At 59.9% G+C, this 69,058-nt stretch overlaps 1 protein-coding gene across 6 annotated transcripts; it reads left to right on the plus strand.

Moving 5' to 3' along the window:
- THBS2 (thrombospondin 2) lies at positions 12,771-40,765 on the plus strand. Of its 6 annotated transcripts, none has more exons than XM_013992423.2 (22): positions 13,126-13,660; positions 16,184-16,258; positions 18,143-18,699; positions 19,762-19,846; positions 21,768-21,964; positions 24,065-24,205; positions 24,805-24,898; positions 25,780-25,947; positions 26,157-26,333; positions 27,018-27,191; positions 27,619-27,746; positions 27,825-27,977; positions 28,478-28,696; positions 30,071-30,178; positions 30,908-31,067; positions 32,362-32,480; positions 32,925-33,159; positions 34,336-34,563; positions 35,005-35,276; positions 35,732-35,829; positions 36,473-36,612; positions 38,853-40,765. In XM_013992423.2, the coding sequence occupies exons 2-22, from the start codon at positions 16,207-16,209 to the stop codon at positions 38,858-38,860; spliced, it is 3,513 nt and encodes a 1,170-aa protein (XP_013847877.1). In that variant the 5' UTR covers positions 13,126-13,660; positions 16,184-16,206; the 3' UTR covers positions 38,861-40,765. The 6 variants fall into 6 exon arrangements, 2 of the variants coding, with proteins under 2 accessions (XP_013847877.1, XP_013847876.1); XM_013992422.2 differs by lacking the exon at positions 13,126-13,660 and adding an exon at positions 14,263-14,836; XR_002342140.1 differs by having other exon boundaries at positions 12,771-13,660; positions 32,925-34,563.

The following is a 69,058-nucleotide window of genomic DNA, read 5'->3' on the forward strand; positions in this document are numbered from 1 at the left end:
TTACCTCGACGGAGGGGAGGCGGTTGTTTATTTAGTTTCGATTATTTCTCCTAGTTCCTCAGTTTCCCGTAGTATCCGCTAAGTCATAAAAAAACTCTGAAACCAAACAATTGAGACCTTGTTCAGGGGTCTGTCACCGTAACCCTAATCCTTTAGGGAAGGACAGTTTTGAGCGGGATTTGAACACTAAGGTGCTTTACGATTCTCAGTCAGTATACAGTATCAGCTATTATTAATACATCATTAGCACATTGTTAATATACAATATTCAGTCAGTTGTAAGGTGTCTTACAATTTAGTCAAAAACTACTGGCGTGATGAATTGGTCTTGGGGTTCACGCCCAGCAGGGGGATTGGTCTGTGTCACTCGGCTGATGACTCCGATCAGCACGTCCCTGTTTTGCCTGTGCCCACGTGGAGGAAGCAGCAGCTGCGGACGGAGGCCAGGGAGCCCCTTCTGAAGCTCCGCGTGGGGTGGCTGGCTGCCCACCCGCCTTCCTCCTCTGGATTAGAAATGCACTGGCCGGGCCATGCACATGCCTTGGTGGCAGGACATGAGCAGAAGTGACAGCGGCTAGTTTAGGGCCGGCTCGGAGGGAACGGATGCCCCACCTACACTCTCATGTGTAGGGAACCACTGGTGGGTGTGCAACCCGGGAGACCTGGGAAGTGAACGCAACTCCTGCTGGCTGCCACACCCCGCGGGTGCAGGCTGAGCACCTGCCAACTGGAGCAGGACACCTGCTTGCCCAAGGAAGCCGCTGAACTTGGAGGTTGACCAGCAGCCCTTTCTGATATGTCCACCCAGCTGCAAACAGTACTGAGTTAACCAGTCCTTGGCTGCAGGAAGGGCGGGTTCAGGCCTGTCTCGGCCATTCCAGGAATCCTTTAGGCTCCCGTGGCCTCCAAACTGTGCATCACATAAGTCCTTTCAACACGCAGTGTCTAATTTTCTGCCTCCCTTACATCCCTGGAGATAAAGTACCAGCCAGAATCTGGCTGGCTCACTTGTCCTCCTCTCTGGAGAAGGCACGGCCCGTAAATGCCAACCAGACAGCGGTGCCCGGCCTCCCCGGGCCTCGGCACAGGCCCTCCTTCCAGGGAGAGTGCCAGCGACAGGGCCTCGGGAAGGCGTCTGCTGTGTTTGACGCGGACCCTCTGGAAGGAGAGGTTCATAGCATCGGTTTTCTCTGCGGAGTGTCTGTTACTGGCTCCGAAACACAGTTTAAGCAGCCTTGACCAGGCGCATGTTTATCCAGGGTTAGGAGTAACAGATCTACTTTGGGGTGGTTTTTTGAATAAACCTAAGTAGGGATATCGAAGACAGCAGTCAGTGCAGTTTCTTTGAAGGACTTAGAAACCTCAGGTCTCCCCGAGGAATTCACCCCGTTTTCTTAGACGGTCCTCAGACGCAGGAAGTGGGAGCGTGGGGGCCAGGGTGCCTGGCAGCATTGGTTCAGACGCCAAGACTGGCCTTGCACGTACATAACGCAGTTGCATTTAGAGCTCTGTCCATTACGAAGAGACATCAGGGAGTTCCCATCGTGTCTCAGCTGCAGTGAACCCAGCTAGAATCCATGAGCATGCGGGTTCCATCCCTGGCCTTGCTCAGTGGGTTAAGGATCCGGCGTCGCTGTGAGCTATGGTGTAGGTTACAGATGTGGCTCGGATCTCGAGTTTCTGTGGCTGTGGTGTAGGCTGGTGGCTATAGCTCTAATTTAATCCCTAGCCTGGGATCTTCCATATGCCGCTAGCACGGCCCTTAGAAGACAAAAAAAAAAAGAGAGAGAAAGAAAGAAGTAATAGGCATCAGAGTCTACAGCAGTTCTATGACTTGTGCTAGTGTCATCTCTCGATTTCGGCTTCAGCGATGCCTGGTCAGTGTCCCACCCAGGCTGCTGGCAGATACAAAGATGAGGCAGCTGCGGGCTGTTACTCCGAGAAGTACCAGCAAACTACGGGACAGCAGTTAGCCTGAAAGGTGGGGGTCCTGTGGATAAGACTGGAGAAGATCCTGAAAAATCAGAAAATCTCTGATTTTCAGGAAAAAAAGAACCCCAGAAAAATCACTTTCTGTTGCTCCCTGTCGTACTTTACTGTAAATTTCTGGAGAATTGCACGGACGTGGACTGAAAATCTGTGAAATACAACTCAACACCCAGAGAAGTCTGGGACTGGAGGGGAACCGGCGATCCCCTGCCACTGGCCTTATCTTGGTGACGGGGCATCTCCCGGGGCTCGGGAGTGAGTGACTCCGTGGAGACCCAATGAGTGGCTGCCACACGCCGGCCCCCGGGTTTCTCTGTACCTGGCCCTGCGCCCACACACCTGCATGTCTGGTGTGGACGCCTAAGCCAGCTAGAGCCTCGAGAGCCAGGTCTCCGAGTGGGCGCTGGAGGGACAGGTGCCTGGAGGAGCGAGTCTGAGGTTAAAGGAAAGATTAAACCGCCAGAGGCAGGCTTTGCCCGACCAGCAACAGGATTCCTTGGACTGACTGTCCCTGCCACGCCTCCCCAGGGAAACGCTGCGGCCCCGGGGGGAGCTGGGTGGAGAGGAGGGCGGCGAGGCAGACGCCCACAACCCAGCCGCCCCTCGGTTCCCGCGGCAGCATCAGCTTTCCCTCCCCTGCAGGGTTTTGGCAGCGAGGGTGTAAAAGCCCTGGGAACGGAGACGGTTGTAGAAGGGACCTCGTCCATCCACGAGGCAAGCATTTCAGAGAAAGGGCCTCTCGAAGACGCTGGAAACTCCATGCCATCGACAGTGACGCCGACACGCCCGGGTCAGGTGATGCAAACCTGATCACCCTTCGTCCGGCCTCTAGGAGTCCCCGTGCTTCTCCCACCCCCTCGGTGAGCCATTGAGCTCAGGGCCTCAGTGCTGGAACAGTGGCTGTTGTGCAGTGAGGCGCCGAAGCCTTCGAGGGTCGGTTTCCCCTGGGACGGCCGCCTGAGCACGAAAGCAGGTGGCAGCGGGGCGGGACAGCTTGGGCAGCCGCTAGGTCAGCTTATCAGACGCCTGCAGGCTCAAGTGTACACAGCCGGCGTGGCCCTCGTTTGAGGAGACCTGTGCCCAGTTCAAAGCTGAGAGCGTATTTGCGGACACCTCAAATCCCCGTGCGAACAGGCAGCCAGACTTGCTCTTTGCAATGTACTCAGTGCGTTTTCCTGCTGGAAACTAAGTGTCTGGAACAGGTGTCTCGTCACGTGCAAATGCTTAAACGCCTGTTTACAATCATGATGAAACATGTTTAAATGTGCCCTGTACCAACTTAGGGCCATCTGGCTATACGATGACCCCGAGGACATGATGCTGAGTGAAACAAGTCAGAGTGGGGAGCTCCAGCCGACCAGTTTGAGGCTCAGGGGCTCGCAGCATTTTGGAAATTGAACAACTGGCTTTTGCGAGGTGGAACTGGCCATTTCTAGATGTTACTCAGTTCCTACTGCCTCTTAGACAGTGGTGAGTCGTAACTACCCGGAACAGATGGCACGTGTCTAGAGGGTGAGCCCCGATGCTCTGTGACATTCGTAGCCTCCTGATGCTTCACCACGCACAAAACATCCCCGCGTCACCTCCTCCACACTTTCCTCCTGTGTCCCCATGGCCCCACCCTTCTCAGCCCTCCCCCACCTTCCCCTCCTGAGGCAACTGCTGGCCCTCTTTCTGTCACTTTTCATTTCCAGAGTTTATGCAGATAGATCACGAAATTTTTTGTCTGGATTTTTTTACTCAGCATGACTACATTTGGATTCATTCATATGGCTGCATGTATTAATAATCGATGTTTATGGATGAGTAGAATTCCATTGAATGGATATACCACTTCTTTACTTAATACCTGATCTGTTGATAGACACTGAGTTGTTTTCAGTGAGGGGCTATTACCTACCACTGTTACAGACCTTCTTGTACCAGCCGAGTGGAAATGGGCTTTCATTTATCTTGACTAAATGGCCAGACAGGGAGCGGTCCGGTTGTGTGGCAGGTGTATGTTTACCATTTGAAAAAATGGACAAACTCCATTCTAAACTTTTCCAAAATGGGACTGCCTTCCCGCACAGAGGATGAGCGCCCAGCTCAGTTCTTCCACACCCTTGCCAGTACATGGGAGGGTCAAGCTTTTGAACTTTAACCGTTCTGATAGGGACGTAGTAGGATGGTACTGGGATTTTATTTATTTATTTACTTGCTTCGTATTTTTAGGGCCTCATCCACGGCATATGGCAGTTCCCAGGCTAGGGGTCGAATTGGAGCTGCAGCTGCCCACCTACAACCCAGCCACAGCCACAGCCACTGCAAGGTCCAGAGCTGAGCCAGGTCTGCGACCCACTCCAGGGCTCATGGCAACGCCAGATCCTTAACCCACTAGGTGAGGCCAGGGATCAAACCCATGTCCTCATGGATCCCAGATGGGTTCATTACCGCTGAGCCATGACGGGAACTCCCCAGATGTAGAAATTCTGAACAGACCAGTAACAAATCAGACGATTGAGTCAGTAATCTCAGTAAAAAAGCCCAGGACATATGGCTTCACAGGTGAATTCTACCAGATATCTGGAGCGTAATTAACACAGTCCTTCTTAAACTCTTCCAAAATATGGAAGAAGAGGAAACACTTGCAAACGCCATTTTTGAGGTCGGCTTTACCCTGACATCCAAGCCAGGCAAAGACACCATCAGAGAAGAAAACTGTAGTCCAGTATCCCTGATGAATGGGGATATGAAAACGCTCGACAAAATATCGGTAACCTGGATTCCCCAACACATTAAAAGGATCACACGCCATGACCAGGTGTCATTTATCCCTGGGACACGAGGACGGCTCAGTATCCCCAAATCTGTCCATGTGTTACCTTACCAGAATGAAGGACAGAAATTGCATGATTAGCTCACTAGATGCAGAAGAGACACTTGGCAAAATTCACCCTCCTTTCATTATAAAACCACGCAACAAATTACATGTAGAAGAAGTGCACCCCGACACAATGAGACCGTGTGTAAAAGGCCCAGAACCCACATCTTACTCGAGGTGAAAAACAAGGGTTTTCCTCTAAGAGCTGGTACACAGCAAGGATGCCCACTTTCCCCACATCTCTTCAACCCGGTTCTTATCAGTCCTCGCCAGAGCAATCGGGCAAGAAAAAGAAATGCAAGTCGTCCAAGTTAGAAGGGGGGAAATCAAATTATCTCTGCAGATGACGAGATCTGGTGTATAGAAAACCCTGAAGATTCCACACAAACACTGTTGGAGCCAACAAACAAATTCAGCATAGTCGCAAAGTCCAAAGTAACATACAAAAATCAGTTGGGTTTTTATATGCTAAACTGGTTTTTGAAAAGAAAATTAAGAAAATATCCCCATCTATGATAGACTTTAAAAACTAAAAATGAAATTGTGTAGGTAAAAATATGAGCATGTTTTCGAAGCCTTCTAGAGAGAACCGCACGTACGTGCGCTAGGCATTAGGAGAAATACTAAGAAAACGGGACTCTGAGGTAAGTTGCAGTATTTGCACATGGTGCTCTTAGACCGTGGCTTGCTCTGGGTCTGGGACAGCCTGGAACTTACTTCGTTTTCCCAGCTTCGCTTAGGAGTTGATCGGCTTCACTTTTGAACTGACGATTTCAGTTGAAACTGTGGACCTTGTGACTGGACGCTGCACGCTGTCCCAGGTGACTCATCAAATGAATAGGGCTCTGTGGACTTTTCCACTGCTCTTCTGAATGAAGAAAATAAAATGTCTTACACGATTTTACAAGCAGAAGAGTTGATTTTCCCCCTTTTTTTCTTTTGTCTTTTTGCCATTTCTTGGGCTGCTCCCCATTTTTCACTAGCTTCAGAAATGGGAAGAATGAAAGGCACAGGACGAGAAACACTTTCAGTCTCGCAAGTGTGGCCTGAAGACGTGGGTTCCTCGCGACCTCAGCTTCCCTGTGAGCTGTCTTGCTCTCAAGCCTCAGGGTCGCCGTGCGGAAGCACCGGCATTCTGACGGCCCAGCGCTCGCTCCTCACTAACCCGTGTCTCCGAGAGGACCAGCTCATCTCTGCTTTTTCCTTCTGGTTTTTACTTTTCCCACGTACGCTGTGATAGCTGATTTTCTGTGCCACCTGGACCAGGCCATGGGGAGCCCAGACCCTCCCCAACACTGTTCTGTAGCGTTGGGGAGGGTGCTTTTGGACAAGTTGGATCGTGGACCGCGTGGAGCCGATGGCCCCGGCGGGGTGGGTGGGCCTTGTCCAATCAGCTGAAGGCCTGACTGGAGCAAGAAGGCTCACCCTGCCTTGAAGAGGAGGCAGCGTTTCTTGCCTGTCTTTGGATCTGGACGCCTCGACTGAAACATCGGCTGTTCATGGGTCTCGAGCATTCTGGCCCCCAGACTGGACAGGTGGAGGCCTGGGTCAAGGCCTCTGGACAAGGACCGAACCTAAGCTGTCAGCTGTCGTGGGGCTCGGCCTGCCGCAGCTCTCGAGACAGTCAGCTCCGTGGGAGCCGATTACCTGTCACGGATCTCTGCGCGTGTACACCCTCTGGGGTCGTTTCCCTGCAGGGCCCTGATGAGAACATAAAGTTTGCCAAACACTTTTTGAAACTGTCCAAAAGTGAGCAGAGAATGAAGGCCCTGAGCCCCTCTGGGGCTTAGGACATCTGGCACAATTTGGCCTCATCACGAACTTGCAGAGACATCGAGAAGGAAGAAGATACTTCTAAACTCTTCCCCGAGGTTGCACTTGGCCAAAGGTCGAGCTCGCTCAGCCTGGGACTCAGACTTGGAGCTGTCGTGTTGGCCGGAGCGGGGATCATCGCCGGGTTCCTCCTGCCCTCTGCCCGAGGAGCGCGGGCACCCTGCACGCACATGCGTGGCCGCCGAGTGAGCGGGAGCGCGGCGCCCGCGGGCCAGCATCTGCCCGTTTTGTCTCTGTGCTGAGATTCCTGCTGCTGATTCCGGCAACACTGTGCAAGTGTCAGTCACGTGAGCCTGCTGGTGCAAACCGCGGCCAAGCGTGCCCTCTCCTAGGACACGCGCAGTGACTCAGCACAAAGGCGTTTCCCCCGAAAGACAGCGTTGAGCAAAACCCTGCGAAGTGAAGCAAATTCGGGGAAACCCCATAGAAACACCGTGTCGACACAGCGCCCTTCGCTGACCGTGTGCGGACAGTAAACAGCCCGGGGCTCCTGCGGGGTCACATCCACGCTGGGCCCCCGGGGGCTGGGGGCCCTCGCCTTCCTGTGCCCCGTGTGTCCCAGCCTGGCCGCCGGGGGGTTTGAGAAGAAGCGAAGCGCCCGGCACCTGGACTGAGCAGCCGACAGAAATGCAGGCGCCGAGATCCTGATCGGGAGAACCCAAGCGGGTCCTTCGGCCACGTGGCGCTCCCGAGGGCAGGCGTCATTGCTCTTTGGCGCCGAGGACAAGGGACGTGACAAGTGGATCCCGAGCAGCTTCTGTTGGAGGTTCTGGGGGGGACAGAGGAGGGGCGGCTCCGTGTCCACCCGGATGCCACTCCCGGGCCTCGGGTTGGATGAGTCCCTGCCTCCCGAGGAAGGGCAGCCCCCTCGTGGGTGCCGTGTCCTTCCTGGTCCCCACCCTGTCTCTGCTGTTGGACTTCTCCGTCTCTGGCCGGCTGCCTCGACGCAGTCCAGCTGTGTGCATGCACCCGCTGGCGCAGCAGACGGTCCCCGGGTTCTCACTAGAACTCGGTTCCTCGTTAAGCCCAAGGCTCTGCTTTGAACCCGTGGGGGCTGGAGCCCGCTCCCCTGCCCTGCTCTCCTCGCCCCCCTCCCACAGGGCGGGACGCCGATTCCTCGTCTCTGCCGGCACCTTGCTCCAGGGGTGGGGGCGGGAGAGAGCTGCCGTCCAGCACCCGACGAGAATAAGGTACCAAGGAGGCCTGTCCTAGAAGGGGTGAGGGGTGCCCTTTAGATGTGGCCCCCACTGGCTGGATGCCCGGCTCTGCCGTCTCCCACACCCTCTGGCATCGCGGTGCCCTGAGGGCGGCTAGGCTTTGGACTCTCCTTTAACTCCTGTCATCCACCCTGCGTCCTGCCTCATGACTCTGCCGGCTCTGGACCCACCTGGCGGCCCACACCCAGGATCAGCAGATAACCTTCGAGTAAATGCGGTCCTGAGAGCCCAGGTACCTGTGGGAGGTGCTGGGTGCACGGAGGGGTCCTGACTGCCGGGCCTGGGGGAGACCTCGGCACTGAGGCCTGAGTAACTGCAGTAGAGACTCAGCCATCAGAGCACAGGTGTTGGGAAGTGTTTTGGGCAGAAGGACAGCAAGTTCAAGGGCCCGGAGAATAGCATTTGTGGCACATGAGGGTGACAGGGAGCGGGAGGGGAGCCAGAGGAGGCGGGAAGGTGGCGGGGAGGGGTGACCACAGAAGATCGGGGGAGGGCCCTGGGGGCGGCAGCAGGGCTCTCCAGGGTGTCATTCCCACAGTGTTCCTCTGGTCACTCCAGGGAGGGTTGGGGGCCACCTTGCCCTGTAGGCAGCTAATGTTCGGCCAGCGCCTTTCCCAAGCCGCTGGGGCCCCTGCTGAGGGCACCCGCTGCGATTTAGTCATGGGAAGGAGGGCTGGGTGCTGGGCGCTGCATGAGGGCCGGGCCTGGAGCCCGTCCTGGCTCCAGACGCCTCCCCAGTGGGATGGGGCTGGCAGCCGTGAGGCTGGGAGCGGGGGAGATAAGATCGGGTGACTCACCGCCTGGCTGGAGGGGCTGCTCTGTGAGACGGGGTGTGGAGCCAGGCCAGGGCATCAGGCTCGCCGTGGACGCGGGTTTATCTCCCATGGAGCGTCTCAGCAGAAGTCAGACCCATGAGTCTAAAGCCAAGCGGGGCGCGGCCTGGCCGCGGCGAGGGCTGAGCCAGGTGGTGAGTGAGCAGGGAGGCCGGGAGGAGGCCTGGCCCCGGGGTGCAGAGTGACAAGGGTGGGCACACAGGACACGCCGAGGGAGGGCATCCTCCCTCCTGCTGGAGCCAGGTCCGTGTGTCCCCCTTGGTCCCCACTAGATCGAAGGCGCACTCTGTGGGGGTCTTTGTCTGCTTACGGCCTCTCGGAGGGTCTGCCCAGACGTGCAGGGAACCTGCGGAAGGAAGGGCCGATGGGGGGAGAGCGGCCCGCCTCTGCCGGCCGCGACCCAGCACCACGGCCTCTGTGGTCCTGCAGCCCCCTTGCCCTCAGGCCAGAAGCCGTAAAAGCCCCCAAGTCCCGTCCCGCCTCCAAGCACCCGGCCGCATGCTGGGGACCCCGGCGAGGGAGGCGGTCGGAGGCACGGACCACCTGGGCCGACCCCGCCCGGCTCTGACTCCGTGGTTTTCTCGGGGAGGAAGCGGGGCCGGAGGGCTGGGCTGCATCCCGAGCTGGTCTGTGGCCGGGCCTGGCCTTCCCGACACCCACCCCACCCTCGCGTTTCTCCCCCACTGCGGCCCCCACCTCCCCGCGCGTGCCCGCCAGGCTCTGGCCCCGGGTCCAGCCTTGCTGTGCGCGGCTCCCTTTGCACCAAGGATGGAACTAGCCCGTGACCTCATCCAGCCTGGCCCCCATCCACGTGAGCATTTGTTCAGGAATCTTCTCCGGCTACCAGCCCGGCACAGGCGCGGGAACCACACGCTCTTGTTGCTGCTCTGCTGCCGCGGGTTAGAGCCGAGTTCCCAGAAGCCTCCGCCCACGGGAGGGCGAGGGCCCCGCGCTCACTCACCCAGGACGCGAGCCTGAGAGGAAGCAGATGCGCCCGGACGCCCCTGCCCCGCGGCCACCCGCCCTCCACGCTGCCGCCCGCCAGCACCTGAAGGCCCGATGGTCCCCTGCCCGTCCCGCACCTCCTGTCTCCACGGGTCCCACAGGGACCCGAGGCTGCGTGTCCCCAGGGGGCTGCGCCTGGCTGGGCCTCCGATTCCCCCCACACTGCATGCACTCGGTTTTCCTGTAGATGGACACAGAGGCCGCTTTCTCTACTCATCCGTGACCCCGCTGGTTCCCTGGACCTGCCCACAGGCCGCAGGAGCGCGTGGTACCAGCCGGGGTTGTTCTCGGGCCCACGGCCCGCGGGCGCGGAGACCTCTCTGCTGAGCGCCGGCCACGGCTCCGACAGGTTGTGGCCCTTGGTTGACACTCAGATGTTTATTGTGACTGGCAGTTGCTGCCCAGCAGGTGGCTGCCAGGGCTGAGGGGGGATCTTGGGTCGCCTTCGGCTGTGGATCCTGCATCTGCTGCCGAGGCCAAAGACCCCTTTTCTCTGGTGTTTGAAGTCAGGGACCCCGACCCCTCCCCAGGCTCCAGCCCCCTGTCCAGCTGCTGGTCTTCCTCCTCCTCCCTCCGGGGGCCACGTCCCTCTACAGCCCAGGGTCTGGAACCGGGCCCCTGCCCCGTGGGGCTGGATGTGGCTTCACCCCTGGGCTCCTCCACGCGAGCACAGCCCTGTCTAGCCCACGCGCCTGGGGGAGGCCCACCCCACGCCCCGCCTTCTGCCCAGGGCGCCCCAGGTTAGCTCACGTCTGCCCCCCGATCTGCCTGGGTCCCTGTCCCCCACCCCCACGGCCAGAGCCCTCATCTCCAGTCAGACTTAGAGGCGGGCCCTGTCCCCCACCCCGGCCGGGGGCGTTGCTCAGCTGGGCCACCAGCCGTCCCAGACCGAGCCTGCCTCTCTCCCCTCCCGCCACCCAGGTCTCCCGCTCGGTGTGCCTCAAGTTCCCACCAAGTTTGGGGTTGGTGTCCCGGTTCTGGAAACTCGGTCCTGGCCCAGGCTGAGGTCCGCAGGAGCCGCTGGCCTCTGGCCCCAACGGTGATTCCCACGGTCAGATTAGACCCGTTCGGCCTGTCCAGGCCCGTCGCTCCGTCTCAGACCCGTAACTGTCCCAGCTTCGCCACAGCCTGGGGTCTGCCTGCTGCCCCTCTGGGTGGCGCCATCACTGGCGAAACGCCAGGCTCCAGCGTGGGCAGAGCCCGGCTCTTCTCACACATCCCCAGCACCAGACAGAGCCGGCCTCTGTGCCAGGTTGGAAGGTGCTTCCCCTCAGGGTTCTGTCCCAGGAGAGAGGTGGCAGGACCCACACCACCTCAAAAATGATGGAGGAAAAATGGGAGTTTCCAACCCGGAGGTGCGTTGGCGCTGCTTTCCCGCGGCTGCTGGGACCAAGCGCCTCAGGCGGCGGCCTCAAACAGCACGGGTGACGCGCCACCCTCTGGAGGTCAGGCGCCTGAGACCAGGTGTGGGCAGGGCCGGGCTCCTCCAGGCTCTGGGAGGGTCCTTCCTGCAGCTCCTGGGGCTGCGTGGCCCTTGGGGGTGTTTGGCCTGCGGCTGCCCCCCTGCCATCGCTGCCGCCATCCTCACTGTTACGAGGACACCTGTCACCGGCCGCAGGGCCGTCCTGCCCCAGTAGGACCTCACCCTGACCTGGGCCCATCTGCACGGACGCCTCCAGCCCCCACAGGGGGCGGCCGAGCCAGCGCCATCAGGCCCAGCTGTGCCGTCTGTCACCTCTGGCCAGGTGCCAGGCCACCCCCACCTCGGGCTCCCACCCCGGTGGCCACAATCCCTTCTACTCTCGTCCGGCCTCCTCATCTCCTCAGGAGGCTCCCCCCTCCCAAGAAACCTCTTCTCCGCAGCCCCGGCAGGGAGGTCCTGCTTGTGGTCTGTTCTCAGCCACCACCAAGGGGTGACATCCGTCCTCCCCCCGTGCTCCCGAGACGCTCGGCACCGCCGGGCTTTCTGTCTGAGCTTGGCTCCCAAGTGGGTGTGAGACAGACGGGGAGGCCTTGGAGGCCCCTTCGGCGGGCGGGTGGGGCGCCGGCTCCACGCCCCCGCCTTTTGGCCACAGGAGCCGCCAACCTGTGAGCAAAGGAAGGCAAACAGGCACATCGGCAATTCCCTGAAAAGCCTCTAAGGGAAACTGGGTCTTAGTTCTTCTTTGGCGTCTGAGATCACATCAGGCTGGTTACACAGAGTCCAGATTTTCAAAGTCGCTTGGCCCCTGAATCACCAAGTAGCTCCTCAAAAGCAAAGACACCCTGAAGCAGGCACGCGCGATCTCTGTTTTGCTCGTCTGAAGCACAGTTGAGTTACGACGCTGTGTTGGTTTCAGGTGTACTGGGCATGGACTCAGTTATGTGTGTGCACGCGCACACACACACGTCAGTGTTTTTCCACATCCTTTTCCCTCATGCATTATCACATGTACATTCTTTATTTTTCTTTCTTTCATCAGAGAAAAAGAAGAGTTGCCATAAACAAATCTTTCAAAACCTGGGAGCCGTGCTCAAAGACCATGGACCCCCTGGGCTGCGAGCCCCTCCCCGCCCCGCTCCATCCTCCACACCCACCGGACGCCTGGCTGTGGCGTGGCGGGCTCTGTGTCCACCTGCGGCCCCTCTGCGGCCCCCACCTGGCAGGGGCCCAGGGGTAGGATGCAGGTCCCTCTGCGGCGTGGCTGTCGGACTGCAGGCTGGCTTGGAGTGACCTCCCTCTGGCACCCTTTAGGGAAGACTTGACTGCTGTGCAAACCGCCGCCCGGGCCCCTCTGCCTGAGCCAGCCCGTGCGGGTGCCACACCTCCGCCTCCCGCCACCATCCGTCCAGACCTGGGCCTGCCCCTCCCCCTCCTCCCTCCCCCCCTTCTCCCCCCTCCCCCCTTCTCCCCCCTCCTCCCTCCCCCCCCTCCCCTCCCCCCCTTCTCCCCCCTCCACCCTTCCCCGCTCCTCTTCATGCCCAGCCCTCCTCTGTCTGGTCCACCCTCCCTCTGTCCACCGGCCACACTGGCCCCCGGGGGGATGTGAGCTCTGGGGCCGGGGGAGGGGGGCGCAGGGCGTCTGGCTGCTGCCGTCTTCTTCCTCCTGGAGACTTCATCCTGCGGAACCCACCCCTCGCTCCGTCCCGCTAAGTGAGCCTGTAGCGACTGTGGGTTGTTCATGCCACCGGGACAGCCAGTGCCAAATGTTCTCGGCCCCACGCGGGACCTCCCGAGGGAGAGGCCCTCCTGTGGGGTCAGACTGAGCAAATGACGTAGAATTTGGGAGAAAATAAGCTCTCCCAGTCCTGTTTCCCCCTCATCTAACTGGAGTTTTGATTTCCTGTCAGGTTAAACATCGTGGTTTTTGCACGTGGTGAAGGAATTCACCCGTGTAAGTTCACGCATACTTGGATGAACTGGTCCCGCCCGCTTGCCCTTGGGCGTTTTCTGGATTGCTCCTTTCCCGGTTTAGAAGGACCCTTCTCCCTCTGGTTAACGCGAACCCCATCGAAGCCTCAGCTCGCACTTTCTCTTAAGCAGAAAGGGGAGTTCCCAGCCAGCCGTGCTGCTTTTATTTATAGCACTTGATTTCCTGAGAGGAGTCAGGGAACGTCCGTCCTCCCCTGGCCCCTCGGGCTCCTCCTCTGCCCTCGGTCCCCCAGCTGCGGGCGGGCGGGGGCGGCGTGGGGGCTGGACGGGGACCCCCGTGCCAGGTGCTCGCAGCAAACGCGAGATCAGAGGAGGAATTATGTCATTCCCGGGCAGGAATGCCTCCAGCGTGCTCCTGCGTGTGTCTGACTGACAGCACCACACAGGCTCCGGCGCCTATAAAGGAGCCCCGCGCCCGCTCCTCGCAGCGCAGCGTGGGGCCGGGTCTCCCTCCTGGACGGTGCTCCGGGCTGCGAGGAGCCAGCCCCACGGGGTCTCCACGTTGCAGGTGAGAGCCGTCTCGACCTCCACCGTTTCCTTTCCCGGTGCTGTAACTTTCACAGGAGGCTCTTCTGCTTCCGAGAGGGAGCAGAGGAGGGACAAAGCCCGACTGTGAGCCTTGCCTGCGGGCCTGGGGCAGAGGCGCCCTGCACTCTGTGCTCTGCCTCCCGGGGTGCGGGGAGGCTCGGTTTCAGCCTCTCTCCGCAGTGGTCGCGCAGCGCGCTTCCTGGGCTTCGGGACCCTTGCTGCTCTCCTGCGTGTACCGGCCTGGAAACGGGCGGATGCTTCTGCTTTCGGCTACAGAAAACCCTCCAGTTTTCCAGCTCGAGTGAGCTCTGGAGGGGGCAGGCATCGGAAAGAAACTGGCGGAGATCGTTCCCGAGAATGTGAAACAGCCGTCAGCGAGGCTAGGAGTCGGCTTCCCCACGGCTTTGCTCGCTGAGCAGTGTTTCAAACGCTCTCAGTGACCATCCTGTAGGAGTCGGGCCGGGTGCCCTGCGCTCTGGCTGCTGCTCGGCGTCCGGGGAAGAGGCGGTGGCGGGCGGTCGGCGGGCGTCTGAAGGGAGCGGGTTTGTCCGGGAAGGACGCAGACTGGGTGAGGAGACCTGGGAAGGCGCCGCCGCCTTGGGGAGGAGAGGGGACTTCTCAGCGAAGTGACTCCTGCTGGGAGTGTTGATAGGAAAAGAACTCTTAGAGGGCTTTACAAACTCCCGTGATACTCTGTTGCGGAACGCGTGCTTGCTTCTCTAAAAACTAGAACCATAAGCACCCACTCCGTGGGTGAAGCGGGGTGCTGGTGTGGGAGCTGCCACCCCAGGGTGCGTGTTGTGTGATCTCGCAAGTGTGCCTCCTGTCACCCAGGACCCACCGTACCTGCGCCTCTGCCCCAGTGCTTTCTCTTTGTTGCGACCCCATGAGATAAGGTGGGCCCCCCCCAGGCTCCCGTGACAAATGCTGATGCCCTGTGACCCTCGTGCCTTAGAATCAGAGGATTGGATTTTGTTAGCAGCAGAGTTCAGTTTACTCCCTCGAGGCTGAAAGGAAGCTGAGCCTCCAGAAGCTGGAGAGTTACATCTTGGACAGTGTGCATCTGTCTGCCGGAGCCTGCAGCCACCACTGTGGGCCCGGGGGCAGGGGCCCGCATGTGGACGAATGGGGAGAAGGCAGGGCGGAAGCTTCGCAGGTGTGCCTGCCCGCCGTCTCCTATCAAACCACTTAAGGGCACTCACTGGGTGCCAGGTACTCTGCTAAGTACCTGTCGAGGGCTTGCTCGTGTAACTCAGTCCCCGAGGCCCTGCTGACAACGTGCTTACTGTCACCACTGCACTGGGCAGTCGGGGGACAGCGCATTCTGGACACACAGCCGGGCTGAATAAGCCTTTACAGACAGTGACGTGCTTGGCGTGGTCCTCATGAGAACCCTAGGAGTAGATCGTTTAAAAGACTGTCCTTCATTCTGCAGAAGCGGCGGCCGAGCCCTGAGAGGTTACGTGAGTTTCCCCAGCTGCACAGTGGGCCCCTGACAGAGCAGCAGAGCCGGGCAGGGCGGGGGCCGGCCCGCGCGGCCCAACTGCCGCCTCCCTGTGCAGGTGGGAGACAGCAAGTCCGGGACCTGCCTGGACGGACGGCAAGGCCAGGGGAGCCTGAGGGTCCTGCGTGGACCCCGCTTTCCCATGGGTAGCCTCAGGTTCCCCAGTGCTTCTGGGGAGGTGGCCACTTGGACGTCTTCGTTGCCAGGGCGCTCAGGGTCTTGGAAGCCCTGGGCGGGGCGGGGTGGGGGGTCTCTGCTTGGTTTTGCCTCCCCAGGACCAGGGCACAGTGTGTCGCTGGAGCAGCCCTGGGGCCACACGCTCGGAGGCCGAGCAGGGGTTAACAGCGGAGCGGGCTTCCGGCCAGTCTCCGACTCCTGGGCCAGTGTCTGGTGAACCTGCCAACTGAAAAGCCTCAAGAATGGAAAAACAGGCCTGCAGGAAAATAGAAAAGCGAAGTGAAAATGATTACGGGCGGAATGCTGTGCTGTTAGCAGTTGCGCTCCACCAGACTGGTTTACGTCTGACTCACATACAGTTCGCGTTTATTTTATTCAGTTAGGTCGTGTGCAGCTTTTCTCTCGGCTGGGTACACCATGTGTCTTCCTAGGCCGTTTCCCCAGGCTGACGTTTTTCGAAATTCGGAACTCCCTGGGTTTCGTCTTGGCTGCACTTTCCGTAGCAGCGCTGCTCTGGGCAAACAGTGTCTTCGCCTCCACCTACCCGTCCGTGGAGTGGCGACAATGGAGCCTCCTCGTCCCTGTGAGGGTTAAGCGCTGTGACAGGCGCGGTGCTTGTCCCCAGACGCTAGCCCAGCGAGCACCAGCTGCAGTCGCAGGGCCCGTTTCCAGAAGCACAGTTCCTACCCAGCCCTGGCTGCCCGCAAATGCATTCGTTTCTGATTTTGTGTGCAGACGGGTTTTAAACCGTCCTGTGAGTACAACCTCCAACCTGTACTACAAGTTGCGTGTTCGTAAGTAACAGTGTCTGATTGTCTGCAGGGTTTTCACTGGAGGGAAGCAGGATGCTGTGGCCTCTGCTGCTGCTGGCCTCGGGGGCCTGGTCTAGCGCTCGGGGTGAGTGGACGTGCCTGATGGGGGGGGGGGCAGTTTGCTGTGGCCGCTTCTGCCGCTGGCCTCGGGGGCCTGGTCCAGCATACCTGGGGTGGGGGTCCCAGGATGAAGCTCACCCTCAGGACGAGGACAAAGTGCAGTCCTGGTCAGAGCACCTCACCTTCTAGAACCTTCTTAACTGCCTTTAAAATAAATCTTCACTTACTTTTGAGTACATGTGGTAGGAAATGTATTTTTGGAAAATCCAGGCGTTGGAGAAAAATACCCTCTCACCTGGAAATGCAGTCTCTGCTGGATGCATTTTGCCTTTTGTTTCCTGATATTTACACCTCATTGAAGCATTTAGCTTCTTGTAACTTCTTTCCTTCCCATTTCTTTGTACTTAAAAATATATCAAAAATATTTTCCTGTCTGTCTCCTTACATGTTTTTTTAATGACTATGTAATATTCCTTTTCTCTACCTTTATTTTGTTTTATTTTATTTATTTTACATTTTTTTGTTTATTTATTTCTTATTTATTTTTTCTTTTTAGGGTTGCACCCATGGCACATGGAGGTTCCCAGGCTAGGGGTCCAATCGGAGCTGTTGCTGCCGGCCTACACCACAGCCACAGCAACGCAGGATCCTTAACCCACTGAGCAAGGCCAGGGATCCAGCCCGTGTCCTCATGGATGCTTGTCAGGTTCATTAACCACTGAGCCACGACGGGAACTCCTATTTATTTTTAAAAATGATTTTATTTTTCCGTCACAGCTGGTTTATAGCACTCTGTCAGATTTCTGCTCGACTGTATAATGTTCCACTAGAAGGTCAACTGATTTTTTTAGACTAAACCCCGCCTGTAGTATCACTAGTAATACTGTCACTGCCACTACTGTTACTATTTTAGACACATGCCCGTCAAAATTGTATCTATTTTGACTAGTATAAATGAAGTCACACAGGACACTGTTGTGACTACGTATGTCTTAATATTAGTGACTATTTATTTAGGATAACCTCCCCAAATAAAACTACCGAGCCACAGGTTTTAATTATTTTAGGGCTTTTCGATACGCGGCCGAATAGCTCCATCGAAGGTGGGAAAGTGAACATTTCTACCAGCAGTACCGTGTGTTTTCATGTTGTGACTTGCCAAGTATCAGATAAAAAGTTATGCTTTATTTGAGTTTTCTGTTCAGAAAATTATTTTGAATGACTTAACGTGTTAGGATTTGGGTAACATCTGACAGCTTCCTCTCCAGTAGCTTACGTGGTGACTTGAAATCACTTGCGTGTGGACGTGAGGTCCCCGTGTCCCAGACCGTCCCCTGCATGTGACTCAGGCAGGCAGGATGGGTCTCTGCAAACCGGGGGGGGACCCGCGTAGCTGGCTCTGGGCCGGCGCTCTCCCCACAAGGCCACGGGAATCGCTAATAGTGCACGGATGGCGAGGCTCAAGGGCCATCCTTCCGTGGGCACGTTCTGGGCAGTCAGGTGGCAGAGAGAGGTCGCACCGAGCCCCCCGGCCCCAGGCTGGAAGTGCAGGTGGCCCCGTGTCCTGGTCCAGGACAGGGGGACCATGTCTGGGCGTAACCGGGCCCTGCTCCTTCCTCGAGGAGGTCTTGCTGGGCAAAGCGTCGGCTAATCTGAACAGCGCGCTTGGTGTCATGGCTGGTCTGCCTGTGGCCCCAGCTCCCTGGGGTCAAGGGTGGAGCTGTCCTACGGTCGCAGCTGTTCTGGGGAGAGAGGACAGCGGCGTTCCCCATGGGACAAAGCGCGGGCATCCCTGAGGGAGGGCGCGAGTGGGCGCGGGGCTCCTCAGCCGCACACACGTGGACCACGCGTGCGCCTGAGAGCAGGACGCCTGTGCTCCGGTGACCGCCTTGCTCTGCTCCCTGGGCAGCTGGTGACCAGGACGAGGACACCGCCTTTGACCTCTTCAGCGTCAGCAACATCAACAGGAAGACCATCGGGGCCAAGCAGTTCCGGGGCCCGGACCCCAGCGTGCCCGCCTACCGCTTCGTGCGCTTCGACTACATCCCGCCGGTGGGCGCGGAGCCTCTGGGCCGGATCGCCGAGGCCATGCGGCGGAAGGAGGGCTTCTTCCTGACGGCCAGCCTGAAGCAGGACCGCAAGTCGCGGGGCACGCTCCTGGCGCTGGAGGGCCCGGGGGCCACGCGCAGGCAGTTCGAGATCGTCTCCAACGGCCCCGCCGACACGCTGGACCTGACCTACTGGGTGGACGGCGCCCAGCACGTCATCTCCCTGGAGGACGTGGGCCTGGCCGACGCCCAGTGGAAGAACGTCACGGTGCAGGTGACCGGGGAGACCTACAGCCTGTACGTGGGCTGCGACCTGATGGACAGCTTCACGCTGGACGAGCCTTTCTACGAGCAGCTGAAGACCGAGCAGAGCCGGATGTACGTGGCCAAGGGCTCCGCCCGCGAGAGCCACTTCAGGGTAGGTGAGCCGGCCGCCCGGTGCCAGCTGCCCAGCCGGGAGGCGCTGGGGTGGCACACACACACGCGCGCTCCCAGCACGCGCCCATGCACCCACTGCCCGCCACAAGCTCCACACAGGGCCCGCCTGCTGGCCCTACGATCACCTCCACGTGCACACACGCACAGACACACAGCACACACACACGCGCACCGCTTTCTGGACCAGGCGCAAGCAGAGCAAACCGCCACAAATGGTCCCCGATTTCCAGACTGAAGCTGGATTGGCTGATCAGGCCCGCCCAGGTGTCTCTCCTGCACTAGACTCCCGTCTGCAGAGCCCACTCCAGCTCCGGTTCATTACTGACGTGGTGGGAGAGAAAAGTAGCACCTGTGCTTCCTTAGGGCGCCTGCCCGAGGAGGGAGTAATGCCACGGGCGCTGCAAGAGGCTCTTTGTAAAGGCCAAGTGCGTAGACCCTGCCGGACGGCTGGGAGCTGCTCCCGGGCACGGAGGGATCCTTGGAAAGAAGGCTGCCTTTAGATTCGGCTCAGAGAGAGGCCTCGAGACGCCTCGAGGCTGTAGACGTGGTCTCTGGCCGTCGTCAGGGAGCTCGGGCCCCATGCAGTGGACAAGGCTTTCAGTGTCACAGGGTGGAGGCTGGTGTCACAGACGTCCTGTCTGTTCTGAGACTGGACCAGTGCAGGCCCTCAACCCGATGGCCGCGGGCAGGAACGCTGGTTGCCCTCAGAATCCCCTGCCACGAGGGCACGGCCTGAGCTCCCCCGAGTGTGCCCAGAGGACAGAGCCTGGCCTCTCTCAGGGCCCCCTGCCCGCCCTTCTCTGAGAAGCTCTTCCTTCTCAGGCCAGCCCCACTGTCTGCCTCTTCCCCCAGAGGCAGCTTCCTGGTGACTTACACCTGCTAACCCACCAAGGAGACTTCAGACCTGCTGAGCGTAGAAGCCCAGGAGAAAATGCCCTCACTGCTTTGAGATTACATCTCGGTTTTTAAAATGCCATTTAGCGCGGCACCAAACATCTCATGTTCGCCCGTCTTTCTGTCTCTCTCCTTGCACCTGCTTCAGGGTTTGCTGCAGAATGTCTTCTTAGTTTTTGAAAACTCCGTGGAAGATCTTCTAAGCAAGAAGGGCTGTCGGCAAAGCCAGGGAGGTAGGTGTCCGAACTGCCGTTGGATGGGCCTCCCCTGCGGCGTGGGCGGGGGCTGGCGGGCGCGCACACACGTCGGAGCAAGTGCAGCATCCTGGCCGGAAGCTCTCTGGTCAGCTTGGATGTGCTGGCATCTGAAAACAATAAATTGCTTAAGGGTTAATTATGAAGGTATTTTAATCATCCAATATAATCCACTTTACAAGCCAAAAAATAAATGCCTAGCATTTTAACTTGATTTCAAATATTTGCAAACAACGGCATAGGTTGCAGTAACCTGTCGATTGATGTGTAAAGCTCATCTTAACAAGCTCCCAGTGCCTGTTTGTCCAACTTGGTTTATGGCAGTTTTTTTATACTAGTCACAGCAACCAACACGGCTTTATTATGAAAACACACACTGCCTGCATCACTGACAGGTCCTCCCACGCTGTCTGTCGGCTGCATCTTGATTTACCTCCAATCTTATTTGCCAACAATTTCTTGAGCCCTTCTTAGTGGAAGGTCACTATGCTGGGCTTTTTAAGTGAAATGTGTCATTTAATCTTCAAAGCGCCATCCCCCTTCCTCACTTCACAAATGAGGAAGCTGGGGAACCAGGAGGGCCCACTGACCGCAGGTGAGCCGCCCGCGGGTTCCTGGGCCTGCCGCTTGGTCCCGCGATGTGATTTACTTGTGCTAAGAGGTGGCTGCAGCAGCTCAGGACCACGCCATAGCCCCGTACCACCAGCTCCGGCTAAAATGCCAGGATCAGTCCCTTCGGGCTAGGTCAGCATCTCTGGGGGGGTTCGGTCATAAAAGAACAAACTTTCTGAGGAGGCTGAGATAGTAAACTGACATTCAACAGGACGGGTAACAGGATTCAGAGAAAGAAGGGCAGAAGGGCAGTCTCGGGGCCTTGGAGGGTTTGTCTGTCTTTAAGTAAGAGCTGAGCATCCTTGGACACGGTGGCCCCGCAGGTAACAAGCTTGTGTTTATGTGGTTCCGTGTGGTGACGAGGTTCGGGTCTAGTGAGTCTGAGGGGCACCCCAAGGTCAGCGTGAGTTGCAACAAGGATTTTGAACCAAGCAATGAAAGCTCAATGAGACAGACAGACTGACCACATTTGCAAGTCCTAACTCAGCGATGGGCTGTCTCAGAGAGACGTTTGAAACACGTGACAGTCACTGCAGAGAGGAAGCCAGGCCACCGTGCCCCGCCGGAGGGTGCCTCGGTCTTGCACTTGCCCGAGTCAGTTGTGTCATCTGGGGCAGAGCCACGGACCGGGAACCTCAGAGGCTTGTGTGGTCTCTGGGCACTGAGATTCTGAACCTGTAGCAAGGCTTCTGCTTTCAGGGGCTCCTGGGAGGCCAGCAGAGAAATGACATGTCAGGGAAAAGGAGGGGACGTCCTGACGAAATGACATATTTAGCAAGAAAATAACTGAGTTTGCCTTAATGCCGAACACGCAGCTGAAGGAGAAGGTGTTTGGGATGGAAAATGGGATAGACGGAGTGTGAGGCCTGTCGTCAGAACGGATGGATTTCGGGTGGGGGACAAAACCAGGAGCTTTGAAAATACCAAGTCACCTACATGTTTATAGAAAAATTCGGATAAAAATAAGAAAAAGAGGAAATTGTTGCCTCTAATCCGTTCAAAGCTGATGTGTGGGGAAACGCTCGTGCCGATGCTTTGTGCTCGTTTCTGTCCCGGGCTGAACCGCTCTGCTGGTGGGTGGCCTCTGAGGGCTGCATCCCTGTGGTGTCCGAAGGTGGGCAGAGCGCCCGGCGCAAGCAGGGCTGCCATGGGAAACAGCCGCCACCAGATCCCCTTGCTCTCGGGCGCGACGTGGCGCCCGCCGCTCCCGACGAGCCCGGGGCAGCCCCGCGGTGCCGGCCAGGCTGCCCGGGGCCCGGCGGCTCACTGTCCTCTGTCCCTCCTGCAGCCGAAGCCAACGCCATCAGTGAGAACACAGAGACGCTCCACCTGAGCCCCCCGGTCTCCACGGGGCACGTGGGCCTGGGCGCGGAGAAGGGCCGGGAGGTGTGCGAGCACTCCTGCGAGGAGCTGGGCAGCATGATCCAGGAGCTGTCGGGGCTGCACGTCATCGTGAGCCAGCTCCACGAGAACCTGCGCAAAGTGGTAGGTGCCCGGGCTGCGTGGCTCGAAGGCGACCAAGCACGGCTGACCCCTCCTGAGCGTCACGGACCACCGCTGACTGTCACTGACCACCGCTGACCGTGACTGACCGCCACTGCCCCACTCCTGAGCATTGCTGACCGCCACTGACCATAACTAACCACCACTAACCACCCCGACCACCACTAGTCACCAGTAATCCCTGCTGACATCACCGCCTACCACTGATATCACTAACCGTCGCTAACCAGGACTAACTGCCACTAACCATGACTTATCCTGATTAACCGGCACTAACCAGCAGGCTCCCTGGAAAATGAGGCGGGTCCTGCTGTCTGGTGACAATGCCGTGTGGTTAGAGGCGGGAGAGCGATGCTGACAGGAAACAAGCTCACAGGCGCCACGTCCTCCGCCACCAGTTCTTAACTTGGGACACTCATCTCCCAGGAGCAGCGTTGACTGCGGAGGGAGGTGCTTTTACTTAGAGGACGGAGCTCGGTGGGGAACAGCCCGTCCCTGAGGCGTGAGGCCATAATGGACAGACGTGTCCTCGCCTCCACAGCACGTCCGGGAGGAGGAAACGGGGCTCGGGTCCCAGGACGTGTGATTTAAGCTTCAGAGGACGACTGCTGGCGCGAGGAGGCGGGGGGCGGGCAGGGGTCGTGGGGTCCCCGAGGCTCTGCAGATGCTTCGCGGCGAGGTGCTTGGCCCGCCGGTCCAGCCGGGGGCGCTGGCGGGTTCTGACTCAGGCCTGGGACGGGCAGGCAGCTCACTGCCACTCCTTGGGGAGGTAGGGGACCGGGTTAGAGGTCAGCAGCCCCCAAGACAGCGTGTGCCTTCTGGAGTTTCCCCACGTCCTGGGCCTGGGGCAGGAGCGGGCCGTGGGGCTGTGCAGTCAGCACCCCACTGAGTGTCCACAGCTGGGAGTGGGGCGCTGCAGGGCCTTCAACTCTGGCTGCGTCAGGGTCCAGCACCTCGGCCTGGCTGATGCTGGGGGCCTCCGGAGGTCCTTGGGGGCACGAGGGAGGCCAGGACGGGGTGGGGGTGCCCGGGGTGGTCCTGGGGGCAGGAGGGAGGCCAGGATAGGGCGGGGGGCCTGGGGTGGTCCTGGGGGCAGGAGGGAGGCCAGGACAGGAGGGGGGAGCCCGGGGGTGGTCCTGGGGGCAGGAGGGAGGCCAGGACGGGGTGGGGGGCCCGGGGTGGTCCTGGGGGCAGGAGGGAGGCCAGGACGGGGTGGGGGGCCCGGGGTGGTCCTGGGGGCAGGAGGGAGGCCAGGATGGGGTGGGGGCCCGGGGTGGTCCTGGGGGCAGGAGGGAGGCCAGGCCGGGGGGTGGGGGTCCTTTGCCTCCGATTCTGCTCCTTCCAACTGAAAAGAGCTTTGCGACGAGTTTGCTCACATTGGAGTCAGGGATTAAGGAAATTTGTGAACTCCCTGAATTGCACAAAAATGTCAGGATGATGTGTTTCTGTCAATGTGGTGCAAGACGGGGGCGGGGCTGCATGTCTTCCGTGTGGTTCTCAGAGGGCCCCTTACGCCCTGTCAGCAACGCAGCAGGAGGAAGTGCTTAGAAGGAGGGAGGTAACGTCACGTGTTCAGGGGCAAATGAGGTAACTGTCACTTATTTGATTTTTTAAAAACATCTGGTGCCCTTTCCGCTGGTCTGCAGCCCCGCGATAGCAGGGCTGCGTGAGCCCTTGCGCTCGTGCTGTCAGGGCGTGTCCGTCACACTGGGAACCACAGACGAATTCAGGAACCAAGCCTCAGTTTTCAGCTGCAGGTGGCGGGAGGCACCGTCCCCCGTCGGCTCCAGCCGCTGCTTCCCGTGGCCTCCAAACACACAGGCCACAAGCCTTCAGCGCGGCTGTCATTCGGGGCGCAGGGGTTGGGGGGCAGCGGAGGCAAAGCGGAGTCGCCTGGCCTGGCGGGTCTCTGCGCTGGCGCTGCCCTGGGGCCTCTGCGGCCTCTGAGCCTCGGGTCCCGGGCGCCCAGGCTGCGAGCCTGCTGGTTCTGCTCCTGTGCCATCCTAAGGAAGGGGACGTCCCTCCGCGGCCAGCCCGACAGCCCCCCTGTCCTCACACTCAGCCGTCCCCCTCCTCTTCCAGTCAAACGACAACCAGTTTCTCTGGGAGCTCATTGGCGGGCCCCCCAAGACCAGGAACGTGTCCGCCTGCTGGCAGGACGGCCGCTTCTTCGCCGAGAACGAGACCTGGGTGGTGGACAGCTGCACCAAATGCACCTGCAGGGTGAGAGCCGCGCCATCCCCGGGGCCGGGTGGGTGCCCGCGGGCCCTGGCTGTCGGGACTGGGCTGCGTCGGGGCAGCGGAGCCGGAAGTAACCGGAGTGAGGCCGGCATCGGCCGTGGATCTGCACGCGAAGGAGCGGGGAGGGGCTCGGCCACTGTTCCCGGGGGCGGGGGGACGGCGGGCTGGGGGCAGGCGCACAGGCCCCTCTGGTCTGTGCCGGAAGCCGCGCGGTCCCGTGAGGGCCTCTCGGTTCAGCACAAACCTCTGGGGTGCAGGTCACTGCCCAGGACAGCAGTTGGGTTTCCTTATTTCATGCCCCTTGGTCTGCACCATGGTGGCCCAGACCCTGCGGGACCTCATCTGTCCCCCTCCTGCCCACCCCAGAGCTGGGAGGCCCTGTTCTCGGTGCTCAGCGGGCGAGACAAGGAGAACGTGGTCCCAGAGCCCGCTCAGGGCGCTCGGGAGAGAGGTGACCTCGCGCCTCAGGAGCGGCAGCCCGCGTGGCAGACCGTCCGGGCTCCTACCGGCCCTTTCAATCCAGCCCCTGCCCCATGTTCATGCTTTAAACGAGGATCACAGAAGCGCCCTTTTCCTTGTAGAAGTTCAAAACTGTTTGCCACCAAATCACCTGCCCGCCAGCGACATGTGCCGACCCGGCCTTCGTGGACGGCGAGTGCTGCCCATCCTGCTTCTGTAAGTGTCGCCGGGGCGGGCGCTGCTGCGGCGGCGGGAGGGGGCGGGGGGGGGGGGCTTGGCCTCGTCCCCGCGTCTGCGCCGTCTGTTTGCCGAGCACAGGCTCTGCCCCTCCGTGATTCTGAACAAAACGTGGCTTTTCCAGGTTTCAGGTTCTTTCTTTGTAAAACACAGGCTGATTGTGCCCACGACCCAGGGTTAGTTTTTTGAAGGAAATAAACTCTACCATGACTTGTGTGAAAGTGCCTGACACACATGACCTGTTAAATGCTGCCGAATCGGGTGAGCGAACCCCGTGATCAAGCAGCCTCCTCAGACGGGGGCCTCCTGCTGGTCGCCGTGCGGGCAGCGCAGGAAGCCTCCCTCGCGGTTCTTCCGCGTTCTAGAACATTTAAGCACAGCCCCGCCACACAGCCCTTCAACGACCTGATGTGACCATACGGCGACGGCTCACCAGGAAGGCCCTTGCCTGGTCATGTCCTTTCTCTTATTTGGAGATTGTAATTTCCAGCGAAAAATCTCTTGGCAGGGAATTGTCTTTGTTGAACTAAGTTTAGTGTTCTGTCATTTCAACCAAAAATTGAAGTTTCATGGCCGTTTATAGATCAGCAAATGGAGGTTAAAATGGAAATTGCTCCCACCTGGACAACTCCAGTGGAGCCTTGCGCAGGCAGGGTCAGCCCTGTCCTTGGTAAAACCGTTAGAAAAATCACAGACCCTTTCCTGGGCAGGGGGCCCTGAGCCCCGGCCCGGGACCGACCTGGGCAGCTCCCGTGTCTGCTCACCCCAGCGCCCGTGCGGGCGTCCTGCATGGACCCCAGCGCTGGGCTCTCCCGCGTGGGCTGTCCCTGGGGAGGCCTGACAGGAGCTTGTTCCCTCAGCGGACGGCGAGGAGGGCTGGTCCCCGTGGGCGGAGTGGACGGAGTGCTCTGCCACCTGTGGGCCCGGCACCCAGCAGAGGGGGCGGTCCTGCGACGTGACCAGCAACACCTGCCTGGGGCCGTCCATCCAGACGCGGGCGTGCAGCCTGGGCAAGTGCGACCACCGCAGTGAGTGTGGGGCCGCGGGGTGGGGTCTCGGGGGTGGGGGCCGGGGCTCAGCCCTCGGGTTTGGGGTTCGGAGACCGCCTGCCACCGCCCATTCTGGGAGGCCCTCAGCCTGGTCCCCCTCCCTGATGGATTGGCGAACCCCGGGTGGACCAGCCCCCAGCTTCCCCCAGGTGCCCGCGCCACCCGTGTCTTCGTTTCCTCCGTGCTAGTCCGGCAGGACGGCGGCTGGAGCCACTGGTCTCCTTGGTCCTCCTGCTCCGTGACCTGCGGGGTCGGCAACATCACGCGCATCCGTCTCTGCAACTCGCCGGTGCCGCAGATGGGCGGGCGGGGCTGCAAGGGGAGCGGCCGCGAGACCAGGGCCTGCCAGGGCCCACCCTGCCCCGGTGAGTGGATGGGCTGGGGAGGCTGCGGGGAGGGGCTCCAGGGCCCAACCTCAGCACTACACGGGCCTGGCACAGGCCCGTGCGACGCGGGGCACCGGGTTGCCTTGGCTGCCTGGGTTCTGGGTTCTGGAGGCCGGGCCTTGGGGTCAGTGCTGGGGCCTGAGCTCCCTGCTCTCATCTCCATCAAATTGCCACGAGGCCACGGCTGCAGGAGCCGGGCCGGGGCCCTGGGGAATCGACAGGGCACAGACGAGGTCTCAGGAGACGGCCTCCTGCCTCAGGGGCACCTGGGGTCCGGGTTCGAGAAGGCCCGTGCCCCCCCCAGCAGGCCCCCGGGAGGCCGAGTCATGAGGCGTGTTCACTCAGAGGAGGAGGCCGTGGTTGGTTCCTCTCCCTGCTGGGCGACCCGTCGCTGCTGATGGCCAGTGACAGCCACTCAGCTTCGTGCAGCCTTTAGGGTGTGAGCACCTCTAGTCTGTGGCAGGGGTGCACCTGCGGCTGCCCCTCATCAAGGGTTCCAGCTTCTGGGGACAAAATAAAACTACCTGGAGTTTCCCGTCGGCAGCCCCGCCCCCGGTGGTCCCGAAAGGCCTTCTTCCCCAGGGACACGGCCTCGCCCCGGGCTCTGCCCCGACCCCGTCCCCAAGCCCCAGCGCCCTGTGTGACCTTCTGTTCTCCCTCCAGTGGATGGTCGGTGGAGCCCCTGGTCCCCGTGGTCGGCCTGCACGGTCACCTGTGCCGGCGGCATCCGGGAGCGGACGCGTGTCTGCAACAGCCCGGAGCCGCAGCACGGTGGCAAGGACTGCGTGGGGGACGTGAAGGAGCAGCAGATGTGCAACAAGAGGAGCTGCCCAGTAGGTGGGTGCCGAGGCCGCCCAGCGGGTCTGCCCCAGGGCGGTGCACTTCAGCCAGAGGACACCACCGGCTTTTTATTGGGACTAAAGGGTTAGCAAACGGAAAATACAGTTCTGTGCCCACGAAGAAAACGGTTTATCCCTCTGCTTAATGCGGCTCTAGCGTTTTAACGTCGAAACCGAGAGCTCGCCTTGGAGGGGACATGCGCATAATGGGGCCGTAAGGACTCGCGCTCCTAACCTGCGGCAGCTCTGCCTCAGACCTTCCCTCTCGGAGGCGCTAACGGGGGGCTGCGGCTGGCATCTTCCTGTCTCACTCTCTTCCACCGCGACTGAGCCACAGGGAGTTCGAGGGCGGCCTGAGCCGCCTGTGCGGGTCACGTCGGGGCGCTGCGGCTCCGCGCTAGCCCGGCTCCTCCTCCTCCCCGCAGACGGCTGTTTGTCCAACCCCTGCTTCCCCGGGGCCTCGTGCAGCAGTTTCCCCGACGGGTCCTGGTCCTGCGGCTCCTGCCCCGTGGGCTTCCTGGGCAACGGCACCCACTGCGAGGACCTGGACGAGGTGGGCGCCCCCAGGGCAGCGGGGTGTCCGTCGTGGGTGGGGAGCGCGGGCTGACGTGTGGTCTGCCGGTCCCCGCAGTGCGCCGTGGTCACGGACGTGTGCTTCACGACCAGCAAGGCGCACCGCTGCGTCAACACCGACCCCGGCTTCCACTGCCTGCCCTGCCCCCCGCGCTACAAGGGGAGCCAGCCCTTCGGCGTCGGCCTGGAGGCGGCCAGGACCGAGAAGCAGGTGAGCCGCTGGCCCTGTGTTTCCGCGAAGGGTCTTCGGAACATCAGGCGGGCTCCTGACGAGGGCGGGCTGGGCAGGAGAGAGGACGCAGTGCTGGGGAGACGGTGAGAGGGGCTGGCTCTGGTGGCCCGCGTGACCCCAGCATGGGGACACAGGGACGTTTTCACGCCCAGGGGGTGGGAGCGCAGGGCTGGGTCTGAGTTTCACGCACAAGGTCCCTGAGGACCAGGGTGGGGACCTGTGGTCTTTCGTGACCCTGGGGGTTGCTGTGGGCTCGGCTGTGACCTTGGCCGGCCTCAAGGTGAGGGCCTCAGGCCACATCCAGGGAGCAGAGCCCTGGATTTCTGGACACGTGCTCCGCAGCGAGTACACGCCCCCCCCCGGCCCCGGCAGCCCTTCAGCGGGGGCCCTGTGCCCTGCACTTGGCCCAGAGTGCGGCCTCGAACCCTCCCTTCCCGGTCAGGCTCAGGCTCAGCCGTGGTGCACCCCGCCCCCCGCAGGTGTGTGAGCCTGAAAACCCCTGCGAGGACAAGACCCACAACTGCCACAGGCATGCTGAGTGTGTCTACCTGGGCCACTTCAGCGACCCCATGTTCAAGTGCGAGTGCCGGACGGGCTACGCGGGTGACGGGCTCATCTGTGGGGAAGATTCGGACCTGGACGGCTGGCCCAACAAGAACCTGGTCTGCGCCACCAACGCCACCTACCACTGCATCAAGGTGGGGGCACGGCGTGGGGTGGGGACCCCTGGCCTCCAGGGCCCCAGTTCCGGGTGGCTGTGCCCTGGACATGGCCTGCGGGTCCACAGGGCGGGAGGCTCTCCCACCACCAGCCGCTCCGAGTCGCCTGCCTCGTGGGTTTCTCCGAGTCCCGGGGCCCCTCTGGACAGGCAGCTCGTTGTTGGGACGGGAGGGACACTGTTGGCTGCATATGAGACGAGGCTGGAAATCAGTGGGGGAGGGGAGGGAGGGAAACGGCTGGGCCGGGCTTCCGAAACCCACTCGGAATCCAGCAAGTGTTTCCCTTTGCCAGGAGCCTCTGAGCTGCATCCAGAAGTGGTCTGGCCCCCTGGACGCAGGGGGCTTTCTTAGGACCTGGTGTGTGTGGGGGGGTCCTTTTCTGGGGCCACTGAGCAAAGGGCCACAGACCCACAGGCCTTTGCCCTCAGTCTGGAGCTAGAGCCTGAGACGAGGTGATGCAGGGCTGGGCTCCCACCGCAGCCAGAGGGGAAGCTTCTTCCAGGCGTGCCCACTCCGGGGCTCCAGGCCCCCTGGGCTTGCGGACACACTGCCCCAGCCTCTGCTTCCGTGTGTGGGTCCCAGGCTCTTTCTGACGCCCACACGCAGCATCTGAGAGTTCCCCTGTGTATCTGCTGCAAAGGCGTCCACGCTCCAGGCCTGGGTGCCCCCCACGCACGGGAGGGCCCTCTCTCTCCTTCCTGGGCTGGAGTTGAAACCCGGCCCCAGCCCTGCCAACTGAGGACCATCCTTCTTCTCGGACCGGGGACCCACGCGTGGGTTCGAACGTGCTTCTCCCGTGGACCCTCTGCTGCTCTTTCCAGCTCCTGCGGCCACAGTGTGTGAACAGCTTGGCTTCGAGTCATCACGTGGCTGAACTGAAACACAGTGGCTTTTTACAGGAGGCGCCCACTTCCTGGGCAGAGCTGAGCCAGGCAGATGGTCTGAGGGCTGGGCCCCGGTTTCCGAGCCGACCCCCATGCCTTCGAGGATCCCGGATCCCATGCCGGCCCATGAGGGTTAAAGGCTCGTGATCCCGAGCTTGGAGTCGGGGGGCGGGGTGTGTGACGGGAGGCTCTGCCCTCCCCCGGATTTTCGTCGCCTTCCTGTAACTGCTGTCGCCGGGCAGCTTGCAGGCTCCTGGGCTCCAGGCACACGCTCCGCAGTGGTGACGTCACTGGTGGTGGTGACGTCCGTCCTGGCAGCTCTTGAGAGGAGGCGCAGGAGCCACGGCCTTGCTGCCAGGTCCCTGTCCTCAACTCCCCGTCCAGGACCCGTGCCTGCTGCTGCCACGCGAGCTCCGGCCCTCCCGCAGGAGGGGCGGTGTCACACCCAGCCTGCCTCCTCTGCTTGCAGGACAACTGCCCGCTCCTGCCTAACTCTGGGCAAGAGGACTTTGACAAGGACGGCACTGGGGACGCCTGTGACGACGACGACGACAACGACGGCGTCAGTGATGAGAAGGTGGGGGGCTGTGCCGCTGGAGCTCCGGCTCGCGGTTCGGGGCACGGGCAGAGCCGGAGAGCAGCGCTCCGGGTGGGGCCTCCTGCGTCCTGGGGCCGCTGCCCCGCATGAGAAGCGGGCGGGCTGCGGTGGGCGCGTCTGGCCTGGCCTGTCCGCAGGCCAGCTTTCAGGACGCGGGGCTGGCCGGGCGCCCTGCCGGACGCGCTGTTGGGTTTAACGTGCTTTCAGCTGCGTGAAGGGCACGCACCTACCTCCTCCTGGGGGTGCCGGCAGGGGTGCTGTGGCCCCGAGTGACATCCCCGCTCCCTGCGTTTAGGGCGTTAGGTTGACCCTCTCCTGGGAGAACTGCTGCCGACATGCAGGCAGAACTCGTTGGCACCTGATTCAGGGGTAGCGCAGGGGAAGCCCCGCGAGTCTCAGCCGCAGATCTACTGCATCAGACTCGACTGACCCGTCGACTCCCGCCCTCGACGGGTCTGTGTCCAGCCTCGGCCCGAAGTACACGGCACGTCACCCTTTCTGTAAACCCCCAGGATGTTTAGCCGGGGCAGAGATGCTGCCGGATGGTTTGATGGGAAGACGCCATCCGGCGGTTTTCCTTGTTGGCCTCGGTGACCCGGAGCGGCTTCGGACGCTGCCAGTGCTGCCAGTGCTGAGCCGTTTCAGACCGATCGCAGACATCCCTGCCCCGCGAGGCGCATCAGGTTCCTCCCTTGCGTTTTCTTCCAGGACAACTGCCAGCTTCTCTTCAACCCCCGTCAGTTTGACTACGACAAAGACGAGGTTGGGGACCGCTGCGACAACTGCCCCTACGTGCACAACCCCGCACAGATCGACACCGACAGCAACGGGGAGGGCGATGCCTGCTCCGTGGACATCGACGGCGACGGTCAGTCCCCCGGTCGAGGCCTGGTCAGCCACGCTGCGCTCTGGGTATCAGACGAGCTCAGCTCTGTCTGCACCTGCCGTGAGACAAGGCGTCCCTGAGCTGGTCCCACAGGAGCCCGGCCCCGTTCAGCTCCTCTTTGCCCGTGCGTCCCTGGAACGGGTCGCCAGCCGCGGGATAACCTACGGGAAACCGCAGACTCGTCGCCTTCCTTTTCCGGATCCCGGGCTCCAAGCCCTGTGTCCGTGTGTCCGAGCCCCGCGTCACCTCTCATGCCCCCCTCTGCCCACATCGGTTCCCTGTCTGACCCACCTTGCCTCTGAGCACGGCCCGAGGGCAGCCTGGGCCTGGCCTGTGCTCCCGCCCTACCCCACACCATCTTCATTGCAAAGCTCCCGGGGTTCCAGGTGGCCCAGATGCTGCGAACCCCTGACACCACCAGGCTGCCGGACCCGAGAGCCGTGCCCTGGGGCAGAGCCGCCTCTCCCGGCTCCGCCTGGCCCTGGGCGTCCACAGCGCGGCCGTGGCTCGACACACTCACCCCCACGCCCTCCGCCTGCCCGCCTGCGTTCGTCTCTGGCTGTTTCCTTGGGGTGACTTGGCATCATGTGGACCCACTGCCACCGGCGCCAGGGCGGGGTCTGGCCTCCATGTTCTCCAGGGCTGCGAACGCTGGGCCTCTCCTCCCATCCCGTCCGTGAGGTCGGATGGCGGGCATCCCTCGGGGTCCTCGCTGCCCGGCCCCGTGGCCCCCCACCTGCCCGGGACGACAGCCGCCTGCCCGGCGCCTGATGCCCTGCTGACTCCGGAGGGCTGGCTTTCCCCTTTGAGTCTGATTACCATTGGTAATGGTTTTCACGAGCCCAGAGGCGATGAGATTCGCCGTCTGATTTCCGACGTCTGGAACCAGATGTGGCAGTTACCGCCCTGCAGCCTCTCCCTCGTGGTTTTCCTGCTGAGGTGCGGAGTGGCTGGGGGAGTGGACCCGGAGCTGACGGGCTCCTAGGAGCTCCACACCCCTCTCCGAGTGGGCGTTAGGGAGACACGGTTGGCGTGTGGGCCCAGTTGTCGTCCCTGGTGTGTGTCGACTCCTCCGGGAGTTGGTTCTGCTCCCACCTAAGGGGACTTTGATTTTAATGGGAAGCCCTCCATGAATTCAATAATCCTTCCATCTTATGATTTCTTAGACCCGTTTTTTACTCGACACAAGTTTGGCTGTCAGGTATTTAACGTGGTGGGGGGGAGCCACGTGCTTCTCCCCTCCCAGTTTATGCCTCCATCCCGCTCAATCCTGCAGATGTCTTCAACGAGCGAGACAACTGTCCCTACGTCTACAACACCGACCAGAGAGACACGGACGGCGACGGCGTGGGCGACCACTGCGACAACTGCCCCCTGGTGCACAATCCCGACCAGGTAGTAGCCTGGGGTGGATCAGGCGTGAGAGGAGGGGGTCACGGATGTGGGCCGCTTTACGGTGTTCCATTTGCTCTGCCAGGACCTGACGGCAGAGGCTTTTCAATCATTTTAACTGGAAGCATTTGCAGAGCTCGAGTCTAGCAGGGCTTCAGTCTCGCTGGCCGCTAACCATCTGGGCATCTCCCCAAGGCAGGCGTGGGCAGGCGCTTCTCCAGCTCTGCCTCTGGGAGACGCAGGGAGGACACGGCGGGTCGAAGTGGATCGCGGACCTTGTGGGAGGGACAGAGGGACAGACTTGGGCAGCTGTCCCTCCCCAGGCTTCCTGTGGGAGGGCTCGGGGAGACCCTGGACCACGCACGTGGGGTGAGGGTCCGGCCCACACGCCGGCATCTGTTTCGCTGGACGGATGCTCAGGGCGCTGTCCCCAAACCCTGTCCCCAGACGGACGTGGACAACGACCTCGTGGGAGACCAGTGTGACAACAATGAGGACGTCGACGAGGACGGCCACCAGAACAACCAGGACAACTGTCCCTACATCTCCAACGCCAACCAGGCCGACCACGACCACGACGGCAAGGGCGACGCCTGCGACTCGGATGACGACAACGATGGGGTCCCGGATGACAGGGACAACTGCCGGCTAGTCGCCAACCCCGACCAGGAGGACTCGGACGGTGGGTGCTGCCCAGGCCACGTGCAGAGCCTCAGCCCGTGGGGGGGGGGGTCCGCAGGGGGCTCGGCCTCTCCTGCCAGAGCCTCAGGCTGCACTACGGTGCAGAGCTGTGCACGGGGGCGGTTTGCATGTCCCCTGGCTTCTGCTCGCACGCCCGGGGGACGTGGTTTCCAGGGTGCAGACCTGGCTGACCAGGTGCCGCGTGGAGGATGCACGCCCACCGTGGACGAGGTGGGGACCTGGGGTTTGAGCCAGTGGGACCCACGGACTCACGGAGGACTCACTGATCTGAAGCGCAGCTCCAAGGACCCCCCTCCCGCCCCCCGCCTCACCCCCAGCAGCATGGGGCTCATTCTAGACATGAGAATGGATGGTCCTGGCCTGCAGCCGCTGGGCCCGGGAGGGGCTTGCAGGGCGACAGGCAGCCTTTCACGGGAAGCAGGGGTGGGGCTGGGGTGGAGGCCAGGCTGGCGCACGGGGCATGTTCGTGGTTTGGAGGCACCTCACACGGGGGCCTGTCACACGGCAGTCGGGGGGTGGGGGGGCGCGTGTCAGGCTCGAGCGCCGAGAAGTCGTTTGAAGGCTGTGATGGGAGTCAGGTTGAACGCGGAGGCGTTTCTCCTTCTGAAGCAGTGGGCGCCAAGTGGGCTAGTTTGGCCGGTGGCGTCTGCCTGTGGGAGCGCCAGCATCTCCAGGAGCCGCAGGGCCCGGAAGGTCTCGGGGGCGTCTCTCCAGGTGCGGGCTGGTCCCCGCCTCGCTGGCACTTGGACGAGGTGCTCCCCCAATGAAGTCTGTTTTCGAGAAAGTGGCTGCTTTAAACAGACCGCAGGGGGGACTAGGGTGATGCTCGCAGTTCCGAGAATGAGCAGGGCAGGATCTGGAAGTTCAGCCTCATGGTGCTCGGCAGCGTCCGGTTTTGGTCCCTGATTTCACCTTCAGGAGGAAGCGAGGTGACTCGACAGGAGCTTGGGTGGCGGGCGTTGCTACGGGACGTGTCACAGCGATGTTTTCCAAAGCGTCCAGACGCTTCCCAGCGTTCGGGCCAAGCGCCAGAGGTCATGACACACAGCCAAGCTCTTACCCCCGTTTTCAGAGAATCGCCTCCGGCTCCCTCAGACACAGAAAGGCAGGTGGCACACTGTTCCTTGGCCTTTTCTCTGCTTGTCCTTGGTGACAGGTGATGGGCGTGGCGACGCTTGTAAAGACGACTTTGACAACGACAGCATCCCGGACATTGACGACGTGTGTCCCGAGAACAACGCCATCAGCGAGACGGACTTCCGCAACTTCCAGATGGTGCCCCTGGACCCCAAGGGCACCACGCAGATCGATCCCAACTGGGTCATTCGCCACCAAGGCAAGGAGCTGGTGCAGACGGCCAACTCCGACCCCGGCATCGCTGTGGGTGAGTCTCCCAGTTGGCGCCACCCTCGGGTCCTGCCTGAAGGCGCCCAGGGGCACGCGGCTGCTCCCTAAAACCCTGGGCTGCCCTCCCGTCTTTCCGGACGGAAGCCGCTCCTTTCGGCCCCTTGGTTTGTAAAATCATCTGCCTAAATGTCTCTGGTGGAAGAACTTGGGGGCGGGCGTGGATCTGCCTCTCTTCGCCTCTGAAGTTTCCGGTGGTCAGCCGCCACTTGGCTGCGTGGACCTGGCCTGTGGGGTGTAACCCGATGCAGTGGCTCTGCCGGAGCTCCAGAGGGGGCTCTAAACAGACCAGCTCGTAAATGTCATTGGTGTCAGCGTCACAGACGCCTCCCGCCACAGCGAGGAGGAGAGAGCTGCCTTTCCCTGAGCCCCGAGACCCCGGGGCTTGCCGCCGTCTGACCGGTGTCCCCTGGGCCTGCAGGTTTTGACGAGTTTGGGTCCGTGGACTTCAGCGGCACCTTCTACGTCAACACGGACCGGGACGACGACTACGCCGGCTTCGTCTTTGGCTACCAGTCCAGCAGCCGCTTCTACGTGGTGATGTGGAAGCAGGTGACGCAGACCTACTGGGAGGACCAGCCCACGCGGGCCTACGGCTACTCCGGGGTGTCGCTCAAGGTGGTAAACTCCACCACGGGCACCGGCGAGCACCTGCGCAACGCCCTGTGGCACACAGGGAACACGGAGGGGCAGGTGAGGGCGCGTCTCCTCTGCCCCCGGGACACACCCACCGCCGGTTTCGTTCGTTTCAGCGCACATCGCAGTGGCTTCCGTTTCTTCTTGGGCCCCGGGCTCCTTAGAGATGCCAGGCCCAGGCTTGCCACACCCTCGGTTATCCGCTTGCGCGTTAAACGAGCGCTACCCTCTTCTAGCGGAGGGAAGAGCTGGGCTTCAACGTTCAGTGTTTTGCCCAAGGTCCCCGTCGAGGATGCGGCCGGGCGCCGGTGCTCTTCGCACCCATCTGTGGGGTCCAGTGCGTGGACTCGACCTGCACCCAGCTTATACTGTCTGTGAACCGCTTGGGAGGGAGATGGGGCGGCGGCAGCCCCGGGCGCCCCTCACAGAGCAGCGCTTCTCTCCCATTTGGGGCTGAGCTCTGTGGTCCAGATGCAGGAGCCGCCGGCACTCAGGAGCGTGTCTTTCCTTAGGTTCGTACCCTGTGGCACGACCCCAAAAATATTGGCTGGAAGGACTACACTGCCTACCGGTGGCACCTGACCCACAGGCCTAAGACGGGCTACATAAGGTGAGGTAGCTCCGTACCAGCTGTGCTTCTGCCAAGTGGTTGTCACCTCTCAAGGGTGGCGTCACGCAGGGAAGGTAACTGCAGCTCTGCAGATGTGCCCGTGAGTCGGTTGGAGCACAGGGTCGCTGTGAATGGCTGAGCTTAAAACACATCTTTGAACAAAACTTTTACAAAACCAGTCGGCAGAATCTGCTTCTCTTGGCAGAACAGAGTTCGTAACGGCAGGTGGTGAAAACCACATGCAGATGACTTAAACTTAGGTTTTTTGCAGAGTTAAGCTTGGTTCCTAAGAGCGTGAGCCAGTCTCAGCAGGGGGCTGTGTGTCCTTGGGGACAGGACGCGGGTAGGGGAGGTGCAGGCTGGCTGAGGGCAGTGTGTCCGCAGGGAGCCTCCTGTCCACTCCCGCACAGCCTCCTGTCTCTGGGCGTTTTGGGAGGAGCCCGCCCTGCTGTCCCACAGCGCACAGTCCCTGGGGACGAAGCAGGTGTCGCAGAGCAGGATGATGGCCAGGAGGTCACTGACACCTGGGGGAGAAGCTGGCGCCCCAGCATGGGGGGGCGTGACAGGGAGGCAGGAGGCTCTGGGGTCACACTGTGTCCCCACCTTCTGCCAGACGTGCTTAAACCGCCCCCCCTACCCCCAGAGTCTTAGTGCACGAGGGAAAACAGGTGATGGCCGATTCGGGACCCATCTACGACCAGACCTACGCGGGCGGGCGCCTGGGCCTGTTCGTCTTCTCTCAAGAAATGGTCTACTTCTCGGACCTCAAATACGAATGCAGAGGTGGGTGTGAGAGCCTTCGCCGGGGCCGCGTGCGGCACAGGAGTTGGGGAGGAACAGAGGTGCTGAGCCTCGAGCTGGTGGCCCGTCCCTAGCAGACGTTTTGCCCGGTCAGCTTATGTTGACTTTGTCTGTCACTCGGTTTGTTTGAAGTTGGGTGTGAACGTCTTTGGCAAGACGTTCGCTTCTCAGTTCCCCCCAGGCTCCACCTGTCTCACTGGGCTCTATCCCTTGCTTCCTGTATTTCCCACACCCTCTGGGCCCCTAACGGCATTCTGGATTGTTGCCCTTGCTGGAAGAAAGGAAGGAAGGAAGGACGGGTGGGGCAGAGAGGGAGGGAGGAAAAGAGCAGGGGGACGTGGAGTGGGGAGGTCCTCTCCAGCTACATCTCTAGGAGTGTATTTGAATCAAATAATATACACCCAAAGAGAGCTTGGCTTCTCCGTGCTGTAAGACTATCAAAATGAAAATATCCCCGTTCTTCAGTTGAGGTAAATAAGACTCAGACTTGCTTCTCAAAAATCACACAACAAAAATGTTGATCTATCTTCTAGATTGTGGTGAAGCGTTCTTTCCCCTAGGTTAGGTTGCTTTTTTGAGACAGTCCATGTTTCCATCCCATCCATCCGTCCATCCATCCATCCGTCCACCATCCACCCTTCCACCCTTCCATCCATCCATCCATCCATCCTTCCATCCCTCCCTCCATCCCTCCCTCCCTCCATCCCTCCCTCCCTCCATCCTTCCATCCATCCATCCTTCCATCCATCCGTCCATCCGTCCCTCCCTCCCTCCTTCCATCCGTCTATCCTTCCATCCATCCATCCGTCCATCCATCCATCCATCCTTCCATCCTTCCGTCCATCCATCCATCCTTCCATCCGTCCATCCATCCATCCGTCCTTCCATCCTTCCATCCTTCCGTCCTTCCGTCCGTCCATCCGTCCATCCGTCCATCCGTCCTTCCGTCCATCCGTCCTTCCGTCCATCCTTCCGTCCATCCTTCCATCCGTCCATCCTTCCACCCTTCCATCCATCCACCCGTCCATCCATCCATCCGTCCATCCTTCCACCCTTCCATCCATCCACCCTTCCATCCATCCACCCTTCCATCCATCCATCCATCCATCCATCCATCCATCCATCCTTCCATCCTTCCATCCATCCATCCTTCCATCCATCCATCCATCCATCCATCCATCCATCCTTCCATCCTTCCATCCATCCATCCACCCTTCCATCCATCCATCCATCCATCCATCCATCCATCCATCCTTCCATCCTTCCATCCATCCATCCTTCCATCCATCCATCCTTCCATCCATCCATCCATCCATCCTTCCATCCATCCATCCATCCATCCATCCATCCATCCTTCCATCCTTCCGTCCATCCTTCCATCCGTCCATCCTTCCACCCTTCCATCCATCCACCCGTCCATCCATCCATCCGTCCATCCTTCCACCCTTCCATCCATCCACCCTTCCATCCATCCACCCTTCCATCCATCCATCCATCCATCCATCCATCCATCCATCCATCCTTCCATCCTTCCATCCATCCATCCTTCCATCCATCCATCCTTCCATCCATCCATCCATCCATCCTTCCATCCATCCATCCATCCATCCATCCATCCATCCATCCATCCTTCCATCCATCCATCCATCCATCCTTCCATCCATCCATCCATCCATCCATCCATCCATCCTTCCATCCATCCTTCCGTCCATCCTTCCATCCATCCATCCTTCCGTCCATCCATCCATCCGTCCATCCATCCATCCGTCCATCCTTCCATCCATCCATCCATCCATCCATCCTTCCATCCTTCCATCCATCCATCCATCCTTCCATCCATCCATCCTTCCATCCTTCCATCCATCCATCCATCCATCCATCCTTCCATCCTTCCATCCATCCATCCATCCACCCAGCCATCCATCCTTCCATCCACCATCCATCCTTCCTTCCTCTCATCCGTCTATCCATCCTCTCATCCGTCTTTCTTTCCTTCCGTCCATTCTCTCATCCACCTGTTTATCCATCCATCCATCCGCCATTCATCCACCATCCATCCATTCACACATCCATCCATAGTGTAATGTCTTTTTGAAATCGAAATAGTGCTATTTATGTCTTTTAAAGATGGAAGTAGCGATATTTAGGTTATTGTTCAACAAAATCAATTGGAACAAAGCTCACGGTCCCGTCTGCTGATTTCTGCCCCCTGTGTTTTGCAGATATCTAAACCAGATTTGCTGTGTTTCCAGCAAAGTACTGTAGAAGCGGTCATCCAGACAGCTCAGTCCATCCCGGTGCTCACGGCTTCTCTCTCTAGCAGCACCTCTGTTCTCGACCCCTCACTCTGAGCGGTTCTCCACCTCCTGCCACCAGCCCAAGCCCAAGCGCCTTCAGAGGATGAATGTTAATGGAGCCAGACACACATCCAGCTCCACTGCAGGAAGACCGGCGCGGTGACACCTGAGACTTTACGTGGAGTGAAAATTGAGCATGATATTATGTTTGTTGTTTGTTTAAAAAGAATGACGTTTACATATGAAATGTAAGTACTTATTGTATTTATGTGTATATGGAGGTGAAGGGGATTTTGTGCATAAGCCGTTATCATAAATTAAGCAGGAAAATTATGGCTACACTGCTTTCAGTGCTTTCAGTTGGGTGGGCGAGCACCCAGATCCTGTTAGGTCGATTATAAAGAAGGGTCAGCTCAAGTGGGAGGTAGCGCCGTCGTAAGACGGAGGTCAGAGGGTGATGTGGACGTGATAACTGCCTGGAACGTGAGAACGGATCCCAGCAGTGAAAGAGCCCCTCCCCACTCTCCTGTCCCGCAGTGGGAGCCCCAGGGGCGCAGTTCTATCCAGGAAGGAATGTCTTTGCAAAGGGCTCATTTCTGCAAAGACGCAGGACGGGGAGGGTGGCCCTTCGAGGCGGGGCGGACCTGGGAGAATCCTCGGCACTTGCCTCTGCATTCTGGTCACCAGAATCCTTGCTGGAGCGTCTCCTGTGGGCCCGCCGCTGGGGGAGCGCCAGCTGAAAAGCAAATGGGCGACCGCACCTTGGCATCTCACCCCATCCCAGAGGCCTTGACACCTCAGACAGGTGGCTTTTACCTAACTTGGTAACACATTTCATTAAGGTTCCGGTCATAAATGCTGTGTTAATATTTATTGAATGAATGCAGAATGAAGTTCCATTCACCAGTAACTTATTTTAAATAAGCCAAGTAGCCCCATGTAGTATAATTTCTAGACGTAAACATATAACTAGTATATAAGACACAGTTACAGCAAATATCTTCCTGCGAAAATACACGGCTTGATAATACTACGTTGCCATCTTAACGCGTATGCTACCCAGTGTGATGGACTAAATAAATACTAATGAAGAGTTGACCATGGAACCTTAATACATTCTGTTGCCGGTGACTTTCATCCTTTCTTGTGGTCATCTATCTATCTGCTGTGCGTAGGATCTTAGGACACTGGATCCTGCCGACCCGTCTGAGCAGACACAGCCATTGATCCGTCATCAGTAGCGCACACACGTTTGGTTTTGTTGTTGCTGTGAGTTGCGTGCTCTTTGCGCAGGAAACACTCGTTAGTCTCACTGCAGGCGGGGACTCGGGAAGAAGACTTTGTCGGTCCTCCCGCGAGAAGGATCTCACTCCACTGCCGGGGAGAGGGCCACGACCCGTCTTTCCTCGCGCCGCCCGTCTCCTAAAGGCATGTTTGTTGCTTCCTCTGAGGTGGATTTTCCTTTTGTTTTGCTGCACTTTCTACCTGTCTTGGTGGAGCTGTATCCCCAAGACCAGGAAGGGTTGGGAAACGTCATTAAATGGAAGTTGTGACGAGCGCGTAGGTTTTCTGTGATGTTTGGGGGACCACGGCGCTGTGGGATGGTTATGTGAATATTTAGAATGTGCCATGTGGTTTTTTGTAAATTATTTATGTTTTTTTTAAAAACAAACTTCTGGTACAGACGGATGAAACTTCTTTTGTTTTGCCAAAGACTGTAAATATTTATTTATTTGTTCACATGGTCAAAATTTCACCACTGAATCCCTGCATTTAGCTAGAGCCTCATTTTTCTAAAGATTAATAACAGGAAATAAATTGTACAAAGGTTTTCTCTACTGAATCTCTCTCCCTTTTTTGAAGAGCTAGCAGGGTTTCCCGCGGGGGAGCAGCAGGGCCCCCCAGGAAGAAGAGATGCCCTTCTTGGGGGGGGTGCTCCCTGTGCCCTCTGCAGGCTGAGGGGCAGCCAGTCCCCATGCAGAGAAGCTGTTTAGGGCAGGTTTCACCATGTCCCTGGAGCTGCTCCAGGTCACCCACAGCACAACCTGTGGCCATCCATCCTCCAGCTGCTTCTCAGTGCCCGGCAGGGGGCAGAGCCAAGTCCCACTCCGGGGGTGACTGCAGAAAAAGGAGTGACACAGAGGCCCCTCGCGCACACAGGCTCGTGCCAGACCCGAGCGAGAAGCAGCAGGCGACTTGGTGGGACACACGTCACCGCGTGTGACCTCTGGTGGAGGCCATCCCCTGGCTGGGCTCTCGGGCTCCTGAGCGTGACTGTGGCGCCAGATGTTGGGGACGTGAGAGAGCAGGCGGGGAGGGGACAGCGGGCAGCGGGGCGCGGGGGTGGGCACTTCGGGCTGGAACAGGTGCCGGAGCCAGTGTGACGCTCTAGACGTCAGAGGGCTGCCTCGCGGGACAGGACAAGCGCCCAAGGCCGCCCTAGAGGCCTCGATGCGGGGTGACAGCGGGTGCATTTGTGACACGGACACGGAGGGAAAAGCAGACGTGCGTCCCGAGGCCTGGGGGACCTTTGGAAACAGGCGCCGTGGGGGCCGAGGACGCTGCACACGTGCGTTTCACTCAGGAGCAAGCACCTGCTGGCTTCCTAACGTGCTGAGGGGTCGGGCGAGAAAACAGAATTTTTCCCGCCTTGAGTCTGGGGGACGTTTCCGGAAAAGGGCAAGTTTCTGACGGGCTCCCGTGGGCGCCACGTCCCCAGCACTGACACTGAGTGGCCTGTGACCGGACGGGCGGAAGGCGACCCGCAGGGGAAAACGGGCTGTGGCCTCTCGTCTCCTCCGCGTGAGGTTCTGCTTCGGGAGGGAAGCGGCGCCCTCATTGTCCCCGAAACACACCCCAAACGGCCCCTAAAACTGGGCACGTTCCGGCCTTGTTTTGTGAGGCCCCGTCTGGGGGCGCGGGGGGCCCAGGGTCAAGGGGCCGCCTCAGCCCAGGGGTGGAAACTCCACCGGGTGCCGAAGGGGGCTGGGGGTTCGGGCAGGGCCCCCGGCCGCTGGGGGTCTGAACCCCTCAGGCAGGTTTTGCTCCGTTGGTCTGAGTTCCCACGTGGGCTTTTGGCCACGGGAGCAGAGTGGTGTGTGGGCTTTGGGAACACGAGGGGGCCGCACCCCACGGCTCCACCCCTGGTCCTGTGACCTGCAGGCAGGTCGAGGCAGGACGCCTGCAAGGCTCTGCCAGGGACTGGAAGACCCTCGGTCGCCCCTCGGTCCTGGCCCTGGAGTCCTGGGGAGGAGGAGGGAACAGCGGGGCAGGCCTGGCCTCTGCTCCCTGGCAGACACACCTGGCGGGGGTGTGAGGTCCAGCAGGGAGAGGACCTCAGCCTTGGGGGAGCCCAGAAAATCCCTGCCCTGGGGTCTGGGCTTCGAGCTGCCACATGGCAGCCCCGCAGACACTCCTGATTCTTGTTGAGCTGGCCCCGGCCTCCAGTGTCCCCGTGGGAGGCGCCTGCCACGGAGGTGGCCCCGAGCCCCTTGGGGGCCGTTCGGTCCTCGCCGCCAGGGCAAGGACCAACTGCGATGACACGCCGGGCTCCCAGAGTGACTTCAGCTCAGGGCTCAGCCACGATGACGGCTGGAAAGCTGGACACCTTCAACTGTGGCTTTTCTCGTAGAGTGACGTTTTCACCCCAAACGCACCAGGTGCACGATGAGACTGAGGTCTTGACAATAGCGCTTCCAGCAAAGACATGCTCTCGGCTCCACTGCACCACGGCTCAGCCCGAGGCCACCGCGGCCAACCCGCGTAGACCAAGTGTCCAGTGGGGACGGACCCCACGGTCAGCCTGGGGGACAGCCGCCCACAGCGCCTCAGACCCTGGCCGCCGCTCCACTCCTACAAGCCCAGGCTCTCGGGAGGCGAGCCTTTTTGCCACGGGGTCCCTCCTCACGGCAAGAGGTGAGCATCCACGGAGGTGATTTGGAAAAACACAGCGTGGGAAAAGGAAACCGCAGTACGTGAAACTCGACCCCTCGTTTCCTTTCAAATTGTTGTTTGTTGTTTCTATGAATATGTTTTTGTTCTGTGGGTTTATTTTTCTATCTGTGAAAATTGTGTAGTTGCCCAATTGGGATCGAATGTGTATCATTTTTCCCATTTAAATAGCTGAGTTATCAGCAACATGGGTGCACCTAGAGAGTCTCATACTAAGTGAAGTAAGTCAAGCAGACATGAATATGGTAGCACTTACACATGGAATCTAAAAAATAATACAGATGAACTTATTGACCAAACAGAAACAAGACTCTCAGGAGTTCCTGTCGTGGCGCAGTGGTTAACGAATCTGACTAGGAACCATGAGGTTGCAGGTTCGATCCTTGGCCTTGCTCAGTGGGTTAAGGACCCGGCGTTGCCGTGAGCTGTGGCGTAGGTCGCAGACGCTGCTCGGATCCCGCGTTGCTGTGGCTCTGGCGTAGGCCAGTGGCTACAGCTCTGATTCGACCCCTAGCCTGGGAACGTCCATATGCCGCAGGAGCGGCCCAAGAAATGGCAAACACACACACACACAAGAAAAGAAAGAAAGAAAGAAAAAGAAACAGACTCTCAGACATTGACCACAAACGTATGGTTACCAAAGGTGAACCCTGGGGTGGGGGCTCAATTAAGAGTTTGGGATTAACAGATACACAGCACCACACAGAGGAGATGAAACAGCAAAGGACCTGCTGTCAAGCACAGGGAGCTACATGCAGTATCTTGTGATAACCCGAGCAGAAATGAAGCTGAAAAAGAACACACACACCCAGGAGCAGAAACGGAATCACTCTGCTGTACACCTGAAACACAACCTGCAAATCAACTATAGTTGAATTAAAAGAAAAAATGGAATCGCTTTGCTTTTAGCACGGTTTCAGGAGTGATGACAGCTGTCAAACATCACTGCGTTGGGAAGAGTGACCGTCGCCAGCGGAGCCAAGCTGGTTCCGCAGTAGCCCTGGCCCCTCTGGGTCAGTCGAAGCTCAGGCCCTAAGTCACTGGCAAGGACACCTGCTAAAATGGCCCATCCTGACACCTGCTTACAATGTGTTCATACAGCTGATTATCCCTTCTGTCTGCTGTGTGTTGTCTGATAAACGACATGATATCAGACTGTTCTAAAACCCATGGCTAAAATGCCCCCAAATCTCATTCATACATCATTTCTTTTTTTAATTCTCAAGCTCTTTTGGTCTCATGCCATATTTGGGGGACTTAAGAAAATATGGGCGTGTACCTTAAACGGTGCTAAATGTAAAATTACATCTCGGTGAAGTGGGGAAGGGGGGGTGTTGCCCCCGCGGAAGAGCGCGAGATTAACACGCTCAATCAACCACGTTTACAGACACTAGCAAGAAGTAATAGGAAAAGAAAGTTAAAAGAAAATTCGTGGAGTTCCCACTGTGGTGCAGTGGGTTAGGAATCTGACTGCAGCTGCTCTGGTGGCTGCAGAGGCGTGGGTTTGATCCCTGACCTGGCTCCATGGGTTAAAAGGAGCTGGCATTATCGCAGCTGTGATGTAGGTTGCAGCTGGGGTTCAGATGCAACCCCTGGCCCAGGAATTTCCATACGCTGCGGGTGTGGGCATGAAATAACAAAAACCAAAAAGCAATTTAATTTGCAATAGCATTTGAAGCAATAAAACACCTACAACTAAACTCAAGCTAAAGGTGAAAGACGTGTATAATAAAAAATGCAAAAAAATGCACCAAAACTTAAATAAATGGAGAAAGAAGGGGGGTGTTGGGGCCCCCAGGGCCCCGCCCCCCCACTGGGCAAAGCCGTCCTGCCTTGTCAAACACGGGTGAGACCTTGGTGCCGCCCAACCGTGAGGTCTGAGAGGAAAACGGTCTCAGCCAAGACAGCTGCTTCCAGCGCCGCCCACGTGCCGCGCCCGGACCGCGATGCCCCGAGGGCAGGGCAAACGGGCCTTGGCCGTGAGTCGCGAGTCGGAAGAAAGATGTCAGACCCGCAAGGGGACCGAAGGCTCCTGGGCAGAAGGCACTTCACTCCCACGAGGGGAAGGCATGTTATCTCTGTCCCCAGTCAGGAGAGAGGGGATCTGGCATCTGTGACTCGACTGCTGATGGTTCTTCATTTTATGATGAGAGTCATTGACTCGAATTTAAAATGCTTCTAGGCATTCCCATCCTGGTTCAGCAGAAACGAATCTGACTAGCATCCATGAGGATGCAGGTTCCATTCCTGGCTTCTCTCAGCAGGTTAAGGAGCCGGCATTGCTGTGAGCTGTGGTGTGGGTCGCAGACCTGGCTCGGACCCTGCATTGCTGCGGCTGCGGTGTAGGCCGACGGCTACAGCTTGGATTTGACCCCTAGCCTGGGACCGTCTGTATGTTGCAGGTGCAGTTGTAAAAAAGAGAAAAGAGAGCAAGAATTGAAAACATTGTGCTTCTGGGCACCCATCTGAAGAAAACCATAATTTGAATAGAGAACATGCTCCCCAAGGTTCACTGCAGCACCATTCACAGAGGCCGGGACGTGGAGACAATGACAACGCCTGTGGGGTAGCTGAGCGGATAAAGAAGGGGTGGCACACACACCCGACAGAGCGGTCCTCGGCCATCAAAAAGAAGGACACTGTGCAGCTGCAGCAACGTGGACGGACCTGGAGCTGTGACCGTATAGTGAGGCCAGACAGACAGAGAAAGACAATAGCACATGACGTCACTTGAACGTGGAATCTAATTTTTAAAATGATACAGGTGAACTTATGTACAAAACAGAAACAAACCCACAGACACAGGAAACACACTTAGGCTCACCAGAGCAGACCCTGAGGGGAGGGATCAGTGAGGAGTTTGGGGTTACCGGCTGCACCCTCGAAGCTGTGACACAGTCAGCAAGGCCCTGCTGCACAGCACGAGAACTCCACTCGGTATTCCAGGTTACAGAGGGCAAGAACCTGAAAAGGAACAGATCCTGAGTCACTTGGCTGCACATCTGACACTAAGCACACAGTAAACCAAGTACTTTCCAAGGAGATGTTTGCAGAATTGAAGACAAGCTCAGCGTGTGGGAAGGCAGAGGCTCGGAGACCCGCCGGGGTCCCGACACACTTGGTCACACCGGGTCACGTGGGTATGCAGGGCTGGTCCTTGGCGGGGTGAACAGCCTTGGTTCAGACAGCCTTCTTGTCACGGAGGCTGCGTTAAAACTTCGGCAGGAATCAAGCCGGCCAAGGGAGCCTGGAGAAAGCTCTGCGGGGCTCAGGCACTTTCCGGGTCTGCCTGCTTCTTGCCAGACCCTGGGGACATGAGAGAAATGTGAACTCGCTGTGAGGAGAGGCCCGGAGCCCAAATAAAAGGTGGGACCTTTGGGAAATTCAGTCCAGAGGGGCCGGCCTGGGACGGGTGAGGTGGTCCACACGGTGGGGCTGGGGCTGGAGCTCCCCAAGCCTGAACCTCTTAAGGAGGGGCTGACGAGTGCAGGGAACACCCAGCTCTTCATACCAGTGTCCTGGGGCAGCCTTGCCAAGGGATGCGCTTTCCAAGCTTAGGCGTCTTCACTGCGGGGTGACTTGCTGAAGGCAGAGGTGCATCGGGAGAAAGGGTGGTTGGCCCCAGGGCCAGACAAAGGGGGCAGAGAGGGCACCCTGGCCGCCTGTGCGGGACAAAGCCGTCCCAGGAAGCCTGAGGACAGCCAGGCAGTTCCGCCCGTCCCCACTGGGGAAGGACAGTCTGGTGCGATGCTCGCCGGGTCTGAAGGTTACGATTTTATGTTGGTGAGATAAGCTTCTTTTTTAATTTGTTTTTTTCCATCACAGCTGGTTTGCAGGATTCTGTCAATTTTCTACTGTATAGCGAAGTGACTCACTCATCCACACGTATACATTCTTTTCCTCCCATTATCGTCCATCATGTTCCACCACAAGCGACTGGATCTAGTTCCCTGTGCCATACAGCAGGCTCTCCTTGCTTGTCCACTCCACAGGCAAGAGTTTGCATCTATGGACCCCAGACTCCCAGTCCCTCCTCCTTGGCAACCACAAGTCTGTTCTCCACGCCCATGATTTTCTTTTCTGTGGAAAGGTTCATTTGTGCCGTATGTTAGACTCCAGATATAAGTGAGATCATACGGTATTTGTCTTTCTCTTTCTGACTGACTTCATTTAGTATGAGAGTCTCTAGTTCCATCCATGTGGCTGCAAACGGCATTAGTTTGTTCTTTGTCATGGCTGAGTAGTATTCCATTGTGTGTGTACTTACCACATCTTTTGAATCCATTCATCTGTCGATGGACATTTAGATTGTTTCCCTATCTTGGCTACTGTGAATAGTGCTGCAATGAACACGCAGGTGCATGTGCCTTTTTCAAGGAAAGTTTCATCTGGATATATGCCCAAGAATGGGGTTGCTGGGTCATATGGTAGTTCTAAGCATAGTTTTCTGAGGAACCTCCATACTGTTCTCCATAGTGCTTGTACCAATTTACATTCCCACCCAAGTGCAGGAGGGGCCCCTTTTCTCCATACCCCCTCCAGCATTTTTTATTTTTTAACTTGCTAATGGTGGCCATTCTGACAGGTAGGTGGTACCTGATAGTAGTTTTGATTTGCATTTTCTCTAATAATTAGTGATGTTGAGCATTTTTTCATGTGCCTGTTGGCCATCTGTACATCTTTTTTGGAGAGATGTCTATTCAGGTCTTTTGCCCATTTTTCAATTGGGTTGTTGGTTTTTTTGCTGTTGAGTTGTAGATGTTATTTGTATATTTTAGAGATTAAGACCTTGTCAGTTGCATCATTTGAAACTACTTTCTCCAATTCTGTAGGTTGTCTTTTTTTTTTTTTTTTAATGGTTTCCTTTGCTGTACAAAAGCTTGTCAGTTTGAGTAGGTCTCATGTTTTATTTTTGCTTTTATCTCTGTTGCCTGGGGGAGATTAGCTTCTTTGTGTCCACCCTCGGGCAACCCAGAAGGCTTTGTAACTGGGCTTGTCTCAGCTTGCAGGCCCCCAGCGGAGCATGGCCATGGGCCTGGGCTCAGGTCACTGTCTTGGAGCTGGACTGGGAGCAGGAAGTGCCAGAGGGGTCACTGCGGTGGGCAATTCAAGCGCCATGGTCCTCAGGCCCATCTGAGGAATAGGAGGTCCCCCTGGAAGCACGCGGCAGGCCTTTATCCCCCGCCCCCGGTGCCTCCACTGCTCCCACGGCTGGGGCTGCACCACCCATGGCCGAGGCCGAGCAGAAAGAAGCGGCCGGTGAGGAGGGTGCGTGAGACACAGTTGGCGCTGGAGGCAGCTCCGAGGGGCAGCGGCCACGCTGCTGCAGCTGCTCCGAGGGGCGGACGGTAGCTCAGGGAGAAGGGGCACCTGCCCGAGGCCCCGTGGGGACACACCTGCAAAAGGAGGCGGTGCCACGCAGGACGCTCTGCCTGGGCGCCGAGGCTCGTCGCTGCTTTCAAGCCTGGTTTCTGAGTGGTTCTCCTCCAAAGGCGGCTGTTCACCAGCAAAGAGCTCAGAGGGGTCACAGGACCTCAGCCACGAGACCAGCGATGGACCGTGCCCTCTGGTCTCCAAGTGTGCTTCCGCCACTTTCACCCAGAGGAGCGGCTCTTGGGGTCCAGCTTCAGTGTCTTCCCTGAGGCTCAGCATCTTGCGCTCAAAACAGCATGTGTCATATTCTGCGTTGGGATTTCCTGGCTCACACGGAATCCGCTTTGGAAAAGGACCCCCCGGTTCCTGGAAGAGATCCCGCCTCACTGGTTGCGGCAGGTTGCCAGCCTGATGAAAGGGGCAGGGTTGATGTCACCTGCAAAGCCGGAGGCCGCCAATGTCCACGGGGCCACACAAAGGTCCGAAGCTTTCCTCCTGCTTTCCCCGAACTCAGCGGAGACCTCAGGTGGGGCCTGGCTGCCTCTGCAGCACGAGGATTCTAGGGATTTTTTAAAAGAGTTCAAGACCCTCTGCAAACGCAGGGACCTTGGAGCAGTTTGCATCAGCTCGCGGGCTTCCCGCAGCCCCGGCCCTGCCGCCCGCCCCCCCGGCGGGGGCTCCTTCCCCGAGAGCCGCCAGGCGGCCCCGCGCGGGCACGGGGCCCGCGGACCGGGAGCCTCTCTGCAGCGTCGAGCCCTGAGGTTGGCGGGCAGCCCTCAGGTCAGGAGATGGGCTTGGACCTCGTTGGGGCGACCCTGGGCGGGGGCAGGAGCCGAGGGGGCAGCAGGTGGTGCGCCCAGAGCTGCTGCCCCGGATGCAGGTGAAGACGGGCCGGGGCTGCGGGGGCAGGAAAGCCGAGAGCAGAGACCGTGCCGCCCGGCTCAGGCGCGGGCCGCGTCTGGGAGACCCCGGGCCTTCTGAGCGTGAGGATGCGACGGCCTGGGGCCCCCGCAGCGCGACCGACCGTGTTGAGGCCGCGGAAGGTGGCGCGGGAGCTTCCAGACGCTTCGAGAGAGTGGGCGTGGCCACCCCGTCGCGGCGTCTTCCAGCCCAAAGGGCTTCCTGATCGAGTCTTCGCATTAAGAGGTTGGGGCTGGGAGGGACCCTAACCTTAGCTTGACCGGGTGGAGGGAGGGCCTGGGGGTGGGATCCCGGAAGTCAGACGGTGGCCTCCAGGGGCCGCCAGGTGGACGGGGCGTGTCTGTCCGCCCCCCGCCCCCCAGCTCGGCAGGAAGAGGATGCACGAGAAATTGTTACCAAATACAGTCCAGATGGAGAAAAATAACATTTGAAACCTGACTCGGGTATAGAGAAAGCAGAACTAGAGCTGTAGATGCCTGATTTTTCCCCTGAATTCCGAATGGGAATGTCCCCTTTTCTGCGGTGAAAAGCCCCGGAGGCGGCCTTGAGAGGCTCTGGGAAACTGCAAAGCAGAGATGAGAAGGTCCCTAATCCTGGGACTGTTGGGACATTATTTTAGCATCTTTTGCTTAAAAATAGCTTCTGAGCGTGAACAAATGTTAACGTTTTTAAAAGGCAGTCACTGGTTTGTAAGAAGCAGCAGGAGTTTCAGGCACAAGTTCTAGGTGTGTCTTTTCCTGGCTCAGTGACCTTGGTGAAGCCGAGCAGGATCTGCTCTGAAAGGGGAAACCCCTGCCGGGTTGCAGAGACCCCTGGGGCGCCCGACAGGCGGGAGCAGCCCTGCCGGTGTCCTCAGAGCCGCATGCTCCCTGCTCTGGCCGTGGCCACCCTGGGGTTCCAGGGGCCCCGCCTGCCTCTTCTGCAGCCAGCATTTGAAGGTCGTAAGTTTTGTTGTCTGTATTGTCTTTTCAAGGTCCACTTTAGTTATTGCAGGTTAGTTTGGGTTTGGGTTTCCCTTGCACTTTTAATCAATTGTGAATTTGAATGTTTTAATCAGGCTAAATTATGCAGTGTTCATCTTCTCATAGCATTTTGTAAATTATCTTTGTTTTTAAATGGAAGGCGTCCTCAACATTCTGAGTCCAGAATTCTTGTTCAAGAAAAGCTCAAAACCCAGAAATAGCTGTTCCATAGCTTGCCAAGACATGACTTAAAAAAATATTTCTACGAAAAAAAAAATCAGCAAATAATTTGTGGCTTTCTTCGTGGTTAGTGAGACTCTATCCAGCTTTGACTTGATTATGAAATGGTAAGTTTCAGCATTTACCTTCAATAAACAACATGGATTTCGTCAGACACCGTGATTCCAAGCTTCCCAGAAAAGGGTAATTATGCTGATTTGAGTAGAAGACGCCGGATTCCTGGGCCGCTGGCCTCTGGCTGCAGCAGCTCCCACAGCGCTGTGGTCACGGGCTTTGTGAGTCCGGTGACGTGGCGGACGTCCCCGGCCGTGGTCGGGGCTGCTGCACACCGGGCAGGACTCGTCCGCGCTCCGGGCTGCTGGCTGCAGATGCCCGGCCCGCGAGGCGGCCTCGCCGCGGGCCACGCGGTGCGGCGTCAGGGAGGGAGGGAGGGAGGGCTGCAGAGGAGGAGCCTTCCCTCGTGGTCTCGGAAAAGCTTCGGACCGCGAATGAGAAGCCGAAAGGCGCCGACTCATTCGCTCCCCACTCAGCCGAGTCTCTGGAATCCTCGTGCCTCAGACGCTCCTTGGGTCCCTGGGACGTGGTGGAGATGGTGCGAGGGGCTGGCCCTCCCAAGTCTTACCTCTCAGGACCGGGGAGAGAAGAGGGGCTCCAGGACGCGGCTGACACCCGCAAGGAGGGGTGTGAGGTGTCTCGTGGGAGGCTTGGCACACGGCACGTTGTCCCACCCGCTGGGCGCCAAACACAAGCTTGACCCCCTGAGGTAATGATTCAGATGCTAGTGCAGAGAAAGTGAAAGGAGCAGCCGACCTCTCCCTAGAGATGGTGCCCTTCGCAGCTCCCCAGGCGCTCACACCAACTGACTCGAGCCCCCGGCCACGCCGCACCCGGCCTGGGCCAGAGCTGCCCGCCTGGGCACCCTCGGGTCCGTCCTTCCCAGATGCAGGGCCTGACCCCCCAGTTCCGCTCCCTGGAGGCGATTCCGCACTTGGGTCTAGTTGGGTACCCAGGCCTGGGAAGGCAGCCCAGCGTCCTGTCAGGGTGACAGTGGGGTTTCTCCAGAGGGGACAGGTGGGTTCCTCGTTCCCTTCTAGCTGCTGCTGGAGGCCTTAGCCCGTCCCGAATGCCTTCTGTTGTCTGGACACCTGGCACTCAGCCTGGTGTTGGGGTGCTCCAGGGCCCTCGGTGCGCCAAGGCCAGGGACGCTCAGAGAGCTGGAGACCCCGCCGGGACCCCCTGCATCAGGGCTTGGCGTGTGAGCTGCAGGGCGATGGGCGTCCGGACAGTTCCCTTCCTTTCACGCACGTCACGTCCCCGCGCACCAGCGCCCCAAGCCCGAGGCTCCTCCTGCCCGAAGAGAAACATCAGACAAAAGCCTTTGCTAAAAAGCGGACAAACCTCAGCACAAGGCATGAGATAAAGCCGATGTTCAACAAACCCCCAAACCTTTGAGTCCCTGTTTATTCCTGTTTTAACATCCCCACCTTAAGCACATTGTGTATTTTTTTCACAAACATCACTTAGTCTGGATCCTTTCATATTCTCTTCATGATATTATATTAAACTATACTCCTCACTCTTTTTTTGAAAATGAATTAAACCTTAGGAAACAAAACAGTTTTGTCTACTTTAATTCCAAATACGCTGTGCTTTCTTTCAGGTAACTATAGATTTAAGAATCTATAGTTGAAGTTTTATGAGCCGTTTGAGGCCATTAAATCTTGGGTTTTTTCCCAATATAAGCTTTGGGATAAAGGGCGGGGCCCTCACAGCATGTTCACTGGGAATATTCCCTCTGGACGGGGAGCAGTTTTACCGACGTCAACGCGCAGGCTCACCGGCGCCGAGCGGGAGCCCACCCGGCCTCGGGGAGGTCACGGCGCTCCTTGCAGACAGGTGAGCATCCCAGAACAGACCCAAGTGACTTTGCATTTTAACACGCAGACCACATGGGAGATGCGAAATTCATCTTGCAGTTCTGAGGGGTGCAGAATCGCTAGCTACTATGTGGGAGGGGGCTTATGTAGACTAGCTGTGGAAAGTGAGACCCAGGGAACCTAACAGCTTCTTAGGTTCCTACGTGTTCTTCTAACCTTGAGCAGAACCTGTGGCGACCCCAAAGCGGAGCCCCACCCCCACCCCCGGCTGCTGGATCCTGTACGTGTGGACTTGCTTGTGTGAAGTCAGTATGAGACTTTGTCCTCTGCAATGTCTTGTAAATTATACGAAATGCCAGACAGAGATAAAGGAATATAAGAAAAAGTCGGTAGATTTTACCAAGGCCGTGTTTGTGTCACAGTAATACGTGTATTTCTGTATTTTTCACTTATGTGTCTTATTTTCTTATGGCAATAACACAAACACTAATAATTCCAGATACGCTTGGTGGGGAATCGTGTGTACTTTGTCCGTCCATATCACTTACTGCTGTATTGACCAGCTGTCCTGAAAGAGGACAACAGTACTGGGCACAATGTGTCGTGTTTTCAAGGCTGCTTCTTCAACAAATGCAATGAAACCTGCACTGAAAGCTTCTGCGATCCTCCCGCCTCACGCGGCGGAAATTCGTCAGGAGCAGAGGTCGCGTCTCACACACGTGTGGAGGTGCAGGGTCACAGCGTGTGGAGGTACAGGGGTCACAGCGTGTGGAGGTACAGGGGTCACAGCGGACTGCTCGAGTCCCCGGAAGAAAGGGGACTTTTTGGGTTCTTTTTAGGGCTGCACCCGTGGCAAACGGAAGTTTCCAGGCTGGGGGTCCAATCAGAGCTGGAGCTCTAGCCTACGCCCCAGCCGCAGCCACACCAGATCCGAGCTGCATCTTTGACCTACACCGTAGCTCAAGGCAACGCCGGATCCCTGACCCACTGAGCGAGGTGAGGGATCAAACCCACGTCCTCATGGACACCAGTTGGGCTTGTTATCACTGAGCCACAACGGGAGTCCCGGATTTGTTTTTAAAGACACATGTGCCTTTGGGTTCCGGGGCCTGTTTGGCAGCAAGAGTCCAGGGAGGGGATCCCGGGGGGCCCTCTTTCTCCTGGGAGCCCACCTGCTGTGAACAGAATGCAGTGAGCCGCTTCAAATCCCCGCAGCAGACATCACGCTTCTCAGAAGCCCTGAGGGGCTGCCCCGCTGTGTGTGGGTGTTTTCTGCGCAGAAGGGGGAAGACCGGGCTTCTCTCGGTGTTTGGCTCAGCTTCTCAGGCACATGGTGGAAACTGTGGTGTTAAAATGCCCGCTTTGCGTGTACAGAGAGCTTTCCTTTGGTCGGGAAGCCCCGTGGATGGAGGAGCCCTCGGTGGGGGGGGAGCCCGAAGTCCCCCTCCCACGACTGCAGGGTGACCCGGGCTCTGGGTCTGCCGGCCCCGTGACCCTTGGCTGAAGGTCAGGGCTGGGGGCACAGGCCTGTCCTTCTGCACTTGTGCTCAGGAGGCTTCCCGAGGAGCTGCGTGGGCTGGAGGGGGTCTGCGGGCCTGCGGTGCCTCCGGGGCCGGGCTCCTGCCCTGGACGCGTGGGCTGGATGAACGGTCAAGAGTTTCTCCACCTGACGCTGGGTGCAGTCTGGTTACCGAGTGAACGTTGGGGCCGTGTCAGCAATAACAGGCAGACATGTGTTGGACAAAAGCGGCGACAAATTGTCCCCGTCTGTGTGCTTGGCATCCGCGGGCAGACGTCTGCGTGAGGCGGTGCCCAGGACACGCGGGTGTGGAGAGGCGGTGAGAGTGGCTCCTGTCGCGGAAGGCCAGGCGCCTCTGACTGCACAAACGCCCCGACCTGAACCCTGGCTCACAGGATGCCAGCAGCCCGCCCACCCACACGCGCCCTGTCGCATGTCCCCCGCCGAGCAGAGCCTGCGAAAACCAGAGCGAAAGGTACGCGGGGTCGAGAAGTTGGGGAGGCTCTCTCACCCCCGGCCGCGGCCAGCTCTGCTCCCCACGTCAGACCCAGCAGGTGGGCTTTTGTCATGACGTGCCCTTGGCCGCAACCCTGGGGACAGCGTTGGGCCCTCTCTGTGGACCGGGCTGCAGCGTAAGCAAAGGTTGGTACCTGCTTCTGAGCATTGACAGCAGAAGCCCTGTCCCTGGAGGTTTAGGGCCCGTGCCTGGGGTGGCGACTGTTCAGCACGACACAGAGCTCTGGGCACCACTGACCCTCCTGCAGTGCAGCTGAATGGCGCGTGTTGTGCCCGCTGTGAGAAGTGCCTGTGCGTGATGGGCCCCGGAGGCGGGTGGCCTTCTCTCCGCCTTTGCCCTTAGTTTTGACACCAAATTGCTGAGTGGGCGCTCACGACTTACTCGTAAAGATCCAACCCTCCCGTTTATAAGTCAGGGTTCACCGTGAAACGGGCCCTTGCCGCACACACGAGGCATCGTTTTTATGAGGAAAACTCTCAGGAGATCTTCCCAGGTACCGGGCACCGCAGGTGGTGCTGGCCTGGCTCCTGCAAACCTCCCCTGTCCCCCGAGCTGGCCGGAGGGACCAAGGCCCAGCCCCCGCCCGGCCCACAGCCCTGCCCTGGCCTCGCGTCTCCCCCCCGCCCCCGCTGTCTCCACAGAACGGAGCAGGACACAGCTCTGCACTCAGAACTCTGAGGGCGCTGCTTGCGCGCTTAAAGCCCTTTGCTGACCTCCCGCTGTTCAGCTCCGACCAGACCCGCCCGTGACCTTCGGTGCCCCTGCCGCCCTCCAGCTGGGCTCTGCCCCCACCCCGGCTCCCATCCGTCCACCTGACCCCGTGCCCCTCATCCTGGCGGGTCCAGGCCCCTCCGCCTAGAGCCGGGTCCCCGAGCTTCCCTCTGCTGGGCAGCTCCCACCCCTGGGTCCTGTGAGGATGGCGGGAGGCCTGGCGCGGGCTGGGCCTTCCTCCTGGGGACGTGGGTGGGGCAGCGTCTCCCGCAGCCCCCCCCTCCCAGCACAGGCCTTGCTCCCTACGAGGTTGGCTCCTGCTGCCTGCTCTCGAGGTCATCCTAGTTTACGTTCCCTCAGGACACTGGGCTCATAGCTGAGCGCAACAATTATTTCAGAAGCTAATTTTGCCCCCGTTGCACAGGCAGACCTCGCAGCTGCGGGAGGGTCTGGCCCGGACCACGTCACAAAGGGCACATTGCGGGGACCGACTCGCACAGGCCGCTTGGGCCCACGGCACATGGACGTGACGGTTGCAGACACGGGGGCTGTCACGCGGGTGGTCGCATTCTGTCTGCAGAACGATGGGCAGCCCTTGATCGCAAACACTTCTCTGCTGGAAACGCTGTCGCGAGTCAGCAAAGAGCGGCCGTTTTCTGCGATGGTGACATCAGAGACCTCTGATCGCCGGTCACCAGAGCTGATGCGCTCACCGCGGATGCGGCCGCAGGACACGACCCAGCGACAGGAGTGAGCCGGCGCTGCCGGGAAGACGGCGCCAGACCTGCCGCCCAGGGGGCTGTCGCGAGCCTCCGGTTTGGAAATCCCGCTGCTTCTGCGAAGGGGAACCGGGAGCGTCTGTGTCTGCGCAGCGTCTGGAGCCGAACCAGGGGTATCCATGGACGTCACGGGACATTCGCAAGGACGTGGGGAGCAGACAGCCGGCTCCGGGCCCTGCCCGGGTGCTGGGCGTGCAGAGCGCACTCTACGACCCACGGCCCTGAGGCCGGGCGTCTCTGTGGCCGGTGCTCCTGCTGCGCCCCTACCCCCCGAAGTGATGGAGGCTGGGGCCGGGGCAGTGTGGTCGGAGCTCGGGGCGGGGGAGGGAGGCAGGGCTGCGGCTCCCAGCGGGCCCAGCACAGACGCCAGAGGACGGCGCTGGAGACACTTCCCGTGTGGGTCGAAGGGCATCTGAATCACACCAGCTCCCGGGACGCTGGGAGCCGGTCCTGGACGTGAGGGGTTGCAGCTCTCAAGTGCCCTTCCTTGTCCCTCCGCCTGGCAGGGCGTCCCCATGGCTCTGGGCTGACGTCCACTATTGCTGCAAAGTGGCCACAGCACCGAGGGGCCTTGGTTTACGGACCCACATCCGGAATCAAAGCCAGGGACCGAAACCCAAGGGACATCTGATGGGCAGCTTCCGGGTCACGAGCCAGGCGAGACCGACCCCTGCGGTCGTGGGAAGCGGGGCTCAACGTCCAGAGACACGGGGAGGGATGCAGCTTGACGTGGGCGGCGGAGGGGGAGGCGGAGAGGGCACGGTGCTGGGGGTCCCAGGGCGGGAGGGGGGCTGAGAGGCAGGACTGGGGCGCCGAGGGCAGCTCAGAGGGGTCGGGGCCACCAAGGTGGAGGTCAGGTCACTGTGCTGAGGGTGGAGGACGGTCCCCAGGGGCAGCTCTCCGAGCCCCAGGCCCAGCTGCTCCCCTGTCTCGTGATTTGCTGCACATACGGGCGGCAACCTTTCCTGTTTTGCAAACGTTGAAAATCCCTTCCAATCACGACCGTTCTTTTTCAGATAAAAGTCAAAATACTATCACACTGTTTCCACGGAGGAAAACCGAGTCACTCCGTCAGACGGCAGCAACCCATAGATTTAACGTGGTTTTGGCCCCGACGGAAAGGCGGCTGCTGTCTGTCCGGCTGCTGAGCAGGGGCCCTGAGCACTCAGAGCCTGAAGTATTAGCCCGGGTTTTGTTTGGCTGTTGACAGCCTGGCTCACTCGGACCCCCGTCCCTGGTGGTGACAATGTTGGCAGTTCAGCCCCCAAACCCCGGCTGCCGGGAGGCTACAGGGTTGGGGGTGGGGGGGGCAGCTCCACAGCCTCGGCACAAGTGGCGCAAGGTCAGCCGTGTGCACGTGTGACGTGGCGTGTGTCACGGTGACAAAACCAGGGGCCGCCACGCCCTCTGAGCGCACGTCCCGGGGCGGCCCCTGCAGGTGCCCCCCTACCCCCGACATCACAGCCGTGCAGCCCCGCTTCTGCCACCGCCCAGGTGACAAAGCCACCGGGCTTCTTCCCAAACAAGCACGTGCCGCTGGCGTCTTTCCCTGGGAGGCCGGAACCTGTGTCCGTGTTTCCGTCTGTGCCAGAAGGGGCTCCGCGTCAGGACTCGCACCTGCCGCCGCTGCGGGCAAGGCTCATCTGGATCATTCCTTTTAGGAGTCAAAAATCAACCATAATCCGTGAGTCCTGACCAGGTGGGGGCTGCTCGCTCCATCTCAGCCTCTCGCAGAGACCCTGGGGCCTCGCGGGGCTGCACCTGTGCCCCGTCACGAGGGGTCTGGGAGACGGCGGGGGAAGGAGCGTGGCATTGCTGTCGGGGGCAGGACCAGGTTTTCGGCGGTGGTGCCAGCGATTTGGTTTCCAGCTGCCGGCACGTGTCCCGGGTCCCATGTGGCCATCCTGCTCTTTGCTTGTAACACCCCCCTCCCGGGGGAGGGCGCCTGGGGCTCCTTCGCAAGAGCCGCCTAGGAGTTGCCAAGAAAGGTCATGGCCAGTTACAGAGACGCCCCATCTGGAGACGGAGCAGCTCAGACGTGTCCAGAATGTGGCCAGTGTGACCAGCTCGTCCGTCGGGCCGAGCGCTGCTTCTCCTGTGGGGCTGCCCCCGCGCCCCCGGAGCTGCACGGCGCCTTGAGCTCCCACACGGAGCCGAGGGCCCGAGGTGCTGCAGGGTGGCTGGGAGCTCGAGAACACGCTGAGACCATATCTGCACACAACGCATTCTTTCTAGGGCGGGTGAGCATCTGCTGCTCTTGGCTGGGCCCGACCTTCTCCTCTGTGAGATAAATCTTTTGGCGAAAATATTGTTTTTAAAGATTCTCAAGTGTCTGAGTCTTCGTTTCAGCATTAATTAAACTTCATGGAGCCAGAGTCTCTGAAAACTCACATGCTCTTCCCTGGTGAGGCTGCTCCTATTGCGTCGTCCTGTTTAAGTGCGTCTTCCTCCCTGGCGAGGAGGGGAAGGGGCCTTTAAACCAGGGAGCAGGGCTTCAGCCTCAGGCCGGAGCGGAGGCCTGTGGGCGGGGAGCCAGCCGTGAGGCCAGGCCGAGCTCGCCGTGGCTCTTCCCGTAAGAGGCCTGACCTTCCCCCCCGGCCGACGGGGGCTCCAGCTCTTTGCGCTGAGATTGTAGATCTGAGCGTTTTATCAGGCAGACGTGAGGTACTGGTCTGAGTGTTTGCTTTTTCTCTCCATGGAGACCGTGCCAGGAAGGATCTGGCCTGCGGAACGTCATTTAACGACGCAAAGCCAACGAGAAGTGAAAGACGCTATTAAAAATAAAGGCTACTGCAGCGTAGTCACTGAGGAGGAGGCGACCTGCTAGGCTTTTCCGTTCTTGGTTCCTGCGGTTGGCGCCTCCGTTTGTGTAACTGAACAGTGGGCGGGTTTCGTCTTTCATTTCTCTCCCTCTGCTGCATGATTCAGAGGCCTGTCCACATTCTCACCGTCCGCCCAGCTCCCCCGTCGACAGCGGTCCGTCGTGGGAGCGCAGGACGAGGGACGGGGCGGTGGCCCCAAGGCGGGGACAGGGCTGGGGCCCGGCAGGGGTGCGGGCAGGAGGAGGCCGCGCAGGTCCGGTGGCTTGAGGACCCAGGTTCCCGCTGGGCGCTGCCATTCTGCTGAGGGCGGGGCTGGGAAAGGGAACCCGCCTGCTTCCTGCCGCCTTTGTGCTGGAGGGGAGACGCGGCGGGTGCAGGATTGCAGATTCATGTATGTTTATCCTCAAAACCCCACCCGTGTTTCTCCTCTCGTGTAAGAGCCGCTACATAAAACCCGGAGGCCAGCGTGGTTGCTGCCTCGTCTGAGCATCCGCCTGGACCCCTGAAAGCGACTTCCTTTTGCCTTGAAACTCACAGCCTCGCCAGAACGTGTCCTCGTACCGAGCAAAGATACCGTTCTGCTCTCCGGATGCGCAAGCACCCCCGCCCTGTGGGCTCAGGTCCTTCTTTCGGGAAGATCTTCCGATACTTGGCGCCCTCTCGTTTCCCGTGGGTGCTCTGTCTTTTCCAGCTGGAACCTCTGTGCGGATGACGTGCAGGGGGAGTCTGGGCGGCCACAGCCCCACGGACACTCCCCGGCAGCAGAGCCGTGTCGACGGAGGGGACGGCGTGGCCTGGGGAGTCGGGGGCTGGGGGGTAGGGGAGGAACCCAGACCCGGGGGGGGTGCCCCTGGGTTAGGGGCAAGTGGGGGTGACAGGAGCTTGGGTACTTCACGTGGTGGTTCTTAACCGACGGAGAAAAGAGACTCGTTACGTCCACATCGCTACGTACCGCTCGTAACAGTGCCTCGTGGCGCATCTGAAACAAGCAGCAGCGCGAGACAGGTCAGAGCACGATGGCCCAGGGCGTTCAGAGTCTGAGACAGCAGCGTGGAGCCTCCTGGCACGGGCTCTGCGCGACTGCTGTGCCCGCTGCCCAGAACCGCCTTCCCCGTCTCACAGACGCCACCGAGTCACAGTGCAGGTGGCCGGATGAAAGGGTGCAGCCTGGATTTGGCCTCAGTTCTCCTGACCTCAGGGCTGGCGCTCCTGAGGGCTCTGCTGTGCCACCTCCAAGGGCCGCAGGATGTAGTCACTCCCATGAAAGGAGACTGAACGAGCTCTTTCTATTATCTGTCACTAACCAACCCCAAAGTTTTCAGAAAACAAGGAGACAAGCGAGCAAGCAAACAAAACCCCCAAAACGGAGAGCAGGAGAGTTAGAGTCGGAAACCGAGAGACCCCGCCCTGCCCCCTGCCCTGCGCCTGGCGTGAGGGGGCTGAGCCTGTGTGGCCTCAGGGAGCGTCCCGCCCGCGAGGAAATGTGGTGGCATCGGGCTCAGGCTCACATGCTGGGCGCCCTGGTCCCCACACGGGCTCAGGATGGGGGTGGGGATGGGGGCCCCGGGGGTGGGGCTGCACAGGCACACTGAGGTCTGCGGGGCGACGGGCAGCGGGACCTGCGGCGCCGCCCAGGGACCCTCCCCAGGGCTCTGGGACGGTTTATGTGGGACGAGAATCTGAAAGAGGCCGGATGTGCGGACATGTACCACTGGGTCACTTTGCGGCACCGAACAAATGATCACAGCCTCGCAAGTCAGGTGTACTTCAACACAGCTTTTTAGAAGTGAAGTGTCCTTAAAGCGTGTCGGCTCCCTGGGTCGGGGAGGATTAAGTGAGGGCACTCGGTGTAGAGCCGCCCTCTGTCCACTCTGCGGCCGTGGCTCACGTCCGCAGAGCTGAAGGACACCGCACACTGTGAGGGTGGCTTACAAAGCTCACGCGCCTGTGACCCCCGCCCGGCGGCGGCTGTGAGGAAACCCCTGGAAACCCGCCTTCTGATGGAGGGTGGACAGTGGCTCTCCTCCAGAGCCGAGGGGGCCGGGGCTTTCGCCGGAGGTGCCTGTGACGGGGGCTGGGAGGGGCCCCAGGTCCTGCAGGTGTCGGGCATCCCTGAGGGCTGAGGTGGAGGAGGGGCAGCCAGGACCCGCCAGGGCGACGGAAGGACGTGGGGGAGGGTTCCAGGCGCTGGGGGCACCTCCACTTGCCGGAGGAGAAGGGCGATGGGCCGCGGGGACGGCTGTCCCACGGCGGGACGCAGGACCCCGATGCGCCCTGCGCGCTCAGGCGCGCTCTGGGGCGGAGGGCGGAAGCCGTTTCCCCCTGCGCAGCATCGGCTGCCCTGAAATAATATTCAAACCAAAGAGGACGCGGTCCCGAAAGGTCTTTCTAGGAGGGAGGACGAAACTCCACCAAAAAAGCCCTCTCGCTGCCTGGCTGGCGGCTGAAGGGAGCGGGCCGCGGGCGTGGGGCTGAGTCTCCCTGGCGCCCGCCCCTGTCGCCTTGGGAGGGCGCAGGCCGAGGCGGGGGCCCCGCGGGCCTGAGGCTGCAGCTCCCGCGTGGTGGTGCCCGCGGAAGGCGAGCCCACTCCAGTTCGACCCGCCTGCGCGGACGTCTGCCTCTCCAGCAGGCAGGAAAACGACGCAGCCGTTGCTCTGAAATGAATGATCCTTCTTTTTAATCCGAGGTGGGAAAAGGTGTTTTAAATATTGGGAAAGGTACAGTGAGGTTTTGAGACCACACGGCATATGATCTATTTTCAGGAGGTTATAAGGTAACTTGGACTGCTGAAGTAGGACGTGCAGACCTGCGTCTGGAAGTATAATTGGCCACAGAGCCAACTGCTGGGAACCGTCTATCCTTAACTCCTTTTGCAACATAAAACTGACCCCGCCCGCCTTTGGTGTGGCTGCGCCGGTGGCGAGGCCGCCACGTCCCCCTCGCCCTGCGCTGCCGTCGGGGCTTTCCAGAGGGCCCCGCAGACTGCGCCCGACCTTGCGGTCGGAGGCTGGGTCACAGAACCAGGGTCTCCTCTTCCAGGGACGCTTGGCAATAAGCCTTCCCGGGTTCCCCCACCCGTGACCCACACAAAGCCGACCTTCAAGGAAAAGTCAGCCTCCACCTCGCAGAGCCCTAACCCCGCCTTCCCCGGCCTCACTCCCTGCCCCCGAGGGCAGGTGGCGCCAGTCCTGGTCCCACCACCACAGCTGCTCCGCGCCCGAGGGGACCCGCGCCAACCCGCCCTTCCCTCGGCGCCGGTCGCTGGTCCCTGCAGCCTCGCGCCCCCTCCCCCAGGCGTGAGCCGTGGTCCAGCAGCGTCTGGAGACCCCCCAGGAGGGGCCTCAGCGTGTCGCCCGCTGCGGCAGCCTGACGCAGGACCCCGGGCGGCCTGCACCCACGTTCGGCTTGGACAGTCTCATCCTGAGCCCGGTTACCCCTCAGAAGCCCCACACAGCCGTCCTTTCTAGGCCCCTTGTCCTCCAGTGCTGGCAGCCGGGCGCCCTGGTGGCCTCGGACCTCTTCAAGGTGTCCCCTTCCCGCTGTCCACAGGTGGCCGCGTGGCACCAAGACACACGTGCGGTTCCTGTTCCTTGCTCCTCCGTGTATGTGGTCACTCGCAGTCGGGGAAACTAGTCAGGGGAAAGCTAATTAGGGGAAACTCGTCTCGGGAAAGCGGATAGAGAAAAGCGGTTTAGGGGAAAGCTGGTGACGGGAAAGCCAGTTGGGGGAATTAGGCGGCATGAAACTTCTGCTTATCTGAGAACTAGTTTAAAGCAGAGTATTAAAAGGAATTTTTTTTAAGGTTTTTCAAAGTCTGAGAAAGAAAGTGGGGGCGCCGAGAGAAGCCGGATTTGTTTTAAAATGAGGACAGTTAACCAGGCAAGCGTGTGACCTTCCAGGAGAGCAAGGGACACGTTGGCTCAGCTCAGCTCCTTCCTGCAGGACGGTGTTCCCGGCCGTCCGACCGGTCGGGGGAAGGAACTGTCTCTCCCGGGGAAGGAGGGAGGCGGCTGTGGTCCTGGGCCCTGGACGTGCAGCTGGGAAAGGGCACTTGGCTTCGCATCCTGTGTCCACGCCCTTGGCAACATGGCTCCAGGTGGTTTGTGCTTGTTTCCCACAGACTGAGAGCCTGGACACGGAGCCGGCCCGCGTCCCTGACCCCTCTGGTGGGATGCGGGGGAGTGGTCCCCAATGCGCTTTGCTCCTTCCTCTCAGCGCAGTGGGGGGCGGCTGGAGCGGACTCGGGAGTTGAAGACGCTGCCCTTCACCCGCCGCTTCGCCAACTCGGGGCGGGGGGCATGATGCCGCCGCACTGCCCCCCTTCCCGGCAACGCTTCCGCACTGCCCCCCCAATGCTCCAACCCCACCTCCCCACTGCTCCCCCACCCCCCACCCTGACGCCCCCCCGCACTGCCCGCCGTGCCCTCGCATCAGAAACCATGACGGTCCTGCCCGCAGGCTCTCATCCAGGTTGGGACTTTGCTCGGGACTTGGTTTTTGCTTAAACTTTCCGGTTCCTGTTTGACTGTGATAACGTGGTATTATTTTACCACCTCCTGATTTCTAGTTTGCTCCACGTTTTTGTGGCGGAGCCAGCGTGAGGTAAGAGGCGTTAAGGCCCCTCCGCCCCGGGCCCCCTGCCGGGCTCGGTGGGGTCCGCGTGTCTGTGCCGTCCCGCTGGGGACGGAGTCAAAGCCGCTTGGGAAGCAGGAGCCTTTGATGGGCTCTGGAGCAGTTCAGGAGATGCCGGCCTGCAGCTGGAAAGCAGTGAACTTGAATTCGCACCCCTGCGCTCACGCGCAGAAAGGGAGACGCCCGACGCCGGAGGGCCAGAGCCATCAGGGCGGCCCCCGCCTGAAATTGAGACCCCATGGTCTGGAGGCTGACTCGGGGCTCTGGAGGCCTTGCCCCCGTGGCGGAGGGCGCGGCGGGCCGGCTGGAAGCCCCAGTGGAGCTGGGACCCCGAGCCCGCTCGAAGTGGGGGCATTCTCCACCTGCTAGGGGGCCGCACCGAGCCGGGGGGCTGCCTAACTGGCCAGATCTGCTGGGTGTCCCCCTCGGCCCACAGCACTGCATCCTCACAGCTGCTCAGCTGGCCTGGCCCTGAGGAGGGCTAAATCCTGCTGGTTGGTGTTTGGGGGCTGTCTGTTTGGGGGGGTGCCTTTTCTGCTGGTCACATTTTCTGGGAAAATTAAGTCTCAGGTGGTCCAGTGGGGCCTCCAGATTCTCTCCTGCCCTTGGGCCAGTGTCTCGACCTCTGCATCTCAACAGCTCAAGCTCTGTCTCCTCCAGAGACGTTTCCCTGCTCACGTGGCTCACCAGCAGCCGCTCTGGGGGGGCCTGTAGAAGCCCCCAAGTGAGAAGGTGGATGTCAGCTTTATTTTATAAACGTGTTCTGCAGGAGCTAACCTCTAAAATGGCCCCATGGCTTCCATTCCTCCACTTCGCACAGAGCTGCAGGGATGGTTGACGGGACCGTGGGTGGGTGCGGAGTCATGACAGCCGGAGACCCACCGAGATATCAGGTAAATGGGCCTCCTTCAGGCGCACGGGATGCTTTGCAGGCTCCAGGTGTGCATGTGACTTGGGGCCTGTCCTGTCCCACCCCCTCCCTAGAGGCTTCCTGACTGCCCTGCTTGTAGCTGAAGCCTCCTGTGCATTCCTGAAGTTGTTTCAGATGACAGATGATAGGTGACAGATGATAGGTGACAGATGATAGACAGGTGACAGATGATAGACAGGTGACAGATGATAGACAGGTGACAGATGACAGATGATTGATGACTGATAGATAGATGGACCTGCTGCCCGACTGCACAGATGCCACATGCCCTTCTCATCCAGAAACACACCCAGACATGCCCAGAATCACGGCCGACCAGCCTTCAGGGTCCTCGGCCCATAAAATGTCCCCACACGTCCTCTGTAGATGCCCGCTGACCACGGTCCATAGGTGCCACCCACTCCCAGGACCCAGGTCCTCTGTGCAGGAGGAGCCCTCACCCTTGAGACGGCCTCAGACTGAGGAACTGGACCACCTTTGAAGGCGGCGAGGCGCCACGTTGGCCGAGGCCCGCCGACCAGGGCAGCGCAAAGCCGGTCCTAACATGCGGCCTCCACATGGTAACAGTTTTCACGTTCCAACGCTGAGGACACAGACAAAAAGCCCAAGGGATACACAGGGTTTAGTTTCCTCAAGAAAACGGTTTGTGGCTGAAGACAGAAGTCTCTCTCCTCTGGCTCTCTCACCACCGCAGCTCTAAACAGGGAGCGCGGGCATCTCTGAATCCTTTTCATTTCCCACGAACTTTGGGGACAGTCGCACCATGAAGACATTCCCGTGGCTCCATCTCCGTCTTTGAAGTTTTGAGCTGAGGAAGCTCGCGTTCCCGAAAGACCCCGTAGGACCAGCCGAGAGAAGAGGTGTCGACCGGAAAACGTGAGCCACAGTCCGGGTCAGAGCCGAAGGGACGGACGAACCACAAACAGGCAGGAGGCGGGACGCCCCTGTCCCCTGAGAATTAGCCGTGAAGTCGGTGTTCGACCACCTGTCTCTAGTTGTGCAAGAGCACTCCTGCTGTGGGTGCTTGCCGTGGTCACGTGCTTACACTGACACGTGGCTTTTTGAATTGTTCTGTGTGTACGGTGACATTGATAAGAAACACGTGGTTCTGCATATGCCTGTGTCTAAAATCTAAGCCTGATTCGTTTTCATCGATATGGGGCTTTCATAAGCAGGAAACTGATTTTCACCCTTTTGACAGGTAAAGAGACTCGGGCTGAGGGTGTTAAAAGCGGGTCCGGATGCTTTGGGGGACGCTCCACTCCCAGTCCAGGGGCAGCCCCGCACCGGCCCCCTGCAGCCTCTCAGGAGCGTCTGGGCTGAGGCCCCTTTTCCTCCAGAACCCCTGGCTTTTCTCTAAACTCACCAGTGCCTCCGCGGGGGGGCACGCGGCCTGAGCCGGCCCAGCGCCAGGCCTCCGCTTGCTTTTAAGAATGGGTACATGAAACGAAGACAAGATTTTAAACATGCAAAGCCATGCCTTTTCTCAAGCAATCTGAATCTTAGTGAGCGACGTTTTTTAAATGAAAAGGCAACCCACAACCACAAATCTCAGCAATATTTGAGCAAGTGCTCTTTGGAACTCCATAACGGGGAAATACGGCAGTTTCTCTACTGAGTGGTTTTCAAAAAGCATCGACGCGGCCACGGATAATGCCCCTTGAGTAACAGGTGAAGGTGTGTCCGTGTTCCCAGCTCCCATCATCGTCTGTGCAGTGACCGCCCGGTCTCTCCCTGGCCCGGGGTCCATGCCCCTTAGCCTTGGCCCCTCGCGCCTGCCCCTGCTGTTACCCGAGTGGGACTGGGTGAGCCGGGCGTGATGGGATCTGCCCTGGGGCCCCCGAGGAGGAAGGGAGGGTGGTGGGCCAGCTCCGAGCACAGGACCAACACTGGCGCTGCGGCTGGCATGTGGGCCCAGGAGGCTCAGGGTCTCCGGCGATGCCCACCCCTGGGGGGACGTCACAGGGGCCAGGGCCACTCTCAGTCACCAAACCGTTCTGTTTCCTCGAGGACTCCTGTGGGCATACCACTAGTGCCACCCACAGGGATGTGCCAGGGCCAAAGCCGGGTGTGTCGATGCAGGGTCAGCGAGTGGCGACAGCCCTGCTCCTGCCGGCCTGCCCCTCCCCCCGCATCTCGCTTCGCCTCCCAAAGGCATCGGCTCACACCCGGGCTCCCTCGTATGATCAGCACACACGAGACCCCGGGGCCTGGGCTCTGCGCCCAGCTGAGCACAGGAGAAGGTGGCCCCGTGAGAGCCTCCAAGCCGGGAGGGAAGACGCACGTTAAACTGTGGCGATTCTGTGAAGTCGGCCGCGCGGCCTGCAGCTCCAGGAAGGCCAGGACGAAGCCCGCACTGGATTTGGCGTGGTGGGTGCTGGCGCCAGCAGGCGGGAGGGCGGAGGGGCTGGTGAGGACGGGGGTCCGGCGGGTGGGGGGGGTGGCGCGAGCTGGGCTGCGAAGGCCCAGGCGGGACACGTGGAGGGAGCTGGGAGCCCGGAGTGCTCACTGACGGAAGGCGAAGCTCAGGGACTCAGAGCCGTTGAGTGGTCCGGGCACAAGCTGGGCGGCTGCGCAGGGGACGCGGCTGGGCAGGAGCGCGAGGAGAAGGGGCCTGGGAGCTGGGTGTGGGGCTGAGGCCCGGTGCTGGAGGCCGACAAGGGGCGTGAGGTGGGGACAGGGCCCACGGGGGACGGAGGGTGGATGGGCCGGCGGGCGGAGGGGCCCACGGCCTTCTGGTCCCTGTCTGGGCCTGTGAGCCTCTCGCCAGCGAGGGTCCCTATGCAACTGCCACAGGGGTTGGAAGAGCCTGTGGTTCCATCAGGGCAGTGGTTTAACCACGCGAGTCGAGGAGCCTGAAGGGAGCCCTGGACGCTGAGATTGCGGGAAGGAGGAGACGCTGGAATCTGAGCCAGGCTGTGGAGGAGACTGGATGTCAAGGGGGGAGACTGACCCCGAAAGGTCAAAGGCCAAAGGAGGAGAGCTCTCAGCGAGGCCGGGGGGGCGTTAGTGTCCTTTGCCAGAGGACAGGAGCTGAAGGACAGCAGGAGGTGGGGGGGGCTCTGACGGCTGTAGTGACCAGGCAGCAGCTGGGGTTTGAGGCGCTGACCTCAGGGAGCAGGAAGCCCGGCTGCTCACGAAGCTGCCGAGAGGCCGAGGTCTCACTGGGGTGGGTGGCGCAGGCTGGAGGCAGATGGCGCGGCCCCAAGACGGATGGAGGCTGTAGCCCCGTGGCCGCAGGGGACATGGGCCCCGGGGGCGGTCAGCACGCAGTGAGCTCACTGCGCGAGCCCCGATCCCACAGGACGGGTTCTCAGGCCAAGAGCGGGAGACCGACCTCGCTTCGCCTCCTCCCTCCCACGCTCGGAAAGGCCCGCGAGGCCGTCCACAGGCCACGGAGCGTCTTCGCTCGAAGCCAGCCCGCCCTGCCCATCCTGGCCGGCTGGCCTCCGGGGGCCTGGTGCTTAGACCTGCAGGTCTGGGGGTGTCAGGGCAGCTCCTCCCTCTTCCATTGCTGACCTCAGGGCAATGGAAGAGGGCATTGCTGAGGCAGGTCCATTGCCTGGACCTGCCTCTAGGTGGGGGGCGATTCTCTGTCTGTGATGCAGCGTTCAGATGGCCTTGGGTGTGGAAGAGGGGGAATCCTCCAGTCTCTCCCCAAATAGATGTCACGCCCAGCCCTGCCTAGGGTAAGGGCAGCGATGGCACAGGAGGAGCTGGTGCCCAGGGCCACCCGCTCAGCTGCGCACCCAGGGCTGGACCCGTACCTCGTCCTCCCGGCCCCGCCTGTGACTTTGGGGACATGCCCACTCTCTCAGTTTTCAGGTCTGGGAAGCGGCAGGGCTGCCTCAGTGAGGCGCTGCTGGGAACTTCCTGTCCCCTCCAGGGCCCAGGCGCTGCAGCCCCTGCCTAGTTGGGATATAGGCTGGGCTGGTGTGACAAGGGCACCAGATATGCAGATTCCCAGGTGAAGCGGATGGTCGGCTCGCTTCCGCCTCATTGCCCTGCGCGGGTGGGCAGTCCTGCTTTAGCGGGTCCTCAGGGCGCCCGGGTCCTCGGTGCACGGATGTGCTCAGCACGTGGTCCCTGGCATCGCAAAGCGTCCGAGTGCCGGGTCCCGGTGGAGAAGGCAGATCCCGAGGCAGAGGGTGAGCACATGCCTGGGAGCACGTGGGCCAGACACACACCCTGCTCACATCTCAGCCGGAAGAAATCTGTCACGGTCCCAGGGACAGCAGGGAGCTGTGGCGGGTCTGGCTGGCGGTCGCATCTCTGCGGGTGAGGCGGGGCCGAGGGGAGGAAGGTGGGCACCCTGGGCGGTGCTCAGGACGGCTGCCCCCCTGCCTTCCTCACTGCTCTGCCCAGTGACCCACTGGGGCACGTGCGGGGACACCAGCTCATTTTTCGCAAACCGCTTCCTTCTCTGGTGAAGACTCAGACCTGCTCTCGGCGGGAACCGCGCTCTGGAGGGTGGCCCGTTCCTGCTGCGGCGGTTCGCGAGCTCCCGCACGCTGCGGGGCCAGCTGAGGGCTCCTTGGGGATGAGCAGGGTCAGGAAGGCCAACGCCAGGGCCCAGGGCTTCGTCTCGTAGCGACGCTGTGGCCTCGGGCGTTTCATGGACTTGGGGGAAAACCCAGCAGGACTGCTGAGATTTTTTCTCAAAAAGTGGATTAATGTTGATTGCTGAACAGCTCCCAAACGGCGGCGTCAGGGTGCAGCTCTGAATTCGCAGGCCTGTGATTAGAATTTGGTGGCTTTTCTCCGAAAACACGCTTCGGTCTTGCATCCTTTGCCGCCGACAGAGCAGCAGGCGTTCCCCTCCCACTGCGTTTCCAGCGCTGACTCGTTACAGGCTTCCATGGCCTGGGGACCCGCCACCCAGCCGCTCTCAGGTAC

Source organism: Sus scrofa, chromosome 1, assembly GCF_000003025.6.
Source record: "Sus scrofa isolate TJ Tabasco breed Duroc chromosome 1, Sscrofa11.1, whole genome shotgun sequence".
Taxonomy (NCBI): Eukaryota; Metazoa; Chordata; class Mammalia; order Artiodactyla; family Suidae; genus Sus; species Sus scrofa.

What these genes read in the sequence shown, in the direction of transcription:
- THBS2 (XM_013992422.2), top strand. Translation starts at nt 14,806, where the DNA reads ATGGGGAGAAGGCAGGGCGGAAGCTTCGCAG. An exon ending in CCAGGGCCCACCCTGCCCCG is followed by an intron (nt 26,334 to 27,017) that starts GTGAGTGGATGG and finishes TTCTCCCTCCAG; the next exon opens with TGGATGGTCGGTGGAGCCCC. An exon ending in CCTAAGACGGGCTACATAAG is followed by an intron (nt 35,830 to 36,472) that starts GTGAGGTAGCTC and finishes CCCTACCCCCAG; the next exon opens with AGTCTTAGTGCACGAGGGAA.